Consider the following 72089-nt stretch of genomic DNA (forward strand, 5'->3'; position numbering starts at 1 on the left):
GAGAACACTTGACCTTTGCACATGTCGGGGGAACGACACCCTAGCACGACTGGTCCAACAAAAACTAGTGAAGGATGTTGCCTCTCTAATACTTCGGCAAAACATTATTGTATTCATATCCCTTCTTTACTTTAATAATTTATATTAAATCGATTTAATCCTTATATTTACATCACTAGAGTTGATGTGTTAGAATGGGTTTGAGACCTAAGGTACAAAATTTTGTATAGAATGTATGACACTCTTAAGCACAAGGAGTAATACAAGACATCTAGTAGGATTTAATTTTTGCAAAAAAAAATAGATTAGTCTAATTGGCTCCTTAGGCATCTTAATCCTTTCAAAGTAGTTTTAAGTTCAAAACAACTTTGTTATATATACAAAAATGAGAATCCTTCTTTAGTATCTAGGCTCTAGAATAGTTAGGCTACGAGCTCGCCACTGTTTGAGATCATCGTCCAGATCTTGGTCGAACTAAAATAAGGATCCTTTCCTTAGAACCCGTTTCCGGCAAGATTACATTTAAAAGCGAGACAATTGCATATTTGGGTCTCCAAACATGGTGCTTCGCGATATTGCCATCACAAACAATTAAGTCACAAAAAAGGGACTATAAACATGGTCTGGTTGATTAGGCTGCCATAATCGTATATTCACTTCCTTTTTATAATCCATTTACGTGTATTTCTTCCTCATGAGACAGATTTACCCTTTTCTCTGCATGATATCGCTCTGCTCGTTCGAGAGATCTCTTCCTGTTCGCGCAATGGTGCTCGTTCGAGATCTCCCCGCGCAATGGTGCTCGTTCGAGATCTCCATGTACGCGCTGCTGGACTCGCTGCCGGACTGGTTATGAAGGGCACCGCGTCTGCCACGGCTGCCCCCGCGTCGGTCCCCGCCGCCCCTGCGCCGAGCACGGCCCAAACTCTACGCGGTTCTCCCCTGACGCCATGGCCGCGGACTCTCCTCACCTGTCCTCCCTGATGGAAGTGCAGGCCCGCCACCCCGCCGAGCACGAACTCTCTAGGCACCGTCTCGATCTTCCCCTGTCGCCATGCCCGCTGACTCCGCTCCCCTGTCTGCCATGACGATGGAAGCGCACGAGCTGGAGACGTCGACGCCGAACAGCGGGTTGCCCACGGCCGCGTTGGCCTCGAACGAGCTGGTCTCAGCCCTGCCCACGGCCGGCCATTCGGCCGAACAGCCTGGCCACGACTGCCTGACCACGGCCGCGTTGTTCGCGTATTGCTGTTCATACAACCGTTTTGTGTTCGTGCTAATGTTGTTCTCATTCATGCTGTTGCTGTGCTATTCCTGACGAGCGCATACGTCCTGTTGTGTCACGTCCTGCTTTGTCTATTCCTAATCTCCTCTCGTCCGGCGGTGCTTTGCGTAAATGGAGATCTCAGGTACAGAGATAAATCTATATTACAAGGAGGAAATACAAGGAATTATAAAAATGAAGAGAATACGGTAAATGACAGCTTAATCAACTAGACCATGCTTATAGTCCCATTTTTGCGATTTAACTGTTTATGATGGCAATATTGCGAAGCACCATATTTGGAGACCCAAATATACAATTGTCTCATTTAAAAGCAACATCTAGCAAATACTTTCTCCATTCTTTTTTATTTGTCACGGTTATTCTTTTTTATTTGTCGTAGTTTAGTTTAAAAATAAACTATCGGACGACAAATATTCGAGAACAGGTAGTCTTAAATCACTACTGACTACGAACCAGGAAAGCGCCATTACGGAAAATGGTAAAACGGGAGTTAATTCAAATTCTCACTAGTGTATTTCCAGTAAAAAAAATTAACATGTACTCAATGATGTAAATTCCACCTTAGCCTGTCTATCTACACATGTGACCCATGTCATAAGTGTAACATTTAAACTGCATGCTACATGTTTGCAACCTGGTACAATTAATTTGCTCCTGTCAACAATGATACCTTAGTACAAATAGGTTATATCACACGATTGGCAACATTGCTCTCACTGCATTTTGCTTTTTATCGTAATGTACTATCAACGATACTGAAAATCTCCTTGGAAAGATCAGGAGACACTACTGCTTAAGATTACATGAACACCATTGTATGTCAGAATTGCTGAGTGGGGTGCATGGAAATCAAAATTTCTAGTTTGAGGATTGTTCAAATTTGGTACTGAAATCTCCTTGGGGAAAACATTCTAGAGACACTACTGCTTAAGATTACAATAGCACCATGTCAAGTCAGAATAAATGAGCGAAGGAAAACAGAAATGGAAATTCCATGCCACTGAGCATTGCTCAAATTTGCTTCAAATAAACAAGTTAGCCAACAACAACCGCACACCTCAGTACCAGACTGGGAATAACAATCAAATGTACTAGGAGATAGCAAGATTTTATCCATCTTGCAAGTTTGTTCGTTCACCGAGAGAATAGAGGTCCATCAAAGCGACAAACCAACCGCATCCACATCAGCCAACACCTTATGCACTCTTTATTTGCTGCATTTAGTTACAACAATGACATGAAACCATGAATAACTTGTAGTATCATATGCAACATCAGGGGTGCATAGTAACAATTCAAACAAATACCAAGCTGTTTGTTCTATCAACACTTGGTTAGGACTTAATATGAGTACTAAAATTTGGGCAAAGTGTAGCTTTTGCATAATTGTACTAAATCGCGTTGTTTGCACCACTCAGATTTTTACACGTTAAATTGGACATAAAATTATATTCTCACTGCGGATTTTCCCCTCTTCAGGTTTAAATACCAACGCTCTATTCACCTCGACTAGGTGCCCCTAGACGACACCAAGGCGTCCACACCGCGATGACTTAACCTTCAGGCATCCGCCTAGCCGTCTTCAGGCGAAGCACCGCATCACGTGTAGACATAGGTTTGGAAGAGACCCAAAACCTTTGTGGCTTCATCAACAATATAGACATAGGCAACCCTTAGTAGCGAGCTGAATCTAGGATAAACCGTGTGTCTTATCCATTATGTTTTCCACTCGATCTACTTGGTTGTACGTGTTTGTGAGTGCAGGTACTTCGTAGACATGCTACTCGACATCTCCAAGCACATCTACAAGTTTGTTTTGAGCTTGATTCGTAGGCGTAGCTATTGTTGAGTTCTCTGTGTTACCTGGCAGTTCCGCGACATTGCACGAAAGTGCTGAGGTTTACTAATCCACTGGAAGTTTGATTTGTTGTTAATTTTCAGAAACGCATATTCGCCCCCTCTAGGCAATACCAAGGTTCTTTAATGATATGACACAGCAGTGTGCATAAGAACAATGTAGAAGGTATCTTAGTGACAATTCAAAGAAGGGTGATATGCCAATAGTGTTATAAGGAAAAGGTTTGGTGAAGTTCACCCAAATTCATTAGGACCATGAACTTGTGGAATCCATAACTATTGATGTATGTTTGGTGTAATAGGATAATTGTATAGTCTGGCTTCTTGCACCACAAGTTGAACCAGTGTCTTGGTCCTCCAAACGCCAGACCACGTCCCTCGCTCCAATGCAGAGGCGGAATACCGCGCCTTGCACATGTTGTGGCCGAGTGTTGTTGGTTGCGGCAACTCGTCTAGGAGCTGCATCGATTCCTTTGGTGTCGGTTGTCTATTGCAACAATGTTAGGGTTGTCTACTGTTAGAGTGGACGCACTAACCAATTCAACCCAAAAGCTTAAGATGTTAGGAGAAGTTAGGCAATCCACTCATACACTTTAACACCCTCACTCACGTGCATCTAGAGAGAAAGGCGCAAACGTGAAAATAAAAGGGCGGGGGCACAAATAAAGCCTCTACAAGGATTCGAACTCGAGACATCTGGCTTTGATATCATGTTAGAGTGGACGCACTAACCAGTTCAACCCAAAAGCTTAAGATGTTAGGACAAGGTAGTCAATCCACTTATACACTTCAACATCTACATGAGAGCCAAACTCATCCACCACTGTCACACAAACCATATCGAGATCGAGATTCACTTCATTCGCGAAAAGGTTTACTTTGGGACAAGTTTGCGTGCTTCATGTCCTCTTGGCGCACCAGTTCGCGGATATTATAACCAAGGGTCTCCATGTGTAGTTGTTTACTGACTTCTGAACTAGTATGTGCGCCGGTGATCCTACCGCTGCACCTACGACAGGTATTAGGGTACTTGTACAGCCTAGCTTCTTGTACCACAAGTTGTAGTACAGGTTGCACTCTCCCTGTACATGACTATATACATGAAAGGCACCCCCCACAATGGGTGTGGTGATTCCTCCGATACCTTTCTATAGGTTGACTAGCTGATGAGCAACAAAAACAATGATTCAACTAAGCTGATTGGTGCAGGTGGAAATCTCAATGGCCTGGAACCAGTGACAGCTCCTGCACATAAATACTGAGCTTCTCTCGTGTTGCGCTAGTTGAGAAACAAGAAAGATTGAATCGTCTTGCCTCCCCCCCCCCCCCCTTCTTATCGAAAGGAAAGAAGTTTAATGGTCATCTCGAATAGAAGATGACAAGTTGGAGACCTGCTATTAGGGATGGGATGTCATGACTCATGAGAACCTGAGTTGAAATTGGAAGAAAAAATGTTTAGTGGATAGGAACCACTGGAAGCTGCTGCCTACACATCTTATGCCAAGAGGGAAAACCAATGGATCAGCCCCATTCGAAGTTTGTAAGTCCGTTGGGTGCTATGTGAACATGTGTATAATGGAGTGAGTGAGAGTAACTAAATCTTAACCAATAACTATGACTGCATGCCTAGCTAGTTTGTGTTTGGACTGATGGAATTTAAAAAGTTAATAGAAAACAAGTTCCATTGAGACTTTTAGGAAGACCAACTTCAGGAAATTATTATGTTATGATAGGTCCATATTACAGCTTGTTTGGATAGGTTGTTTCAGCTGATGCAAATGAAGCCATGAGGAAGTGGTTTTCCAGGCAAACTCAAACAGGTTTTGAGTTCTCACAAAACCCAAATACTGGTTTCAGCATAAACAGACTTTTCTTGTCCAGATTTTATCCTATCGGTACTTAGCCAAAAAGAATTTTAGGTTGTTTTGAATTATCAAAATATGTTTCTGACAACTATAGATCAAATAACCCCTAAGAGAAGAGAGGTCCTGTTTTTTAGAAAAGATTCTAAACTGGAACTCAATAGAACATCCTAGTAATAAATGAGGACAAAGGCATACCTTTTTCTCCTCAATCTTAGCCTTTATAAATGAGTAGAGGGCAACACCAGAAACAGCAATGGAAGTGCCAATTCCAGTCTGTGTGGTGATCTTGTTGCCTGCCCAACATTAAGCTCACCGTGTGTTATGTGAAAACACTATTTTCACAATAGCAAGAACATCTATATGGTTATAGGTAACTAGATTAAGAAACATCAGAGTCCATTCAAGTACCGAATGCGATGATGGAAAAGCCAATGACGAAAACACGTTTCAACACATTGCCGATGGCATGTGTTAAAGGGGCTACCCGCTCCAATGTGTTTGTAGCAACCTGGATGTAAATTTTTTCCAGTCAACATATGATAGATAGCCGAATGAAAAAAAATGATAAGAATATCATCGCAAAAAAACACAAGTATGCAGCATATTTGCACATATCATGTACTTAGAAACCACCCCCAGCAGGACTGGTTATGCATATGTGCAGTCTTTCGTGTTCCATCCTTGATTCTTCACCAGAACGATTAATATAGTGTTATTGCATTCTTCTTGTCAAGAGATTATATTTATATGCAAGCATTACTCATTTGGAATTTGGATATTGAATTAAAAAAACTTGGTCGGGGAGGGAATGACCGCCCTCCCGGTATTATACTAAGAAGATACTGAAACAATGGTTCTGGTCGAGAAAATCCCCGAACTCTGGCCCCCCATTACTAATGGGCCGGTGTCAACCGTCCACTCTACAACGGCCCAACCGGAGGGTGGCGCACAAAACATCGTAACCCGAGATCGGATGGGACACAGCGAGGGGATTTTTTTAACCAAACCGAAAAATTCACCCCCCGAGGGGAATCGAACCCAGGACTTGGAGGTGCTAATTGGAAGCCTTTGTTAGAGTGTCTATTTAGGGTTTTGGGTTAGCCCCTTGTAATTACAGTAATACCCTGTGTAATGGGCCAGGCCCAACGACCTGAGTCTATTAATACAACTCCCAACCCTGAGTTAGGGTTAGGGTTTCCCATTCCAACTGCCTTTAACCACTAGACTAGAGGCCCTTTTGCATTTGGATATTGAATTAACCCAACACCACTACTATTTGAGCTGCATTGTCCAACTCCAATTTACCAATGTTATTCACTGTCCTTGACCTTTTATGACCAAACGCTGTTGATATTGATCTTTTTTCTAGTTTTAACTTTGTCTCAATAAATGTTAGGGATAATTGCAAAACCTTTGATTCAAATTCACTATTACAAAATCACCAAATCAATTGTGTGCCACTAAAATCCACTCTTATGCCTTATGTTTGTCATTACTCAGTTCATCCATGACAAATCATTACTTCAAGACGACCATGGTTTCGTATAGTGGCATATTCACCATAATTGAAGCAGCAGAAATATGCAATCGTCCCTACATACTAGCAAGAATACGGACAGTTCACATGCCATGAAGTTATATACCTGGTTATAAAGGTGATAGAATAAGCCCACCACAAAAAAATTAGAAATCAACTTTGTTAATCCAACTTTGGCAATTGCATCTTTAAAACCATGCTGCACTAATTGAGGTCCTTCAATCTGAAAGTTGAGAATATAAGAAACAATCATCAAATGAATGGTCAGTACTCTATCACAAGAGTTTAAAAGTAGTTAATGGACTTGACAATTCTCTGTATCCAAAAAAATCTCAAACAAAACAATGAACTCCTACACGCTTGCTAACTAAACAAACACATGCTGGCATGTGTAGACACATAACAAAATTAAGTTCTGCTGCTACCTGCTAGTAGTATAGCAAACTATACTAATGGAGTGGGTGTTCATCTTTAAGGAACTACCATGGTACTGAAAATAAATTGGGTAGTGAGGATTGCCAGTTGTTCAAAATAAGCAGGTGCAATAAATCTATTCTTGTTTATCATCTTCTCATCACTTTCTCAACTGTTATTACTCATGTTGTCTTCTTTTCCTTATATGTTGTTTCTTGATCAAATTTCCTAGTACAGTATTGATAAAGGCATTCTAAGAAAGAACATGTCCTGTAGCAAAAATACAAAGAGAAACTGCAGAAATATATTGTTCAAAATATAATGTAGATAAATTAAAACTAGGCTTACAATAATTGCAGGGGGGATGCAGACAAAGAGAGCAATTATTGATATGTATGCATACAAGTTGGTACTATCCATGTCAGTCTGTGACAAAGGAAAACAATAAGAAAGTAAGTCAGCAAATAGGAGCTGCTAAGAATGTAGAGGAGCAATTTGATGTAAAATGCTAGGCCAAAGAGATAAACCATAGCCTTCTTAGAATAGATGCTTCGGTAGGTGAAAGAAATATTTGAGATCATGGCATTAATGAAGCCAGTCCAATTAAATGAGAGTTCAGTGAGGGATGCTACCGAGACACCTGATCATTTGAAAATAGATTGGCAAAATATAAGTACAAAAACACAGTAGTTGTGAGATCTTATTTTAAAAAATCAGTCAGAAACAGTGTGTTTTAATCCACATCCTATAAGAGCATCTCCAATAAGTCCTATATTTGAGTCCTAAAATTAAAATGGGACCTGATTTGAAGTGTTTAGAACCACAAAAACACTTGCAGCTCCAACAGTTGAGTCATATATCATGTTATTAGGAAATAGATGTTGGTACTTGCCTTTTGAGCAAGTTGATCCAACGGGAGAGTGGAGAGAGTGTTTACAAAGTTCAACGGGAAATGGTGATAGCTCTGTTAATCTGGCCTATCAAGGGCACGGTACGGGGGTATTTATAGGTACCCGGGTGTCCCCCGTCCTCTGGCAAGGACGTTTATGCCCTCGGGTACCCGGACTATCCTCAGGATATTCCCACAAGGGGAGGTTACAGACCGTCATTACGGAAAAGGCTATTACAGATGAGGCCCGTGACACGCTTATCCGCGCGGGGCCCGTTACAGTGGGCCGAATCCCACGTGGGCCTCTGGGCGCGATGAGGACGTGGGACTAGCAGACTTCGTCGGAGTCCTGCCTTCATCTTGCAATGGAGAAGACGAAGGGCAACCGCGCCGGTCCGGCGCTCTCGGCTCGCTCGGGCATGGTCTTCGTTGGTGTAGCGAGGCGACGAAGGCATCGAGCGAAGGGTAGCGTCTTCGCCTTCGCCCCAACATTTGCCCTCCGAGGGACCAGTTCGACTGAGTCATCTGGTGCCGAAGATGTCGCTAGATGGTGGAGACGCTGCCCTCGCTCGAAGTGGTCCCGCGGGGGTTTTTGAGGTGACCGTTGATGGACGTGGCACTGTTGGACTGCGTGTTTCCCGAAGCGCCGCGTCCTGTCTATAAAAAGGCGGCGCGGCTGGGGCTGTTGCTTACCCTTGCGTGCGCCGAAAAACCCTAGCTTTTTCAAACCGCTCGCCCGTTCGCCTGCCCTCCTTGTTCTTCTGCTTCGGAGATCTGGCCCGCGTCAAGCAGACCGTGCGCCGCCGCCGACGGTACGTAGCAATGTCTTCCTCCTCATCTGCTGCGAGTGCGTCATCGTCCGATCCGTCGTCCGAGGATACCCTGAGCGATTTGGCGGCGATGGAGTTGCAGCTGGGCCACACGGTGGAGTTCGGCACCTCGAGGATTTCCTCGGTTCGCGTGCAGGAGATGCGGCAGCTGGGGTACTTAGGTGACGGTGTTGGGCGCGTCCCGGGCGCTGAGAAGATTCCTGAGCCTGAGGGCGAATTAGTTGTGTTCGAGGCGTTCTTCATCGCCGGCCTTCGCCTACCGGCGCATCGTTTCGTGGCGGAGGTCTTGCAGAGGTTCGACGTCCAGGTCTACCAGTTGACACCTAACGCCGTGGTTGCCCTGGCGAAGTATGTCTGGGCGGTGACTTCGTACGGCGGTCAGCCGTCTGTGGAGGTCTTCGCCAATAACTATTGTCTGCACTGGCAAAAGAGGAAAATAGGAAATAAGATTGCACAATTTGGATCGTGCACCTTCACGCCGAGGACCGGAAAGACTTCGGCGGAAGTCGTGGAGATAGTCCCCTGCGCTCGGAACAAGTGGGGCAACTGGTGGGACTATTGGTTTCTCGAATAGCTGATACAGCTCTTGGAGGTTTCTGGGTGGGTCCCTGATGCAGTGATTGTATAGGACGCCAGCCCGAAGGCCACTGATGGCGTAATGGATTGCAATGTGGTCGTCGACCGATGGCAGTTGTGACTTGAGAGTCAGGAACTTGCGGTAGTACTCTCGAAGAGTTTCCTTCTCTAGCTGCTTGCAGAGTGATAGCTCGGCCAAGGCGTCAGTATCGGGTCGGTACCCTTGGACGTTGAGCAGGAACTTGTCCCATAGTCCTTTCCAGGAGTCGATGGACAATGGCGGCAACCTGGTGTACCAGGTCAAGGTCGGACCCTCGAGCGCGATGATAAAAGATTTGGCCATTGTGGCGTCATCCCCTCCGGACGATGCAACGGCGACTTGGTAGCTCATGATGTATTGTGCTGGGTCAGTGCTGTCGTTGTACTTGGGGTAGGTCCCTGCCCTGAAGTTGGCGGGCCACGGTGACGCTTGGAGTTGCGGAGCCAGGGGGCTTCGCTCATCAAGGTAGTTGATCCCTTGGGAAGATGTGGCGTGCGGGATGAAGGGCCCGCGCTGAGGTATGAATAAGTCTCCGGCTGGGACGCGCTGTTGGAGGGGCGGTCCGTGCTGCAGATCGTTCGTGCTACGAACAAACCACCCGCGATGGCACCCAAGAGAGATAGTTCGAAGGCAGCCCCATCCGTCGACCAAGCAGCAAAGGCAGCGCTGCTAGCCGAGAAAAAAGGCAAGGCCCTCGCAGACAACACCCCCCAAGAAGCCTGCGAAGACGAAGCTCTCAGCAAGAGACAGCGCCACGAACACCCCACTCCCGAAGACACCCTACGCACCTGCAACTCCGGAGGACTACCACAAGCACCACCCCCAGGCTTCGCTCCACCAGAGGGCGAAGACGCAACAGAGGACGGCGAAGTCATCGGCATCTCAGCCGAAGAACAGCTACAGCTACGGGCCCTGCGCATCAAGAACCGCAACCTCCAAAAACAGAAAGACATCCTCGAGGCCAAGCGCCAACGTGTCACCGCGCAAGCCAAGGTGCGCCAGATGATACGAGACGAGGAGCAGAGAGCCCGGGAACTCGAGCAAGAGATCGCGCTCATGCAGAGTGAAAGCCAGCATGATCTGCAGCATGGCCCGCCCCTCCAACAGCGCGCGCCAGCCGGAGACTTATTCATACCCCAGCGCGGGCCCTTCATCCCGCATGCCGCAGCTTTCCAAGGCATCAACTACCTTGATGAGCGAAGCCCCCTGGCTCCGCAACTCCAAGCGTCACCGTGGCCCGCCAACTTCAGGGCAGGGACCTACCCCAAGTATAACGACAGCACCGACCCAGCACAATACATCATGAGCTACCAAGTCGTCGTCGCATCATCCGGAGGGGACGACGCCACAATGGCCATGTCTTTTATCATCGCCCTCGAGGGTCCGGCCTTGACCTGGTACACCAGGTGATGGAATAAGTCTTGAGCATCTAGAGGACAACCTGCTTTTGACTGTCCTCTATAGTCTCTTTAGCATCTAGAGGACAATCCTGTTGTGTAGTGTGTGTGAGAAGGTGTGGTAGTGCAGCCCCTCGGGCTATAAATATGTGTCCCCAACCCCTCTAAGGGTATGGCATTGTGTAGTGTTTGAGGAAATAAACAGAAAATTGCCCCAACTCATAGTGTCATCCTCTTGATGAGAGTTAGAGTCCCTCTACTTACAATTGGTATCAAAGCCAAACTATCCTGTAGCCTAAACATCTCTTGCTCATCTCCTTCCCGCGTCTCTCCCCACACTCAGTCGGCAGCAAGAGCTCCAACTGTTCCTTCCTCCCCTGCTCAAACGAGCAGCCTTTCGTCTGAGACAGCCTCTTCCACACGCAGCAACCCCTCACTAGCCCACCATGTCCCTACGCTCGGCCACTTCGAGTGCGCGGCGCCAGCAGGAGGCCGAGGTCGCCGCGGCACAAGAACGCGAGCGAGCAGCAGCAGCGGCTGCAGCGACAGCGGCGAGGGCAGCACGGTTGGCGGCGGCGGAACTGGCAGCGGCGAGAGCGGAAGTAGAAGCAGCGGAGGCGGCGGATGCTGCACGTGCGGCGGCAACAGAGCTCGAAGTTCTGCGCGGCAGTAGAGCTGGCAGCTCTGCTTCTGTCGACGACAACACCGACGACGAGCTCAGGCTGGCGAGGGAAGCAGCGCGAGAGCAGGCGGCACAGTGAGCAGCCGCGCATCCCCATGGGGGCGCGCGTGGCGGCAGCCCGGATAGGCGCCGACACGCTGACGGCGCTCCAGGCGGGGGCGCACGCGGCGGCAGCCCAGACGGGCGTAGACGCGCCGGCGGTGCTCCCGGCGGCGGCGACCGAGTCGACGGAGATCGCGGCCTCTACAGGCGGCGCGGTTCTCCCTCCCCGGATCGGTACCATGGTCGCCGCATGGCCCAGGCCATTGTCAGGGACATCGGCCCCGGCGGTGGGTGGCCTACCCTCACCAAGACCAACTACGTCGAGTGGGCGCGGTGATGAGGGTACGGCTCCAGGTTCGCCACATGTGGGAAGCAGTTCGTTACGACGACGTCGACTACCACGAGGATCGGCGGGCGCTGGATGCCCTCATTGCTGCAGTCCCGCCCGAGATGCAGTTTTCGCTTTCCCAGAAGCGGACTGCCAAGGAGGCCTGGGACGCCATCGCTGCGACCCGCATCGGCAGCGATCGTGCCCGCAAGACCACACTGCAGGCACTTCGCAAGGAGTGGGAGAACCTGGCCTTCAAGCCAGGTGAGGATGTTGATGACTTTGCTCTCCGCCTCAACACTCTGTTGCAGAAGATGGTGCAGTTCGGCGACGACACCTACGATGAGGAGAGAGCTGTTGAGAAGCTCTTCCGTTGCATCCCCGAGAAGTACAGGCAGATTGCTCGCTCGATCGAGTCTCTGCTAGACCTCTCCACGATGACGATCGAAGAGGCAATTGGTCGCCTCAAGGTGGTCGACGGCGACGAACCACAGGCTCTCTCTGGGCCTATCACTATCGGCGGGAAGCTACATCTCACTCGGGAGCAGTGGAAGGCCTGCCAGGGTGACAAGAAGAAGGGGGAGTCCTCCTCGACACGAGGCCGCAAACGCGGCAAGCCGCGCAAGGCGCGTGGAGGCGCCCAGGCCGGGGCGCGAGGACATGCTGAGGGTGGTGCACGTGGAGGTGCCCAAGGCGGCGCCGTCGGCAACAAGAAGCCGGCACGAGACGACGGTTGCCACAACTGCGGCAAGCTTGGCCACTGGGCCAGGGATTGTCGGCAGCCACGACGTGGCCAGGCCAACGTCGCACAGGCGGAGGCGGAGGAGGAGGCCCTGCTCCTGGCACATGCAAGCATCGAGCCATCTCCAGCGGCACCGGCCGCAGCGGCACTCCTCCACCTTGACGAGTCGAAAGCACGCGCTTTCCTCGGCGACGGCTCCAACAAGGACATGATCGAAGGATGGTGCCTCGACACCGGCGCCACTCATCACATGACCGGCCGACGGGAGTTCTTCACCGAGCTTGACTCTAGCGTCCGAGGCTCCGTCAAGTTTGGGGACGCCTCCGGCGTAGAGATCAAGGGCGCCGGCTCAGTCGTCTTCACCGCCGCGTCTGGTGAGCACAGGCTGCTCACCGGAGTCTACTACATCCCCGCGTTGAGGAACTCTATCATCAGCTTGGGACAGCTGGATGAGAACGGTTCGCGCGTGGAGGTCGAGCACGGAGTCATGAGGATCTGGGATCCCTCTCGTCGCCTTCTTGCCAAGGTACGCAGGAGTGCAAATCGGCTTTACATCCTCAATGTGAAGGTGGCACAACCTTGCTGCCTTGCTGCTCGTCGAGACGACGGGGCATGGCAGTGGCACGAGCGCTTCGGGCACCTTAACTTCGAAGCCCTGAAGCGGCTCAGCGCCAAGGAGATGGTACGAGGCCTGCCGTGCCTTGACCATGTGGAGCAATTCTGCGATGTTGACAAAGCAGAGACGACTCCCCTTCCCCCAGCAGTCGAGCTTCCGAGCCAAGGAGAGGCTCGAGCTCGTGCATGGGGACTTGTGTGGCCCGGTGACACCAGCCACACCAGGAGGACGACGCTACTTCTTGCTGCTCGTCGACGATCTCTCCCGCTACATGTGGGTGATGATCCTTGGCAGCAAGGGAGAGGCTGCGAACGCCATCAGGCGTGTGCAGGTCGCTGCGGAGGCGGAGTGCGGCCGGGCTCTCCTCAAGCAGAGAGGAATGCCAGCTGTCTTCTGGGGAGAGGCGGTGGTGACAGCGGTTTACATCCTCAACCGCTCGCCCACCAAGGCTCTCAACGGGATGACACCGTACGAGGCTTGGCATGGGCGCAAGCCGGCGGTCTCTCACCTACGGGTCTTCGGCTGCCTCGCGTTCACCAAGGAGCTTGGCCACATCAGCAAGCTCGACGATAGGAGCACCCCGGGGGTGTTCATTGGCTACGCGGAGGGCTCGAAGGCCTACCGCATCCTTGACCCAAGAACACAGCGTGTGCGCACGGCGCGCGACGTAGTGTTCGACGAAGGGCGAGGTTGGGCGTGGGACAAGGCGGTGGACGACGGCACGACTCCGACGTACGACTTCACCATCGAGTACGTCCACTTTGAGGGAGCTGGGGGAGTAGGCAACTCTTCTCCGAGCAGGTCTACCCCAGCCCCCAAGTCTCCACCGACTCCAGCGCCACACTCTCCAGCTCCTGCTACAACGAGCTCTTCACCACCACGCACTCCAGCCACGACTCCGGCTACAGCGAGCTCTTCGCCACCATGTACTCCAGCACCGACGGTACCCTCTCCGGGAACGTCCTCTCCGACACCAGCTCGTGTCGAGCACGACCCAGTGGAGCTCGTGACCCCTCTGTCCCGCGACGAGGAGCGCGTCGACGCGTGCTACGACGGCGAGCCGTTGCGGTATCGAAGGGTGGAGGGCCTTCTCATCGACCCGTCGGTGCCAGGCCCTGCATCTCGCATTCTGGCAGGAGAGTTGCATCTTGCATGCGACGATGGTGAGCCTCGGTCTTTCGCGGAGGCCGAGAAACATGCGGCTTGGCGTGCCGCGATGCAGTCGGAGATGGACGCGGTTGAGACGAACCGCACTTGGGAGCTCGCTGATCTCCCTCATGGTCATCGCGCGATCACCCTTAAGTGGGTGTTCAAACTGAAGAGGGATGAAGCCGGCGCCATCGTCAAGCATAAGGCTCGCTTGGTGGCACGCGGTTTCTTGCAGCAGGAGGGGATCGACTTCGACGATGCCTTCGCCCCTGTAGCACGGATGGAATCCGTGCGACTCCTCCTCGCGCTGGCAGCCCTGAAGGGCTGGCATGTTCATCACATGGATGTCAAGTCGGCGTTTCTTAACGGCGACTTAAAGGAGGAGGTCTATGTACACCAGCCGCCAGGTTTTGCGATCCCTGGCAAGGAGGGCAAGGTGTTGCGCCTGAGCAAGGCACTCTACGGCTTGCGACAGGCACCAAGGGCGTGGAATGCCAAGCTGGATTCCACGCTCAGGAGGATGGGCTTCATGCCAAGCCCGCACGAGGCGGCCATCTATCGGCGGGGCAATGGAGACAATGCCCTGCTGGTGGGTGTCTACGTCGACGACTTGGTGATCACCGGCGCCAAGGATGCAGAGGTGGCAGCGTTCAAGGAAGAGATGAAGGCCACCTTCCAAATGAGTGACCTGGGGCATCTCTCCTTCTACCTGGGGATTGAGGTGCACCAGGGAGACTCCGGGATCACACTTCGACAGACCGCCTACGCCAAGCGCATTGTTGAGCTGGCTGGGCTCACCGACTGCAACCCAGCTCTCACTCCGATGGAGGAGAGGCTGAAGCTGAGTCGCGACAGCGCGACGGAGGAGGTGGATGCTACACAGTACCGGCGTCTTGTGGGGAGCCTTCGCTACCTCGTCCACACACGGCCTGACTTGGCATACTCCGTCGGCTACGTTAGTCGGTTTCTGCAGCGACCGACGACGGAGCATGAGCAGGCTGTGAAGAGGATCATCCGCTATGTTGCGGGGACTCTCGACCACGGTCTCTACTACCCGAGGTGCCCTGGGGAGGCACACCTTGTCGGGTACAGCGATAGCGACCACGCCGGCGACATCGACACCAGCAAGAGCACAAGCGGGATCCTCTTCTTCCTCGGCAAGTGCCCCATCAGCTGGCAGTCGGTCAAGCAGCAGGTGGTGGCCATGTCCAGCTGCGAGGCCGAGTACATCGCAGCGTCCACTGCTTCGACTCAGGCGCTCTGTCTGGCTCGACTGCTCGGTGATCTCCTCGGGAGAGACACTGGAGCGGTGGAACTCAGGGTGGACAGCCAGTCCGCTCTGGCATTGGCCAAGAACCCCGTGTTCCATGAACGGAGCAAGCACATCCGGCTGAGATACCACTTCATCCGAGACTGCTTGGCAGAAGGGAGCATCAAGGCGCGTTACATCAACACCAAGGATCAGCTTGCAGACCTGCTCACCAAGCCCCTTGGGAAGATCAAGTTTGTTGAGCTTTGCTCCAGGTCCGGGATGGCCCAACTTTCTCACAAGACGACGCCCAAGACTTAGGGGGAGAATGATGGAATAAGTCTTGAGCATCTAGAGGACAACCTGCTTTTGACTGTCCTCTGTAGTCCTTTAGCATCTAGAGGACAGCTTGACTGTCCTCTGTAGTCTCTTTAGCATCTAGAGGACAGCAGTCACTTTTTGACTGTCCTCTGTAGTCGCTTTAGCATCTAGAGGACAACAGTCGCTTTTGACTGTCCTCTATAGTCTCTTTAGCATCTAGAGGACAATCCTGTTGTGTAGTGTGTGTGAGAAGGTGTGGTAGTGCAGCCCCTCGGGCTATAAATATGTGTCCCCAACCCCTCTAAGGGTATGGCATTGTGTAGTGTTTGAGGAAATAAACAGAAAATTGCCCCAACTCATAGTGTCATCCTCTTGATGAGAGTTAGAGTCCCTCTACTTACACCAGGTTGCCGCCATTGTCCATCGTCTCCTGGAAAGGACTCCGAGACAAGTTTCTACTCAATTTCCAAGGATACCGACCCGATGCCGATGCTTTGGCCGAGCTATCACTCTGCAAACAGCAAGAGAAGGAAACCCTACGGGCGTACTACCGCAAGTTCCTGACTCTCAAGTCACAATTGCCTTCGATCGACGACCACATCGTGATACACTACGCCATCAGTGGCCTTCGGGCTGGCGTCCTATACAGTCACTGCATCAGGGGCCCACCCAAAAAACTCCAAGAGCTCTATCAGTTGTTCGAGAAGTACGCCAGATCCAAAGAGCTCCATCAGCGAAAGGTCGAGTCTCAGAGAAAGCCCAAGGACCCTCCGCAGTCCAGCCGAACCTGGACAAGGCCTTCGCAGTCAGACTTCAGACGGGACAGTCGCAGTCAGCAGCAGGTGCACAACATAGCCAACCAGCCCCCGCTGGCGAGGCCGCTCGCCGTCAGGACTATCCCCCCCAGGGCCGCGGCAATGGCACGCGAGGCCGGGGCCGGGGACGAGCGCAGCAACCGCGCAGATATTTTCTGCCTGTTTCACGGCGAGGATTGCGCACACCCAACAAGGGATTGCCCGGAAACAAAGGCCACCAGGGACAGGATGTCTCGAGCACAACCAGCCAACAACCAGAGAGTTGTCGCGCACACATATCATCACCACCACCCACAACCATACAACAACGGCCACGTCCAGCACCCACCCAACCACACATATCCACACCATCAGGAAGTACAAGTCGTCCCACCCCCGCCTCCGCCTCCGCATCACCCGAACCCACACCACCAAAATCACCCCCAAGCACCAAAGCAGGAAGACTTCGCCAATCAGCCGTATCGCGGAGTCATCCACATGATCACCGGAGGGTCCAGCGTCGACTTCGAGACGAAGCGACAAAAGAGGGATCACTACCGGAGTGTCAACCATGTCGCCCTCACCGACCCAGTGGTACAAACGAGGTGGTCACATATGCCACTAACTTTCGACGCCAGAGTTGTTGATCTGCGCAGCGCACCCCACGTCGACGCCATGGTAATCAACTGCAGTGTAGCAGGCTGGGACCTGCACAAAGTCCTAGTTGACAACAGCAGCCAAGCGGACATAATCTTCCTGCACGCCTTCGACCGCATGGGCATCAGCCACAGCTAAGTCAAGCCTTCGGACAACCCCCTATATGGCTTCGGCGGCTAGGGCACTTCCCCTGTGGGCAAGATAGAACTATCTCTGTCATTCGGCGTAGCACCCAATGCGCGAAGCGAACAGGTCACCTTCGACATCGTCGTCATGGTCTATCCCTACAACGCTATAATGGGTCGGGGCTCCATCAATAAATTTGAAGCAGCAATTCACGGACTGTACCTCTGCATGAAAATTGCGGGTCCGCAAGGCGTGATAACAGTTTACGGTAACCAGCAGACTACGCGCAACATTGAGATAGACTTCGTTCCAGGTCAACGGAACGTACACTGCCTTACAACACAGCGCGAAGTCTCCGAAGCGGCCCGCCCAGCCGCCGACGAAAAAGTAAAGGCGCAGCTGCAGAGCAACGACGGAACGAAGACAGTTCCCCTCGACCCGGCGACGCCCAAGCAAACGGTCGTAATAAGCGAAGACCTGACTTCGCAAGACGAGGAGAAATTCATCTCCTGTCTCTCCAGAAACAAGGACATCTTCGTCTGGTCCGCCCTCGACCTGGTCGGAGTCAGCCGCACCGTCATTGAGCACGGTCTGGGCATCGACCCTTCGGTGCGCCCAAAAAAGCAGCGGCTGCGCAAAATGTCCGACGAAAAGATGGAAGCCGCCAAAGCCGAAGTGCACCGCCTGCTGAAAGCCAACTTCATCGAACCAATCGCCTACCCTACGTGGCTCGCCAACGTAGTCATGGTACAAAAGAAAAGTGGCAAGTGGCGCATGTGCATCGACTTCACCAGCCTCAATAAGGCCTGTCCCAAGGACAATTTCCCGCTGCCACGGATCGACAAAATAGTCGATAGTGCAGCCGGATGCGAAGTCATGTCCCTTCTCGACTGCTTCTCCGGCTACCACCAGATATACATGAAGGAGGAAGATAAGGTCAGCACCAGCTTCATCACACCCTTCGGCACGTACTGCTTCATCAGGATGCCAGGGGGACTCAAGAACGCTGGGTCAACCTTCTCTCGCCTCACCAAGACGGTGCTCGAAAGCCAAGTGGGCCGCAACATTTTCACGTACGTGGACAACATCGTTGTCGCAAGCAAAAATAAAGAAGATTACCTGGCTGACCTCGCAGAGACGTTTGCAAACATGCGGGACGCACGACTTCGCCTCAACCCCGAGAAGTGCGTCTTCGGAGTTCGCCAGGGAAAGATACTGGGCTACCTAGTGTCGCACCGCGGGATCGAGGCCAACCCAACCAAGATTCAAGCAATCATCAACATGACACCCCCGCAGTCAACTAGGGATGTCCAGCGTCTGACAGGCAGATTAGCCGCCCTGAACAGATTCATTTCCAAGTCCGCAGAGCGGAGTCTACCCTTTCTCAAGACACTGCGCGGTGCAAAAGACTTCGCGTGGGGACCAGAGCAGGCGGCAGCCTTCAAATCACTCAAGCAAGACCTGTCAGACTTGGCAATTCTCACCAATCCCGACCCCTCGCTGCCTCTGCTGCTCTACATCGCAGCCTCGCCATATGCAGTCAGCGCAGCGCTAGTCCAAGAGCAAGACAGAGAGGGCACGACCCGGCAGTGCCCAGTCTACTACGTCTCTGAAGTCCTCACGACCTCCAAGTGCAACATGACTGAATTAGAAAAAAATCTCATACGCAGTTGTCATGGCATCGCGCAAGCTGCGCCACTACTTCGAGGCGTTCAAGGTGCGGGTCACCTCGGACAGGGGACTGGGAGAACTGTTCAGAAACCCGGAGGCGTCCGTCCGAATCGCGAAATGGGCAGCCGAACTCTCCGGGTACCACATCACCTTCGAACCCAGGACAGCAATCAAGTTGCAGGTCCTGGCAGACTTCATCGTTGACTGGACAGGGCCAACACGGCAGCAGGAATAGTCTCCAGAGAAGGTGTGGACCATCCACTGCGACGGCACATGGTGCCATGCGGGGGAAGGCGCAGCGGCAATTATCACTTCACCCACAGGCGTCAAGCACAGATACACAGCACGCCTTAGCTTCGCCTTGGAGTCTGACAGATGCACCAACAATATAGCAGAATACGAAGCTATCATCCTGGGCCTTCGCAAACTGCGAGCACTCGGTGTCACCACCTGCATAGTCAAGACAGATTCCAAAGTAGTTGCCGGCCAGGTCAAAAAAGAATATTCAGCAAAAGACCCTGCGCTCATGCAGTATCTCACGGCTGTTCGCAGTCTCGAGAGACAGTTCAAGGGCTTCACCCTACAGCATGTGGACCGCGCCAGGAACGAAGAGGCCGACGCGTTGGCTAAGGCAGCGGCCAGAGGCGAGACCTTGCCCTCCGACGTGTTCTACCACGTCATCGGCACACCAGTTGTCCGCAACCCAGAGGGCTTACAAGTAACTAATGACGCCGAAGGCCATCGCATCGTCAACCTCATCATGACTGAAGATTGGCGGGCCCCAATAACCTTGTATCTGCAAGGACATTACCACCCAAGTGACGTCAATGAGGCCAAGCGCCTCAAGCACCGAAGCCGGGACTTCGCACTAGTCGGGGGCCAGCTAGCTGTAAAAAAGGAGATCAGTCAGCCCATGCTAAAATGTGTGATCGAAACCAAAGGCATTCAGATCCTTTGCGAAGTCCACAGCGGAACTTGCGCCTCCCATTCAGGACCCAGGGCCCTCGCTGCCAAGGTAATCCGTCAAGGATTTTACTAGCCCGCGATAATCTGTACTGCGAATCGAGTCACGAGGTCTTGTGAAGCATGCCAGAAGTTTTCCCCCCGCTCAAGCAACCCTTCGCAGTACACCAAGCTGATCCCCACACATGGCCACTTCAACGCTGGGGTCTGGATATTGTCGGACCACTACCTACGGCTCAAGGGAACCACAAATTCACCTTCGTTGCCGTCGAGTATTTCACCAAGTGGATCGAGGCCAGAGCAGTATCCACAATAACGTCGAAGACCGCCCAAAAGTTCTTCTGGCAAAACATTGTCTGCCAATTCGGAGTCCCGTCCGAACTCACAGTCGACAACGGCAAACAGTTTGACAGCCAGGACTTCAGGGACTTCAGTTTCTCCATCGGCACCAAGCCCGTCTTCGCCTCGGTATACCACCCGCAATCCAACGGTGTCGTCGAGCGCGCCAACGGCAAGATTTTCACTGCCATCAAGAAAAGATTTCTCGACAACAAGAAGAGCAAATGGGTCGACCAACTACCTGAAGTGGTATGGGCCCTAAACACGACAGAATGTCGGGCAACCGGATTCACACCTTTTCGTCTACTATATGGATCCGAGGCCATGACGCCACAAGAGTTAAAGCATGGGTCGCCCCGAACAAGCACATCAGCGGTCCCCGATGTCGACGAGCCAACGTCCAAGGATCTTATCGACGGAGACCGCGTCCTCGCCCTACAGGCCCTCAACAAAAATCAGGCCCAGACCAAGGCCTGGCGCGACAACGCGGTTGTCCTAAGAGAGTTCAACAAAGGAGACCTCGTACTCGTCCGAACCACCCGGACAGAATCACGGGGCAAGCTGGAACCAAAATGAGAAGGTCCATTCATCGTCAAGTCGAAGGCATCACCCAGTGCGTACAGGCTAGTAACCCCTTCCGGCGAAGACTTAGAGCACTCCTGTAACATTGACAATCTCCGCAAATTTTTTGTTTAACCATCAGGGCCCGCGCGCCCTTGTAATCCAGCAAACAATGGTATTCCGGTCCGCACTCTTTTCCTCCCGGGGGGTGAAGTTTTTAACGAGGCGGAGCCATGTAATATACCAGCAAAAAGCCCCCGCAAAAACAAAAAATCAAATGCAACGCGTCGAAAAAGACCGCTTCGACAGTCTTCGGCATTCGACCACTCCGAAGTCACCGCGACAGGTAGCGTGCGAGAGTCCGCGCAAAAGACGCCTAAGGGTGCAGCCGGAATAAGCACAACAAGTGTGTTAATCGAAGTCTTTTATCAAAAAGACACTCCGTGCAAAAGACGCCTAACGGTGCAGCCGGAATAAGCACAAGTGCGTCAATCGAAGTCTTTTTTAAAAAAGACACTCCGTGCAAAAGACGCCTAAGGGTGCAGCCGGAATAGCACAACAAGTACGTCAATCGAAGTCTTTTCTTAAAAAGACACTCCGTGCAAAAGACGCCTAAGGGTGCAGCCGGAATAGCACAACAAGTGCGTCAATCGAAGTTTTCTATTAAAAGGACACTCCGCGCAAAAGACGCCTAAGGGTGCAGCCGGACAAGCACAATAAGCGCGTCATCGAAGTCTTTTCCGAACAGACACTCCGTGCAAAAGTCGCCTAAGGGTGCCGCCGGATAAGCGCAACAAGTACGTCAATCGACACTCCTCGCAAAAAGTCGCCTACGGGTGCAGCCGGATCAGCACAGGCGTGCGAAAACGGCCAACAGGCCACATTACAATACAAGTTGCAGTTACATACACACAGCGAGGGCACCATATACTACATCGGCTCAACCTTCGGGGTGATACCCAACTCTCTATAATTAAACAACATTATTCTCAATTCCTCACCCTCAAAAAGATTTCGCAGATCCCCCTCTCCTATGCTCGTCCCAATCGGCGGGGACAACAGTTCTCGTTTACCAATCCGGTCTACACGAAGACGGTCTCGCTCCATCCCAATACGACGGCGCCTACCACTTCGCGAAACCTCACCCACGCTATGCTTTGACACCACCCCTCGCCGCCTGTACTTGGTCCTCGCACTAGGAAGATCAGCCGCCTCGCCAACCTCCACACGCGGCGAGGACTCCGCCACGGCCACATCTAATGCAGCAAAATAATTCAAGCCTTCATCCGAGAACTCTTCAGTCCAGGAAAACGAACTCCCAGATTCACCATCAGACTCAAAACACTCAGATCCAGAACCATACAAATTATCATCGGCAGGCACAACGGTTGCGGCCGCCACAAAATTAGTATTGCCAGTAGCGGTTGCTTGCGCAGGCCCAAACGTCGGAACCTGCGCAGCCACCGGGGTTCAGTATCACAAAAACAAAAGTTTACACCGAAAGCCCTAGCCCCTATTCCGCCACCTGCGAAGGCCCGACCGACGCCGCTGGGTCCTCGGTAGCTGGTTCGCCCACCACCATCGAAGTGTCTTCACCCGTCGGCGCAGTGGCCGGCGCGGGGTCTTCGCCAGCCCCAGTCGATGCGGGGGTCACCAAGGGGCCCTCGCCAGCATCGGATGGCGGCGCCAGCTCCACCCCCGATGCCTCGGGCAGTGTGCTATCCAGATCACCGAGGTCCTCGACCTCTTCATCATGCTCCATCTACAGCAATAACACATTCATTCAACAACCACACAAATACACACACATACCCACACATATAATCACACATATGCACTTTTACCTGATCCATCGCCCAGTCGGACCTCTCCCGGACAATCTCACGGTCGTGAGGGCCCCACATCCTATCGTAAAGCGCCCCAGCCGACCGCTTCATCACCGGGTCCTCGACCTGGAAGATTCCGCGCTCGAAGTCTTCGTCCGATCGGTCGAGAAGACCTTGAAGTGCCTGTATCCCTCGCGGGACAAGGCATTCACGACCCCTTCGCGGGTGATGAGGGAGGCGAAGGACATGAGGCCCGTCACAATCGTTGGGACCACCTCCAGCTCCTCCTGTAGCCACCCAAGGAAGCGGAGGCCCACCTCCTGACCGGACGCTTCAAAGGGAGCGGTCCGCGCACCAAGCTCCCGGTACGCGTCCACGAGCTGCGTGTGCGTCCGGTCGACCTCCGCGCGCGTAGAGGCCTCCGCTTTGTCCAGGCGGTCGCGCAGGCCGCAGAGCCTCGCTTCCATCTCCTCGGCGCGTTGGCGGACGAGACTGGCCTCCGCTCGTGCAAGTTTGGCCTCGGCTTGTGCAGCCTGCGCCTCAGCATAGGCTCTGTTCGCATCCTTCCTCTCCTCCGCCAACTGACGCCTGAGATCCTCCTTCTCGGCCTCCGCAGACGCCAACCTCTCTGTCAGCCTGCGGCTCTTGTTTTCCGCAGCTGACTTGTCCCGATCAGCATCCGTATGCTGCGCCCGAAGGCGCTCGATCCTGCCTTCGAGTCGTTGCCTCTCGGCAACGAACTCCGAAGTCAGGGCGCCCGACGCAACATGGTCGGCGAAGGCGGCCGCCTACCACGAAAAATCCATCAGATTCGCAACCACATAAAAACAACGAACTAACGAAGTCCAAGACGACTTACATGCTTCAGCTGCTGCGATGCATGCTTCAGCTGCTGGGACACAGAGCCCGCCACGTCTTTAGCGGCAGCGGCCGACGAAATCTCGCCGCTGGCGCAGAATTTGGACCATGGGTCCTGCGAAGTACCCTTCGCTCCAACCGCCGCCGCAGGCGGAGTGGCCGCCACCGGAGCCGGGACAACAGCCAGCTGCCCAGCATCCGACCCTGCACCATAATCTTGTTCAAGACCCAGTCCCCGTGGTAAAAAAACTCACCGACGAGTCCCCGGCCCGTGTGCGCATCAAACATCATGACACCACCTACGCGGTAATCCTTCACGCAGATGTCTGTGTCGAAGTCGGCACCACCCGTCGTCGCTTCGCCGGTTCGCGCGTGGAGGTCGAGCACGGAGTCATGAGGATCTGGGACCCCTCTCGTCGCCTTCTTGCCAAGGTACGCAGGAGTCCAAATCGGCTATACATCCTCAATGTGAAGGTGGCACAACCTTGCTGCCTTGCTGCTCGTCGAGACGACGGGGCATGGCAGTGGCACGAGCGCTTCGGGCACCTTAACTTCAAGGCCCTGAAGCGGCTCAGTGCCAAGGAGATGGTACGAGGCCTACCGTGCCTTGACCATGTGGAGCAATTCTGCGATGTCTGCGTGTTGACAAAGCAAAGACGGCTCCCCTTTCCCCAGCAGTCGAGCTTCCGAGCCAAGGAGAGGCTCGAGCTCGTGCATGGGGACTTGTGTGGCCCGGTGACACCAGCCACACTAGGAGGACGACGCTACTTCTTGCTGCTCGTCGACGATCTCTCCCGCTACATGTGGGTGATGATCCTTGGTAGCAAGGGGAGGTTGCGAACGCCATCAGGCGTGTGCAGGTCGCTGCGGAGGCAGAGTGCGGCCGCAAGCTGCGCGTGCTGCGCACCGACAACGGCGGCGAATTCACGGCGGCTGAGTTCGCGTCGTACTGCGCGGATGAGGGCGTTCAGCGCCACTACTCCGCGCCATACAGCCCGCAGCAGAACGGTGTCGTCGAGCGACGCAACCAGACGGTTGTGGGGATGGCTCGGGCTCTCCTCAAACAGAGGGGAATGCCGGCTGCCTTCTGGGGAGAGGCGGTGGTGACAGCGGTTTACATCCTCAACCGCTCGCCCACCAAGGCTCTCAACGGGATGACATCGTACGAGGCTTGGCATGGGCGCAAGCCGGCGGTCTCTCACCTACGGGTCTTCGGCTGCCTCGCGTTCAGCAAGGAGCTTGGCCACATCAGCAAGCTCGACGATAGGAGCACCCCGGGGGTATTCATTGGCTACGCGGAGGGCTCGAAGGCCTACCGCATCCTTGACCCAGGAACACAGCGTGTGCGCACGGCGAGCGACGTAGTGTTCGACGAAGGGCGAGAATGGGCGTGGGACAAGGCGGTGGACGACGGCACGACTCCGACGTACGACGACTTCACCATCGAGTACGTCCACTTTGAGGGAGCTGGGGGAGTAGGCAACTCTTCTTGCTGCTCGTCGACGATCTCTCCCGCTACATGTGGGTGATGATCCTTGGTAGCAAGGGGAGGTTGCGAACGCCATCAGGCGTGTGCAGGTCGCTGCGGAGGCAGAGTGCGGCCGCAAGCTGCGCGTGCTGCGCACCGACAACGGCGGCGAATTCACGGCGGCTGAGTTCGCGTCGTACTGCGCGAATGAGGGCGTTCAGCGCCACTACTCCGCGCCATACAGCCCGCAGCAGAACGGTGTCGTCGAGCGACGCAACCAGACGGTTGTGGAGATGGCTCGGGCTCTCCTCAAACAGAGGGGAATGTCGGCTGCCTTCTGGGGAGAGGCGGTGGTGACAGCGGTTTACATCCTCAACCGCTCGCCCACCAAGGCTCTCAACGGGATGACATCGTACGAGGCTTGGCATGGGCGCAAGCCGGCGGTCTCTCACCTACGGGTCTTCGGTTGCCTCGCGTTCAGCAAGGAGCTTGGCCACATCAGCAAGCTCGACGATAGGAGCACCCCGGGGGTATTCATTGGCTACGCGGAGGGCTCGAAGGCCTACCGCATCCTTGACCCAGGAACACAGCGTGTGCGCACGGCGAGCGACGTAGTGTTCGACGAAGGGCGAGAATGGGCGTGGGACAAGGCGGTGGACGACGGCACGACTCCGACGTACGACGACTTCACCATCGAGTACGTCCACTTTGAGGGAGCTAGGGGAGTAGGCAACTCTTCTCCGAGTAGGTCTACCCTAGCCCCCAAGTCTCCACCGACTCCAGCGCCACGCTCTCCAGCTCCGGCTACAACGAGCTCTTCACCACCACGCACTCCAGCCACGACCCCGGCTACAGTGAGCTCTTCGCCACCACGTACTCCAGCACCGACAGTACCCTCTCCGGGAACGTCCTCTCCGACACCAGCTCGTGTCGAGCACGACCCAGTGGAGCTTGTGACCCCGCTCTCCCATGACGAGGAGCGCGTCGACGCGTGCTACGACGGCGAGCTGTTGCGGTATCGAAGGGTGGAGGGCCTTCTCATCGACCCGTCGGTGCCGGGCCCGGCGTCTCGCATTATGGCAGGAGAGTTGCATCTTGCATGCGACGATGGTGAGCCTCGGTCTTTCGCGGAGGCCGAGAAACATGCGGCTTGGCGTGCCGCGATGCAGTCGGAGATGGACACGGTTGAGACGAACCGCACTTGGGAGCTCGCTGATCTCCCTCATGGTCATCGCGCGATCACCCTTAAATGGGTGTTCAAACTGAAGAGGGATGAAGCTGGCACCATCGTCAAGCACAAGGCTCGCTTGGTGGCACGCGGTTTCTTACAACAGGAGGGGATCGACTTCGACGATGCTTTCGCCCCCGTGGCACGGATGGAATCCGTGCGACTCCTTGCGTTGTCAACCCAGCAGGGCTGGCACGTTCATCACATGGACGTCAAGTCGACGTTTCTTTACGGCGACTTAAAGGAGGAGGTCTACGTACACCAGCCGCTAGGTTTTGCGATCCCTGGCAAGGAGGGCAAGGTGTTGCGCCTGCGCAAGACTCTCTATGGCCTGCGACAGGCACCGAAGGCGTGGAATGCCAAGCTGGATTCCACGCTCAAAGGAATGGGATTCACGCCAAGCCCGCACGAGGCGGCCATCTATCGGCGGGGCAATGGAGGAAGTGCCCTGCTGGTGGGTGTCTACGTTGACGACTTGGTGATCACCGGCGCCAAGGATGCAGAGGTGGCAGCGTTCAAGGAAGAGATGAAGGCCACCTTCCAAATGAGTGACCTGGGGCATCTCTCCTTCTAACTGGGGATTGAGGTGCACCAGGGAGACTCCGGGATCACACTTCGCCAGACCGCCTATGCCAAGCGCATTGTTGAGCTGGCTGGGCTCACCGACTGCAACCCAGCCCTCACTCTGATGGAGAGGCTGAAGCTGAGTCGCGACAGCATGACGGAGGAGGTGGATGCTACACAGTACCGGCGTCTTGTGGGGAGCCTTCGCTACCTCGTCCACACACGGCCTGACTTGGCATACTCCGTTGGCTACGTTAGTCGGTTCCTGCAGCGACCGACGACGGAGCATGAGCAGGCTGTGAAGAGGATCATCCGCTATGTTGTGGGGACTCTCGACCACGGTCTCTACTACCCGAGGTGCCCTGGCGAGGCACACCTTGTCGGGTACAGCGACAGCGACCACGCCGGTGACATCGACACTAGCAAGAGCACAAGCGGGATCCTCTTCTTCCTCGGCAAGTGCCTCATTAGCTGGCAGTCGGTCAAGCAGCAGGTGGTGGTCATGTCCAGCTGCGAGGCCGAGTACATAGCGGCCTCCACTGCTTCGACTCAGGCGCTCTGGCTGGCTCGACTGCTCGGTGATCTCCTCGGGAGAAACACTAAAGCGGTGGAACTCAGGGTGGACAGCCAGTCCGCTCTGGCATTGGCCAAGAACCCCGTGTTCCATGAACGAAGCAAGCACATCCGGCTGAGATACCACTTCATCCGAGACTGCTTGGCAGAAGGGGGCATCAAGGCGCGCTACATCAACACCAAGGATCAGCTTGCAGACCTGCTCACCAAGCCCCTTGGGAAGATCAAGTTTCTTGAGCTTTGCTCCAGGTCCGGGATGGCCCAACTTTCCAAGACTTAGGGGGAGAATGATGGAATAAGTCTTGAGCATCTAGAGGACAACAGTCGCTTTTGACTGTCCTCTGTAGTCTCTTTAGCATCTAGAGGACAGCAGTCGCTTTTGACTGTCCTCTTTAGCATTTAGAGGACAATCCTGTTGTGTAGTGTGTGTGAGAAGGTGTGGTAGTGTGATAGTGCAGCCTCTAGGGCTATAAATATGTGTCTCCAACCCTTAGATGGGTATGGCATTGTGTAGTGTTTGAGGAAATAAACAGAAAATTGCCCCAACTCATAGTGTCATCCTCTTGATGAGAGTTAGAGTCCCTGTACTTACAGGTTGACGATAGCAGCTGCCTCGTGGAGGAAGATGGCGTCGTGTAGGCCCTTGCCAGTATCACCCGCTGGATCAGAGAGGATCGCCAGCCAGAATGTCATCGATGACACGAGCTACGCGCTCGAGAGCAGCACGAACGCGTTCGGCAGCCACATCGCGCTCCTGGGTCGCGGTGGCAGTCTCCTGTCGCGCCAGGCGACGGTCTGGAGGCAGGCTTCATGCTCAGCATCGATCTGTGTCGCGGCGGCATCGACGACAGGTGGCGGTTGTGGTTCCAGACCAGCCATGGCCAGGCGAGGGCGCGGCCTAGGTGGCGCGCAGAGGGAAGGGAGAGTAGAGGGCGCAGCCTAGAGGTGGCGCGCAGGGGGAGGGGGTGGCGCAGCCTAAGGGTTGTGTTGCACCTAGGGCAGCGGAAGGGGGATAGGAACTTGAGCTCGTGATACCATGATAGCAATATGGTTGTTGTCTGTATTAATGATAGAGAGGAGTAAAGGCGCACATATATATAGAGATAGAGAGGAGCAGGAGATCTCAGGTTTATGGAAACAATACCCTGAGATCTCCTTGATTAGAGGGATCCTATCTTTACCCCTAAATAGAAGGATTGCATCTATAGCCTCCTATATGTGGCAGCAATAATAAGGCAAGTATGCCCACGCCTATGGCAGGAGTGCCTGTGCCTATATGGCAGGAGAGCCCACGCCTGATATATCTGCTAACACAAAGATATGTGCACCATCTGGCCTTAGTTTAGGGGCAGTTGTTGACATCTTTTGGCTGTCTTCTAGATGGATGTTTTTGTGCCGTAAGGTGGTTTTTCTTTTATTTTTTACTTTGTACTCTGGTCTCCTTTAGACCATTGTTGTTTCTTCTATCTTAATATATCTAATGTGCAGTTCTCCTGCGCGTTTTAGGGGGAAAAAACTGTTTCTACACAGAACATTGCCTATAATGCTGGCAACAATAAAAGATTCTTAAACGGTATGATTGGTTGCTTGCACTAGACCTTATGAAACACAACCCAAAGCATAAAACGTATGAAATATCTTGGTATTTGGTTGTCCTGCACAGGCAAGTTGTGTTCACTAAGATTGTGTTTGTTTGCTTATACTGTGTTACATGTAGTCACCGCCAGTTCTAATAGAGGCAGGGGAGGAAGATTTTATTTTTGCATGTCCCATCAGCTTGTGCAAATCTACATTGCCTAATACGCAATACGACAAAATTTAGCATACTAGCTAACGCTGCATTGGAATTGCTTTGAGCACCATCCAAACCTATAAGAGCCTCTGTGGCCAACCAAACACAGTTAAACGGCAATGCACGAGCCTAGATACATGCTAATGCAAGCAGCCAAGCAAACCCTATAGGAAGTACCTGGTGCTAAAAGCTCTCACAAAAAGTGGGGTCCGAGAAAGGGGATTTCTAGGCAGACTTACCCTTGCTTGTTTTGCTAGGAGGCTGATACGAACCTACTACATCAAAATAAATGGCATTTTAGCAGGTGACCTGAACCTATCTTCCACCCCTGAATAAGAACTATGCAGCATTCGCGGTTTCGCACATCACCCACAAGAATTACCTTCTGTTCTACAACATGTACATCATCACCCACCTGAACCAAAGAGCTACAGGAGTGCCAAGTTGAACCTTGTCTTGAGTACCGATACCGTAGTGTTAATGTTGCAGCATATCACAAAATACAAGTTTATACAGCTAGCACCACAACTAAAGCAAAATCTGGAATAAGACATACCAATCACCACTGGAACAAGAGACAGCCAGAGTGTCAATGGAACTGGTTGTCCAAGGATAAACTGGGAAGCAGCCGCATTGAAGAATGGCTCGAGAGCTGTGTTGTAATTTGTAAAACTGGAAACATCTTAGCACAAGTAAACAGGAGGTAGAGGGATAATAATAGAAATAGAAAATCAACTTATCATAGAATCACCTTTAATAGTGTGGGCAAATGACACAGCTACAGCAGCAAATGACACAGTGCTTGTTACATGGCCAATGGCATGGCAAACCGCAACTGGAACAAGCTGCTTCAGAAGTGTTGAGTTGATTGGCTACAGAAGTACAATTTATATTAGTTTATCAGTTCCTTCCAGAAACGATGTCACTGATACAAAAAAAAACTATGTAGAAAAAACTACTGGTGATTAATAGATACAAGAACATTTCGAAAACACTGGAGAATATATATATATTATGTATAATTTACCACCGTATGCTAATTCTTCTTAGTGTATAAGACATCAAAAATCAGAAGCACTACATATGCACCTCACTACGCAGTAGGATCCAACATTAAATATTTTTTATTTAGAGAATTAACAATTTAGTTCCCATGCACACCCTGCTCATAAATGTCACTGAAAACGCTTAACTGTGAGTTAGATAGGCTGTTATCTATCAAAAAAGAAAAAGATCATGGAGGTGTTGACTATACCGCGCGCTTTGGGATGCCGAAGCTCCAGCCAATAAGGCAGTATAGTACTCCAATAAAAAGATGGCTCACTGACACAAAACTACAAGAATAGGTACAAGTTTTATATGTTATTGCAGCTGGTGCCAACATGAAAGACACAATGCACACTTATCAAGGAAATATACTATGGATAGGGGAAGTAGTCGAAGATCTTCTTGTTGAGGATGTTAAATATTACATTCAGAAAATACCTGCAAGGTTTGATCACAAAGCGACAATTAAAACTATTATCCAAAGGAATGTTTTTTACACCGTTTCATGCAGCCAGATTAGCAATAGAGGTAAGTGAACATACCACAAGAAGAAGAAGAAACCTGTGACAAGAGCTGGGTATCTCTCTGCAAATCCCTGGGGCTTGGCTTCTCTGTAATAGAAAATTCCTGTTACTAATGACCAGAAAAATAATTTTCTTAGCTGCAGCGCTGTGTGCTCCAGACGTCAACAAAGGTTAAAAATTCACAATATGCTATGGATCGTTGTGAATTTCACAATCAGAACTTAATCTTAGTTCAAAAGTTACCTGCATCCACATGATGAATAATGGTGTAAATACTACAGATAGCGTGCATGCATATATATTTTTCCTGGGCATATAAACTTCTACCGTTATGAAACTTTTACACAGTATCAATGTTTTTATTGTTAGGACAAGACAATATAGTTAAGAATGTAAATGTTTGTAATTTTAAGGAACTCGCATATTAGAGAAATGAGATTTAAATTGCAATAAATCATCGAGGTGTTTAGTCTATAAATTGCCGGTTATACAAACTAGTGTAGGTTCACTCTTAGGTGGCGTTTGGTTCACATATTGGTAACGTAATGGGTAACCGATATGATTAAATCATGTTTGTTTAAATCCAACCGTAATCGATACCATACTACAAATGGATACCGCACTATTCAAATTTGTTACCACCGGTATTCGAGTGTGAATCGTTACCATTACCATTTACGTTATATTTCGCGAACCAAACGGCACCTTAGCTTTCATTCATTTATAAGTTAGAGAAGAGGCAAATTACTTCATGGTAGCTCCAATTTTGACAGCTGCATCGAATACTCAAAGGTCTTCTTTGAATTTAGGCCTTGTTCGGTTATTCCTATCCCATGTGGATTGGATAAGATTGAAAAAAAATTATAAAAAAATTGACTTGTTTGGGATTTAAACTCACTCAATCCACATCGATTGAGAGCAAAACGAACAAGCTACATGGAACATTGGAAGTGCAATGGCACAGCCCCAATTGTACTCCACCACTGAAACAAAGAGTACGCACTACACAGAGCTGCAGCAATAATCAAGCGAACTGCACTCAGTGGGGTTGCTAAATAAAATCTCTACATAAGGTTAAATATAGGCTTTAGTACAAGCCTAGAAGCTGGAATCAATGTGGGCTACCACATCATAGTGGCGTACTATTGCTCTATCCAGATAGTATAGATCCGTTCAGCTGAAGAAGGCTAAGTGGTCAAGATCTAAAACTCTGCTTCTATAAGCTTCCACGAATGCAAAACGACACGGCCCCAGACTGTTGTTGCTTGCACTAATGCAATGTACGGCGCGCTGAGACGACTTGGAAGAAAGGGATGCACTAACCCAGCGGGACCTGAGGAGGCTCCGGCCGCAGCATCGCAGAGGAACCGCCGCCTCGCTGGATGAGAAAGGGAGATGAAGGAAGAAGCGAGGACCGGAGCCGGACGGAGCTGCCTCCGGCAGACGAGGCGGGTGCCCTCGGAGACGTAGGCAGCTACGAAAGAAGGAGCGCCGACGCGACGTTGGCGTTGGGACACAGAAGCGCCAATGGCTGCGGCGGCGCCGGGAATTGTTCCGGCCGCCGCCATTTAGGCCTGTTGGGAGTTGGGACTTGGGAGTGCGGCGCGGTGAAGGGGAGAGTGGGGAGGGCAGTGGAGGGTTTGTTTGAACAGTGCGCGTTCGAGGGGACAAGGACAACTGAGATTATGGAAATGTGATAGCAGTAGGCCTTTTGCCGGGCTCCGTTGGCAAGGCTCCGGCACCTCAGTTCGTTTGGTAAACAGTTTTTTTTTTTTTTTTTTTGCTCCCAAGTCCCAACACACACAAAAAACGGCTTTGATTCTTGAAGTACTCTTGATGAGAAACCGTTTTTTTAACTATTTGCAGAGCTTTGCGATGAGCCAAAGCGAGAGTCGTTCAAAGAGCTATACCAAAGAGACCCGTACAACTAAAGACGTACAAGTTCAATTGTCTCCTATATAAAAACTAAGTAAAATCTCTAATGTTATAATATAACATTTTTATACACGTGTGCTCCCATTCCGTGATTGTGTGTCGTGCAACCACTCCCCGCACTCTGCACCCGCCCCCGCTCTAGCTGCGAACGAACCCCCACTAGGCGCCAACAACTTTGTTCACCTGTTGTGCAACGCGGAACAACCACACCTCCTTCTCGCCCCCATCGCCATGCGCCCCATCTCCCACCACATGTGCTCGCATCTCGCTCTCCTCTCGCCCCCGCGTGCCGCCACGGCCCCACAACCGTCGTCGCCTCCCCTCCTCTCTCGCCCCATCCCTCCCAACTGCCCCCGCCCTCAATCTATGGGCCTTCTACTCTTCGACAGCGACGACCACCACCTCACCCTCGAAAATGCGGTCCTAGGACAGAACCTGGTGTCACGAAGCAAGAAGATGATGCCGTGGACGCCCCCTACGGCGAGAGGGTTCCAGCCATATATATATTACTAGGGTTTGAAGATATTTTATTTTTCATAATTATCCCATTTTTAATACTAAAAATAATTTCAGAAAAGGTTGAAATCGTTTTTAATATCCGAAAAATATCTCGAAGGCTCCCAAAATTCTAGAAAAAATCCTAGACATGATTTGGCACCCAATGAACTCAAAAAACATATTTTAAAATTTTGTAAAATGTTTTTAATTACCTCAAATAAATGGATTTTGAATTTCAAAAAATAGAAAAATATTCAGAAAATTATGAAAATTTGCCGGAAATTTCTACAAGACATATTAACATGTTTCAAACAATTCTTGCACTTAGAAACACTATGAAACAGCATGAATGCAACAACCAAGGCACTTATAGGTCTCACGCCAACATAGAACAAAATAATTCTCTATTGTTTTAATATAGGGAAAAGAAAGCGAAGAAATGAAAGAGTAACACCTGTTTTTTAGTACAAAGCAAAGAAATTTGTATACCCCAAAAATCAGGATGTTACAATGAGGAACTTCTTCGGGTCTGTCAGACCATCGTAGATAGGTAGTGTAGAAGGCATGTACAGTGGTGGCCATGTTGTGGCTTGTGGTTCTGGTGTCACTGGGGAAGCTTCATCATAGAGGAAATTTTGGGCATTGTACACTTCGTGACGAAGATTGTCATGATCACGTCCTTGATCCATGAAGGTGTTCATGTTTTCGTGCGCTTCAATATTGCACATCTCTTTAGTTGCTTCATCAATCTTCCTTTGGAGCTCTGAAAGACGAAGCATTTTTTCCTTGCGCTTCTCCACTTGCTGGTGGATGAGTTCAAGGTTGCTGATTTCCTCATCAACCTCTTCTTCATGGGGTGGGGGGAGCTGATGGCCTTCTTCTTATGGTTCCTTGCTTCTCTCATGAGAGCTTTGTTCCCTTGATTGGGATCGATCAGTGCAAGGATGGAGCAATCGTCATTGCTTTCTTCGACGACATGGTGTATGTTGATGTGGTCGTGAAATCACTGGAGGTGGCGCCAATGTTGGTCACTTGTTTTCAATTGTTGCATGGAAACAAAAACAAGGCAACACAAAATTGAGAAATAAAAACATTCATCCTCAAGTTAATACACCTTTGGTCTGATATTTTGAGGACGAAGGTTTGAACGTATAACAAAAGGCGGAATTGTCATATACTTGATTCCAACCCTTTGAAGGTATTGAAAACCAAGGCGGTATGTGTTATGAAAACCTTCGTCCAGAGAAGGACAAAGGTCTTTGAACAAGAATGTATATCAGAAGTGAAATGTGATGCAAAGAGACAAATGAAACAACACACGAGAACTTATCTATGATGCCTTAGCATTTTCAATATGTCCCTTATTACATTAGGCGAATTTACAAGCATACCTTTGGCTCCTGAGCAATGGAGTGCACGAAGGTTCTTCGAAGGCTAAGCACTACGAAGTTTGGGCTCTTGCCAAAGGTACTTTATGCAGGATATTGTTCATCTATTTATAGGGAAGACAAACTGACTTTGTACAGATTTACAATAATGCCCATCAAGGATTTCATATGTTGTTTTCAGATGATATAAGTATAGTATTGTATTTTTTTCGCCTTCGCCTTTGTGGGTCTCAACCTTCGTTATTCATTGACTCCCTTTTTGACTCATGCTTGAAGCCATTGCCTTTGTTTGTCGTTTTCTGCTGCTTGCTCATAGACGAAGCATCTTTGATTACTGCTTCAGCTGAAGGTCATCTTCTTCTATAAGAAGAAACGTTCCTAAAACACATTTACTCATGGCCAAAGTTATATGTTAGGCAGTTGATGGTTTCTTCGCCAACAAGTGGTCTTCAGCATGGTTTTTCGTTGTGCCCTTAGGGCAATCATGTAATACAACTAATCAAAGGACCTTCAGCATCATAGCCCCCCAACACCTACTAACCCAGTCAATATACTTCTCTGAACTCCTCCTAATTGGCAAAAGAAAAATGCTATCGTATAATTTGCCTTGAGCTATCCAAATGTTTCCACTAAAGTCATTCAAGACTTTGTGTAGCTCTCATGTCCATGGACCAATCTGCAATCTTATTTTCTCATAGAAATCCTTAGTCCATACATGTTTGTCATTAATTACTCAAACACAACGAAGGGCCCTAGATGCTCTCATCATTGAAGAATACTGCTATATTGTATACGGTCGAGGGAGACATATGAGGACAATATGGAGTCAGTGTTAGGCTATGACCAGTAGATTATGCATATGATCGTGTAGAATACTATTTTGTATTGTAGATTGCACTGTTTGTAGAGTGAAGTTTGAAATAGGCGATGGGAGTGCAAGATAGCTAGGGATGAAAACAAATACTTATTCAAATATCAATTTTGTCTTTTTTTCTTTGAGTGCGAATAAATAGGATATAGAATCTTTTATGCAAATTTGTATTCTTGTTTTTAGCATTGAGCTTATAAAGATTCATAAAAGAAATATCAAATTTATCATATATCTTCCCAAATGATAGATATAAAATTCCAATACCTTTTCATTTTTTGTTTTCTGGAGTATGTGGCAGAACCACCCGAATTATTCCAGCTTAAGTGCCTAAGTCACGCCTCGAGGGCCGTAACACACTTAAGTGCCTAAGTCACGCCTCGAGGGCAGAACCACCCGAATTTTTTGTTTTCTGGAGTATGTGGCAGAACCACCCGAATTACTCGATGCAGTACAAGGGATCAAGCAGTCTCATTAGCTGCGAGAAGCAGACGATTCGAATCAAGTTTTAACCTTGCAAGGTAAACCTAAACACACGGCATGTCAGGGTACTCCGACCCCACACATGACAACTGTCCCCATCGATTCCCCGTTCGCGTCCAGGCCTCACCGCCTTGGCATACAATGCTCCACTAACCACTAACCTCGGTTGCCGTCGTGCAGTGACCGCACTTGTACCCACCATAGCTAGCATGGGAGACCCAGTCTCATGTCGCATGAGGGATAAAGTCTGCGTTCGGCTTCACTCAGGTACTAGGTTTACCAGTTACCATTTTTCCCGGCATGTGCTTAGTACGTTCAAAAGCTTGACTCGGGTATCCACACATTAATCCTTAATTCATTTTCCCGTCTCACGGTCAAGGCATCCTCCCTGGATCCAAGTCCATAGACTAACATAGATCCTGTTATCAAGATGAATACAATCAATTTCTGACCTCGCGCGAGTGCTAGAAAAATCACTCGACTTCTACCGAGATCCTGATTAGCAAAGCAGCTACTCGACCTAGCATACTGTCACACCCGGATTTCGGGGGCACCAAGACCCGGACGCGAACATAATCACCAGGTGTGCTGGGACCAAGTCTCACACATATGATGAATCATGGCACAGGATCGAATGTCACATCTTTACTACATAACAGGATTTCTATACAAAATAAATAAATAATTACATTATACGGAGACAACGGTCCAGCAACCCAAAGTTGACTGGGAGACGACGGCCTAGATCTCTCAAGAACTCATCACAGCATCCTCCATGCGCCTCATCATGCGGTACCTATTCTTGACCTGTGGGGGGTGTGAGACAGCAAGAGTGAGCTCACGTACGTTCATCGCTCAACAAGTTGTAGGGAATAATGTGCATGAGCTCGCCAAAAGTGGGAGCTCACGTGAAGTGTAAGGCTTACCAAAGAGGATGGTTAGAGCTGAGCATTGCTTTTAAAGTTGGTCAAAATTTTATTAGCAGTTACTAAGTATAAGTAAATACCAAACCAATTAAGTAGTAGAACAAAAGTAACATCATCATCTGCGATGCAATGCATATGACAAATTGAATTTAGTTCCATAAATTAATCATCAGAGAGTCCTGAGCTGCTCATGACCGTGAGCTCGGCTAGTATACCAGTTTTACACTCTGCAGAGGTGGTACCCTTTACCCACAAGTCATGTTACCCATCTGCCAAGGGATCGCGACTTCCCATACACCTCTACCGAGGAGGCGAGGCAGGGTAACACTACGAGGCCTTTACAAAGTTCCACTAGCTTCAGAAAACCCGCTACAGTTTATAGGAAGCTCCAATGCAGGGTTCTTGCCTGACCGCCATCGCAGCAAAATCAACCAAGGACCTCCCTACATTGACCACTCCCCTACTGCCCTTGCCCCTTTCGGGTAAGGTAGTCCTCCACTAGCTTTCCTAATTAATCAGCCAAGGGCGTCCATAAACCCTTGTGGTGGCACGTGTTTCTCAAGTTAAGCTCTATGTTCTAATTAACATTAATGGTCTTGATATGAACAGTAAATAACAACAGATAACAAAAGTATAATCATGAATAATGTGTATCTCAATGCCCAAAACCACATATAGCACTAGCAAGTACTACCCAAAAAGTTCAGTGGCAAGCAAGGCATAAAGATAGACAAACTAGGGTAACCTATTAGGTCCCATCAAAATTAACCTATGCAGATCATTATGATTAATTAGAACATGAGTGGGTAAAAGAAGTGATCAAGGGCACAACTTGCCTGGCACTTGAGGTTCCAGGTACCAACTTGCTTTTCAGATGACACGTGTCCTCGCAAGTCGTAGCAATACAAACAAACATGGTATAGATAAAATTAACATCACACCAAACATAAGAACAAACTAAATAATAATAATCTACGCGTTGCTACGAGACTAACACAACTTGAATGGATCAAATCGGAGTTAAAACGAAGGAGTTATGATTTTCTAAAGATTCTATGTGTTTTGTACAAGATTAAATGGGATATAAATTTTAATGTGACTTTCATGTCAAAACAGTGGTACTAGATGATAGACAATAATATTACAAAATTATAGGAATTGGAACAGATTAATTTGGGCTTAATATGAATTTTCTATGAATTACCCAAGTTTTACAATTATTTTTATACTAAAAATCAATTTCTAAATCTATTTTCCGGTTTTATTTAATTCCTAGACTGCGCCTCAATTTATATAGAAGCCAGGGGCCTCAGCGCAAGAATTCTTATGACTCAGTAAACACCCCGAGGGGACGGCAGGTTTATTCCAGTAAAACATAAGGTCTCTTTTGAAAGAAGCGCACGACGAAGGGGTATTGCCAGATTAGGACTGTCCGATCAGGAATCTAGGGCTCAGGTTAGTTCGGCGCAGTACGCGAACCGGTACGCACAATGGACCGTCGGATCTTGATCCAAGGGCCTGGATCGAACGACTCGAAGGCGAAAGCACTGACCTAATCTGGTCCATCCGTTTACAATCCTACGGATCCGATTGCCCCAGCGAAAGGTTACTACCCAGGTTGATCTGCACCGTCCATCCAACTAAGGACGGTGGCCGCCGCATCTCCTACCTCCTACCCACGGCCGGCGAAGAAAGCGGCCACCGCGGTGGGGAACACCGACGAGCTTCCCCAACACATGCCCCTAGCCCCAGCGAAAGGTTACTACCCAGGTTGATCTGCACCGTCCATCCAACTAAGGACGGTGGCCGCCGCATCTCCTACCTCCTACCCACGGCCGGCGAAGAAAGCGGCCACCGCGGCGGGGAACACCGACGAGCTTCCCCAACACACGCCCCTAGCCCCCAATTCCTAAATCAAACATGCCCCTCCTATGTGTATAACAATGCGAACAACCAGAGGGGGTTCTTACAGGCTATAGAAAGGCAACGATGCCTAGCCACGGCGCAGGACGAATCCGGTTGCGCGGCGGCGAAATTTCGGTCACCTAGTGGTCCTCTCCTTCCACCAAGGTGATCCGCAGCTCCGTGGGGACTCGGTGAAGCTTCCCAGTCGAACCACAGGGCCACGGCTGCAGTACAGCGCTCGGTCGACGGTGGTGGATCTCGCCTCCTGCGAACGTAGCACTGGCGGCGGTGATTTTCTGGTCGCGATGAGAGCTGACGAGATGGGCGGGATAGCGCAACAGGGCGTGGACCTGATCTTTATAGAGTTGCGCCGCAAGGGAATCCGCTGGTTGACCACAACGGCCACGCGAGCTCCGCTCCCAACGCCACCGGACTCGGCAAGGTTGCTGGCGAGAGAGGGAGGTGGCGCCTGACAGCCAGGGCCCACACGCAGCGAGAACGCAAGATCTGCGACGCGCGCGCGTAGAAACCTGACGTGCAGGACCCGCGCGGCAGAGACAAAGGGATGAGGGCATGTGACTGCGCACGGGCCCATCTGTCAGGCGTGCAACTACACCAGGCGCACGCGGAATCCACGGCTGGGCCGCGTGGGGAAGGTTAATGGACCGAGTGACTGATTTGGGCCCATGCGAGTCTGATCCTCATTCATTTCCTTTTGATATTTCCTGTTTTTCTTTATTTATAATTCATTTGAATTCAAATTTTGAATTCAGCTTAAGTGCAAATTCGAATTCGTGTTAACCATGCAATTTGGTCACATCAACATATGATGAAATTATTTAGTTATACTATTATTTTATATTGAATAATATTCATTTCTCTCCTCTATTTCCATGGTTTTATTTTCAAGTTAGAGTTTAAATTATGTTTTATGGATCCATTGATATGTTGTTAATGACATATTTATTTTATTAAACACAATGCACAATCAAGTAAAAACTCAGCATGATGCAAGATTTATTTAGGTGTCTCTGGGGTATTTATTTAATTGTGTAAGTGGGGTGTTCACATATGATGGTAAGTAGAAATAACACACATATAGATAAAGGAATTAATTTCTCCTCTTTTATTATATGTTACAAACTGGGTGTTACAAATCCTACCTCCCTTAAAAATAATCTCGTCCTCGAGATTTGTAATAAAGAGGATATATGAAGAGTGGTTTGCAATTTAGCTTTTAGTTTCTAATTAGTTCAAAATCAAGAGTCTCTCTTTTTTTCATTAGTAAGTGATTAGGAGAGCATGGGTATATATATGTATGTCCACTTTATTATGTAGGGTAGAAGATGTCTTTAGAGCATAGATAGGTTTGGTTAAGAAAGGGTAGGGTGAGGAAAGATTCTATCCAAGATTGTGGATCTTGATTACTTTTGAAGATCTAGCTTGAATCTTATCCTTCCTTGATTTGATGAGCTCGATCATCTTCGATCTTCGTTCTTGAAGTCTTTATCCGAATTAGGGACATGTAGTTAGGATAACTTGTAGGTAAGGACAAATGGTTAACAGGCTGGTGGCATGGCAACATCTAGGATGGGAGGGATGGTCACCATGAATATGCTGGTAAGTTATTTGTTCATGGGTGGTTTGGTCTGATGTACTAATTTAAGTTAAAACATGGCCAGCATGGTCTAATCTATTTCACTAGTATTAACTAGTCTGTTAAGTAACTCACTTTAGATTGGACCATATTAGATTAGATGGGATCTAGATTGGATTGGTATGACTAGATTAGACTAGATAATATCTAATTACTTTGGATTAGATCATGGTTGTTATTCTAGAGTGGGATAAATATGCTAATTAGGGCATGATGAATCCATAAAGATAAGGTAGAATTTTTTGAGATAAGATGGATCTATGGGTGTAGAATACGAATATTTTAAGATGAGATGAATATTGTTAGGCTAGATACTTTAATGAGGGATAATCTAGTTTGTCTAGTTATTTTTATAAGCAATTTTTTTCTATAAGTATATGCAGATGTAATTGTGGACATTACTCCTCAACCCATCACACTCAATCAAAGATCCAAATCAAACAAATATCATAAGAACAATCATTCGAGTGCATAGATACCTCAAGAAAATAATTTTGTTTTTTTATTCCTAAAAGTAGGTCTCTTATTCCTAAAGGTCACTTTAGGCACATGATTTCAAAGTGTGAAATCCACATTTGTATTTAGAAAAGAAAAGGTAAGAGTAATCAGAGTAAAGCGGAAATAGATGAGAAAAGATTAAGATAAGTTTAGAATTGAATCAGAGTAGCAGAGGTAAGTAAATAAGGATTGTCCAGTTCTATCTAGGTTTCGTCCTACAGTCAACATTGCTCTGATACCACTTCTGTCACACCCGGATTTCGGGGGCACCAAGACCCGGGCGCGAACATAATCACCAGGTGTGCTGAGACCAAGTCTCACACATATGATGAATCATGGCACATGATCGAATGTCACATCTTTACTACATAACAGGATTTCTATACAAAATAAATAAATAATTACATTATACGGAGACAACGGTCCAGCAACCCAAAGTTGACTGGGAGACGACGGCCTAGATCTCTCACGAACTCATCACAACATCCTCCATGCGCCTCATCCTGCGGTACCTGTTCTTGACCTGTGGGGGGGTGTGAGACGGCAAGAGTGAGCTCACATACGTTCATCGCTCAACAAGTTGTGGGGAATAATGTGCATGAGCTCGCCAAAAGTGGGAGCTCACGTGAAGTGTAAGGCTTACCAAAGAGGATGGTTAGAGCTGAGCATTGCTTTTAAAGTTGGTCAAAATTTTATTAGCAGTTACTAAGTATAAGTAAATACCAAACCAATTAAGTAGTAGAACAAAAGTAACATCATCACCTGCGATGCAATGCATATGACAAATTGAATTTAGTTCCATAAATTAATCATCAGAGAGTCCTGAGCTGCTCATGACCGTGAGCTCGGCTAGTATACCAGTTTTACACTCTACAGAGGTGGTACCCTTTACCCACAAGTCATGTTACCCATCTGCCAAGGGATCGCGACTTCCCATACACCTCTACCGAGGAGGCGAGGCAGGGTAACACTACGAGGCCTTTACAAAGTTCCACTAGCTTCAGAAAACCCGCTACAGTTTATAGGAAGCTCCAATGCAGGGTTCTTGCCTGACCGCCATCGCAGCAAAATCAACCAAGGACCTCCCTACACTGACCACTCCCCTACTGCCCTTGCCCCTTTCGGGTAAGGTAGTCCTCCACTAGCTTTCCTAATTAATCAGCCAAGGGCGTCCATAAACCCTTGTGGTGGCACGTGTTTCTCAAGTTAAGCTCTATGTTCTAATTAACATTAATGGTCTTGATATGAACAGTAAATAACAACAGATAACAAAAGTATAATCATGAATAATGTGTATCTCAATGCCCAAAACCACATATAGCACTAGCAAGTACTACCCAAAAAGTTCAGTGGCAAGCAAGGCATAAAGATAGACAAACTAGGGTAACCTATTAGGTCCCATCAAAATTAACCTATGCAGATCATTATGATTAATTAGAACATGAGTGGGTAAAAGAAGTGATCAAGGGCACAACTTGCCTGGCACTTGAGGTTCCAGGTACCAACTTGCTTTTCAGATGACACGTGTCCTCGCAAGTCGTAGCAATACAAACAAACATGGTATAGATAAAATTAACATCACACCAAACATAAGAACAAACTAAATAATAATAATCTACGCGTTGCTACGAGACTAACGCAACTTGAATGGATCAAATCGGAGTTAAAACGAAGGAGTTATGATTTTCTGAAGATTCTATGTGTTTTGTACAAGATTAAATGGAGTATAAATTTTAATGTGACTTTCATGTCAAAACAGTGGTACTAGATGATAGACAATGATATTACAAAATTATAGGAACTGGAACAGATTAATTTGGGCTTAATATGATTTTTCTATGAATTACCCAAGTTTTACAATTATTTGTATACTAAAAATCAATTTTTAAATCTATTTTTCCGGTTTTATTTAATTCCTAGACTGCGCCTCAATTTATATAGAAGCCAGGGGCCTCAGCGCAAGAATTCTTATGACTCAGTAAACATCCCGAGGGGATGGCAGGTTTATTCCAGTAAAACATAAGGTCTCTTTTGAAAGAAGCGCACGACGAAGGGGTATTGCCAGATTAGGACTGTCCGATCAGGAATCTAGGGCTCAGGTTAGTTCGGCGTAGTACACGAACCGGTACGCACAATGGACCGTCGGATCTTGATCCAAGGGCCTGGATCGAACGACTCGAAGGCGAAAGCACTGACCTAATCTGGTCCATCCGTTTACAATCCTACGGATCCGATTGCCCCAGCGAAAGGTTACTACCCAGGTTGATCTGCACCGTCCATCCAACTAAGGACGGTGGCCGCCGCATCTCCTACCTCCTACCCACGGCCGGCGAAGAAAGCGGCCACCGCGACGGGGAACACCGACGAGCTTCCCCAACACACGCCCCTAGCCCCAGCGAAAGGTTACTACCCAGGTTGATCTGCACCGTCCATCCAACTAAGGACGGTGGCCGCCGCATCTCCTACCTCCTACCCACGGCCGGCGAAGAAAGCGGCCACCGCGGCGGGGAACACCGACGAGCTTCCCCAACACACGCCCCTAGCCCCCAATTCCTAAATCGAACATGCCCCTCCTATGTGTATAACAATGCGAACAACCAGAGGGGGTTCTTACAGGCTATAGAAAGGCAACGATGCCTAGCCACGGCGCAGGACGAATCCGGTTGCGCGGCGGCGAAATTCCGGTCACCTAGTGGTCCTCTCCTTCCACCAAGGTGATCCGCAGCTCCGTGGGGACTCGGTGAAGCTTCCCAGTCGAACCACAGGGCCACGGCTGCAGTGCAGCGCTCGGTCGACGGTGGCGGATCTCGCCTCCTGCGAACGTAGCACTGGCGGCGGTGATTTTCTGGTCGCGATGAGGGCTGACGAGATGGGCGGGATAGCGCAACAGGGCGTGGACCTGATCTTTATAGAGTTGCGCCGCAAGGGAATCCGCTGGTTGACCACAACGGCCACGCGAGCTCCGCTCCCGACGTCGCCGGACTCGGCAAGGTTGCTGGCGAGAGAGGGAGGTGGCGCCTGACAGCCAGGGCCCACACGCAGCGAGAACGCAAGATCTGCGACGCGCGCGCGTAGAAGCCTGACGTGCAGGACCCGCGCGACAGAGACAAAGGGATGAGGGCATGTGACTGCGCACGGGCCCATCTGTCAGGCGTGCAACTACACCAGGCGCACGCGGAATCCACGGCTGGGCCGCGTGGGGAAGGTTAATGGACCGAGTGACTGATTTGGGCCCATGCGAGTCTGATCCTCATTCCTTTCCTTTTGATATTTCCTGTTTTTCTTTATTTATAATTCATTTGAATTCAAATTTTGAATTCAGCTTAAGTGCAAATTCGAATTCGTGTTAACCATGCAATTTGGTCACATCAACATATGATGAAATTATTTAGCTATACTATTATTTTATATTGAATAATATTCATTTCTCTCCTCTATTTCCACGGTTTTATTTTCAAGCTAGAGTTTAAATTATGTTTTATGGATCCATTGATATGTTGTTAATGACATATTTATTTTATTAAACACAATGCACAATCAAGTAAAAACTCAGCATGATGCAAGATTTATTTAGGTGTCTCTGGGGTATTTATTTAATTGTGTAAGTGGGGTGTTCACATATGATGGTAAGTAGAAATAACACACATATAGATAAAGGAATTAATTTCTCCTCTTTTATTATATGTTACAAACTGGGTGTTACACATACTAATATTCATCTCAAAAAGGAATCCTAAGTTCATGCAACTAGAGGTTTCAAGCAACTCCTACACTTAAGTGCACATTATAATCCTACAAGCATTAAGTGTAGTAAAGTAACATATAATAATACGGTTATGCATAAAAACCGGGGCTTGCCTTCAATTGCTGGGGCTGCGGGAGATCCTCAACAGCAGCCTCGGAAGCTTGCTCCTGGTCCTCCGCTTGGACAGATCCTTGCTCGGGGATGAGCATATACTCTCCATCGGCAAGATTACAATCTAATGAATGCAATGCGTAAGATATATGCATGATATGATATGTGCTTTAGAAATTAAAACTTTTGACGGTGTATGATCTACTTGAGTTAGACAAGGTTAAACCTTACTTATGTAAGACTTCTGGGTGGTATACTTGGTAAATTGGATCAAACTTAGCTAAGGTAAGTGGTAGGTTTATTTTTGGGGTTCCACTGAATTCCTTTTAAAGCCTTAGTGAGAATTGACAAGAATTCAAGTTGGACTTATTGGAGTGAGGTGTATTTCTTATTTCTTTTTCTTTATTCCCCTTAAGTTTTTGGAGTGGGTTTGAACTACAGGTTGCCTTAATAAAATTCCAGAAATTTTGCAAAAATTACAGTGGCTTATTACTGGTGTATAGTTCTCTGTCTCAAAATTTGGGGATCAGAAAGTGAATAGTTTTCTCTGGACAAAATTATCAAATTTTAGGGTAGAAGGGGTGCTTTGAACTACAACTATTATTTAACAGTAGGTAATTCTCTAAAACTTATTTTTGCTGGCTTTTAGGTGCTATAACATGACTAGGCACAAAATTCTAGCCATTAATATTTATTAGTTATTTTACTAGGGTTTTCTCAAGTTTCTAGCCAAAGAGGTGCTTTCTACTACCACTATATTTGAAAAATATCAAACAACAGATTTCTGATTTTTCTTAGCTTCTATTTTGCGCAAGAGCAATCATTCTGAAGTTTGGCATCTTTTTGCTTAAGGGAAGGGGTGGTATGCATTAACTGGATTAAATGGCCTTTCTTATAAAATATTAGCAATATGTATTATTTTGCATCTTTTCAATGGGTTTGTATTTTCTTCTGGTGGTTTATCTCATTATTGACTTAGCAAAATTTTGGTTCCCCATTATTGCATTAATATAGGTTATTCATGATTTATTTAGAAAATGCCTCCTTATCATATTATATTTGATTACCCTACTTAAAATGATGGGCTGAGGTGTTCATTATTTTTGCAGTGGGGTTCTGGTGGTTACAAGTCCACTGGATTTTTATTATCAACTTTGGGTCTAGTTTTGTAATTCTAATAATTGATTTCCAGTTGGAATAATGCTAAATAAAACATTTTATTTTAAAACTGGCCTGGACTAAAGGTCTCTTTATTTTTCCTAGGTTCTCTGTTACTTAAGCAAACTAGGAAAAATAATTTCACTCGGTGTTCATTAATTTCTAATGCCTTTCTGATTTTTCCTAAGTGTTGGGCAAAACAGCTTTAAATAAATATCTACACTATATATTTCAATACTGGGGTTCCTACTATTTTTAAACAGTGTCTAAAAGAGGTTTGAATATCTACAAATTTTCTTAGGTTCAACACAGAAGTAAAACTAATTTTCCTTAATTAAACAAGGTTTGGTCAGTTTCTGTTTTTAATTTTAAACTCTAAAAATTATAACAGAAAGCATAGGATTTATTATTTTTAAATGATAGTTCATAAAATTTAGGATCTAGCAAAATTGGTTTGACAACTTTTGATTAAGAATTTATCAAGTTATGGATTTTCTAAGTTCTCTGGTTATTTAAAAAGATTAACAGAATTGATTAAATGGAAAACTACTTTGCACTGGGGTCCCTGGCGCGTGTTTTAAGTTTTCCTCACGGATCACTCCCTGGGCTACTATTCAAATGAGTCACTGACATTGCAGAAAACCCCCCGGGTTCTTCTAATCCTAACCCGAGGTCCTTCTCCCAACTTAAACAGTAACCGCGGTGGAAGAAAGGGCGGAGGGACTTACCGGCGGCGAGATTGCTCCGGTGAGGTGGTCGAGGACGTAGGGGAGGTCTCGGGGATCACAGCGATGTGTGGGTCGCCGTCGGGGATGGTCGGAGTCAGCCGGTCCACGTGTGCAGGCGGAGATGCTCGTCGGCGGCGAGGAGTCCGGCCTACTCGCGGCGCGATAGTTCAATTGAACGGGTCAGAGAGCTTCACGGGATGCCAGGGAAGATGTGGGTGCAAGGAATTAAACAAAGACTCACTGGTTAGCTCGGTCCACGCGCGGCGGCGGAAGATCGAAGTCCGGCGAGGGTGAAATCGCTTCTCCGGTGAGGCAATGCCTCGGCTCAAGCTTGGAGAAGCTTCACGGCTTCACTGGGAAGTGATCCAGGGGCTAGGGTGAGGCTGGAGTTCAAATAAAAGGGGGTGGCCACGATGGCCGAGCCTGGGCAGGGATGGCGGGCGACGGTGCTCGCTTTTCACGGCGAACTCTGGTGATCTTTGGCTCGGGGTGTGCGGTGCCAACGGCTAAGGCCTCTTGGACGCATTTATAGGCGAGGGCACGACAGAGGCGCGCGGGGCGCGCGCTGCGGCGGCCAGTCCGCGCTCGGCTGGTCAGGCAAGCGATCGAACACGTGGCTTTTTGCTTCTGCCCGAGTTCAAGCACCCATAGGCTGAAGATCTTCGCGAATTTGGGCATGATCGCTGCACAAGATTTGCTCCCCCAACAGAGCTTTGTCGTTTGTGTGTGGAAGTCGAGCGGTTTGGGGCAGTGTACAGAGAGTTGTCGTGTCACAAAGGTGGCAGTGTCACAAGGTGAGTCCCGAGGTAAAACTGCGCCAAAACCGTGCCAAATGAAATTGGTTTGAGTTCAAACTTTTCCAGGGCGTGTTCAAGGGAATTTGGCACAACTTTGATGTTTGGACTTGTTTGATTTGAGTTCTGAAAAAGAGAGAACAAGATTGATCTTTGAGAGGGGGCTGAAATTCAGATTGCTGAATTTCTGAATTTTCCCAAGGTGCATTGGTTTAGGGGCTGTTTTGGGGATTTTAAAAAGTTCAAAAAGCAAAACTTCCTTACTATGTTTTGTTAGTCATTCAGCAAACTAAAACTTTATAATTTGGTTTTCTCCAAAATTGTATTCTTCTCCCAAGGGTTTCTCCCATTTACCCTTTATGCATAAATAGTTCACTTAGGGTTAACTAGGGTTTAAGAGTTTTTCCTTTTTTTGAATTCATGAAAACTTTAAGGAGGGTTTAAGTAGACTTCAACATAATTCTTTGTTCTCATTTTCAATGTCCCCCCTTTTGTTGAGATTGCATGTGATCATGAGTTGGGGTTAGCTTAAGGAAGAACCCTAAGTGACACTGGGGTGTCACAGCCTTCCCCGCTTAAAGGAATCTTGTCCCGAGATTCGGGCTAGAGTCCTCCCTGGGTGAAGCGAAGGGTGAGACTTAAAGGAAGTGTGTGCTTATTGTTATTATTAGAGCAAAACCGCTCTTCGGATGTCATTCTCTTTGCAACTTCAGAAGGAAGTCCTTTTTAAGTTTTGTTTCATGATTACTTCGTTCTGACTTAAGATCATATTTTTGAAAATTAGATTCGAAGGGCAGGAGGAGGGGTTGGGGGTGTGATTACGTACCAGCTTCCTTAGGTAGGCAATCGGGGAAGTTGGATCTCAAGAATTCCTCAGTTTCCCAAGTAGCTTCTTCCTCTGAGTGATTACTCCACTGGACCTTGTACATCTTGATTGATTTAGCCCGAGTTGATCTTTCTTTGCAATCCAGAATCTTGGAGGGGTACTCTTGGTACGATAGATCTGGCTCTATCTCCAATTCTGGCTCTGCTATGATCTCGGTCGGTAATCGAACACACTTCTTCAACTGAGATACATGGAACACACTGTGAATGGCAGACATTTTTGAAGGTAACTTCAGCTTATATGCCACGGGTCCATAGACTTCTATGATCTCATAAGGTCCAATGTAACGAGGGGCTAGCTTGCCTTTGATCCCAAACCTCTACACTCCCTTGGTGGGTGATACCTTGAGGTATACAAAACTTCCCACCTCGTACTGGAGAGGTTTCCTTCTTCTATCATGGTAACTCTTCTGCCTGGCCTGAGCATCTTCTAGATTCTTCCTGATTAGTTTGACCTTCCTTTTGGCTTCAGTCACTAAGTCAGGTCCAAAAACTCCTCTTTCTCCAGGTTGAGACCAATTGAGTGGTGTCCCGCACCTTCTTCCATAGAGAGCTTCGAAAGGTGCCATCCTTAGGCTGGATTGATAACTGTTGTTATAAGCAAACTCTGCCAAGGAGAGGTGCTTATCCCAGTTCTTGCCACAATCGATTGCACAAGCTCTCAGCATATCCTCCAGAATTTGGTTTACCCTTTCCGACTGACCATCAGTCTGTGGGTGGTAAGCTGAACTTCTGATTAGCTTGGTTCCCAAAGACTCCTGCAATTGTTCCCAAAATCTGGCAACAAATTGGGCTCCTCGGCCAGAAACAATGGTCCGAGGTAATCCGTGCAAACACACGATCCGGTCAATATACAATTCTGCATACTTCTGAGCCTTATCAGTAGTGTGCACAGGAAGGAAATGTGCCACTTTCGTCAGTCGGTCCACAATAACCCAAATAGAATCATGATGACGAGAGGTGTTGGGCAGACCTACAATGAAATCCATGCTGATGTCATCCCATTTCCACGAAGGTATAGATAGGGGTTGCAAAGCTCCAACTGATTTCAAGTGGCTTGCCTTTATCCTCTGACAGGTGTCACATTCTGATACATACTGGGCTATCTCCCTCTTCATTCTAGTCCACCAGTACAAAGGCTTCAGATCATGGTACATTTTGGTGCTTCCCGGATGCATAGAGAATTTGGAGAGATGAGCCTCATCCAAGATTTTCCTCTTGAGGTCCCTGTTTTTAGGAATCAGCAATCTGCTCTTGAACCATAACACACCCTTTTCATCTTGGCTGAAACAATTATACTTCTCAGTCTTCGGATGGAGATTCTTCTTGATAATCTGCACTCCCTTGTCACTGAGCTGGGCCATGATGATCTGGTCTTGCAAAGCTGGCTCGACAGAAATGTGAGACAAAGAACCAGAAGGAATCACTTCAATCTGCATCTTGCTCAACTCATCACACAAGTTGTTAATGCGAGAATCCATCAGAATACAATTGCATTGCAACTTCCGACTCAAGGCATCTGCTACCACATTGGCCTTCCCTGGGTGATAATGTACCTCCAGGTCATAATCCTTGATCAGCTCTAGCCATCTTCTCTGCCTCATGTTGAGATCAGCCTGAGTAAAGATGTACTTAAGGCTCTTATGATCAGTGAAGATGTTACAGTGGGTTCCCATTAAATAGTGCCTCCACATTTTTAATGCATGAACCATTGCTGCCAACTCGAGGTCATGAGTGGGATAATTCTGCTCATGAGGCCTGAGTGCTCTTGAGGCATAGGCGATGACTCGGTTGTCTTGCATTAAGACACAACCTAGCCTAGTGCCAGAGGCATCACAATATACATCAAAAGGCTTGCTGTTGTTGGGTTGCGCTAATACTGGTGCTGTGGTCAGATGCTGCCTTAATGCATGGAAGGCATCTTCGCACTTCTGACTCCAAACAAACTTGGCTTCTTTCTTCAGCAACTCAGTTATAGGCTTCGCAATTCGAGAGAAATCCAGAATAAATCTTCGGTAATAACCAGCTAATCCCAGAAAACTCCAAATTTGACAGACAGTCGTTGGTGGCTTCCAGTTCATCACCTCTTGCACTTTATCAGAATCAATAGCTATTCCTGCTTGAGAGATAGTGTGACCCAAGAATTTGATTTCCTTTAGCCAAAAATCACACTTGGATAACTTGGCATAAAGGTGGTGCTCTCGCAGACGTTGAAGCACTACATGCAAATGCCCGACATGTTCTTCTTCGTTTTTCGAGTACACCAAAATATCATCGATGAAAACCACTACAGAATTTGTCCAATTCAGGCATGAAAACAGAATTCATCAGATACATGAAATATGTTGGTGCATTTGTCAGCCCGAATGACATCACCAAAAATTCATATAGCCCATATCTGGTTGAGAATGCCATCTTCGGAATATCGCTTGCTCGTATTTTGATCTGATGGTAGCCAGAGCGAAGGTCGATCTTGGAAAACACCTTGGCCCCGACCAACTGGTCAAAAAGAACATCAATACGAGGCAAAGGATACTTGTTCTTGATAGTTACCGCATTAAGAGGGCGGTAATCTATACACAGCCTCAAGCTTTCATCCTTCTTCTTCACAAACAGCGCTGGTCATCCCCAAGACGAAGTACTTGGGCGAATAAATCCCTTATCCAGCAACTCCTACAATTGCTTCTTCAATTCTGCCAACTCAGCGGGTGGCATTCGGTAGGGCCTCTTGGAAATTGGTGTCGTTCCCGATTGCAACTCGATGGCAAATTCAATATCCCGGTCTGGTGGCATTCCTGGCAATTCATCAGGAAAGACATCTGCATACTCGCAGACCACTGGGATCTTCTTCAGAGGTAACTCCGTCATAGAGAAAGCACATGACTGAGTAGAACCTTGACTAGGCAGAATTAAGGTGAAGTTCCCACATAATGGAGAATTAATTTCCACGGTACGGTTGGCTACATCGAGCACAACTTGGTGCAAGGTCATCCAATTGGCTCCCAGAATAATGTCCACATTTTCCAAACCCAACACAAGAAGAGTGGTTTTGACAATGTGGCTCCCTAGTTGAATAGGCACACTTTGGTTTAATTTATTAGTTGAAATTTTACCCCCCAGGTGTGACTATCAAGAATGACCCCTTTGAGTGAGAGCATGGCAGTTCACATTTAGCACTGAACTTCTCGCTAATGAAGCTATGAGATGCACTAGAATCAAACAGAATTAAAGCAGGTTGATTATAAACTGAAAAGATACCGGTCATGATAGGAGCTCCCTTAGGTACTTCCTCCAGAGTAGTGAAGTTGAGCTTCCCTTGACTGACTTGTACCTTCTGCTTTCTTCCCTTGTCTTGATTTGGTGCTGGCATCTGCCTCTGCTGGTTCCTAGGACAATTCATGGCATAGTGGCCCACATTGCCACAAGTGAAACACTTGTTCCCATTGCCCTGGCGAAACTGCTGCTGCTGCGGAGGCTGATTGTTCCTTGGAGCGGGAGCTTGAAAGTGGTTGGGTGCCGGCTGCTGCTGCTGAGGTGGCCTGATCACCCATCTGCCTGCCTGCTGCTGGAAACCCCTGCTCTGATTGTGAGAAACAATCCGGAACCTTTGAGCCTGAGCAGATGGTACTGCCATTGGTGCCTTTCTCTTCTTCTCTGCCCGGTGAGCTACAATGCAGTCCTCCTGGGAGATGGCCATGTTGACCAACTCATTGAAGCTATTAGCCCGGACAGTGTTGAGTCGTTCCCGCAGCTTGGTATTGAGACCCCTGCGGAAGAGGTCTCTCTTCTTTTCATCAGAATCAGCAATGGTACCCTGCATACTGGCATAAGTCGTTGAAGGCTTGCGCATACTGCAGTACTGTGCAGGTTCCTTGATTAAGGGCCAGAAATTCATTTAGCTTCCGATCAAGAATGCCAGCTGGGATGTGGTGTCCTCTGAAAGCAGTCTTGAATTCCTCCCAAGACACTTCACGATCAGCGGGGAGCATAGCACGGAAGTGGTCCCACCAAGTCCGAGCAGGGCCGTGAAGCTGTTGTGCGGCGAAGCGAGCCTTGGCTTCATCAAGGCAGTCTCCCGTGAGGAGGGGAAACTTGGACTCGACGACGCGAAGCCATACGTCGGCGTCCAACAGATCCTCTGCCTTGGTGAACAAGGGTGGCTGCATGCTCAGAAACTCCTAGTAGGTTGCCATTGCCGGAGGTCGCTGATGCTGGCCTCCACCATGCTGCTGAGGGTGGGGTTGGCGCTGCAAGAGCTGTCGCAGAATCTCATTCTGTTGGGCCATCAGCTCCTGCACTGTGGGAGCTGGAGGAGGTGGCAGGGGAACCTGCTCGTTATGCCCGCGACGCTGCCTAGCTGCCATCTGAAAACAGAGATTGCCGCCATTGTTATCCCAACTCACAGTTTCGAACGACAAGATATCATCTCAGATGGAAAAGAAAATGCCATAATCATAATATTAGGTTCGAAATGAAGATAACATGGTGACAAACATCCCACAGATTTCAAAAGTTTCAGGGTTACATCAATCAGGGGAAAGTACCTGTAAGCCTAGTCCAAAATCTGACATTAACTAAGCTCGCATAGGTTTTTGTCCGCCTAAAAGTGTCGAAGTGACTGCTTAACCCTGAGCGGTGGAAGCGACACTAGATACGGGTGAAGGAGGCATCGCGAAGGTAGTCCCATGGGCACCAGGGGCTGGTCCTAGCTCCTCGGGAGCCTCTTCTCCCTCGCTTCCGGCTTCATTGGCCTCCATCTCCAGGTGGTGTATGTCCAAGTGGTCATTTGCTTCTTCGAGTTCCCTCTGCACATCGTGGAGCTGGTTCTCCAAGACATCAATGGTGTTGTCTCGGATCTCCACCTGCTGCTCCAAGGTGGTAATGCGCTGGCTCAGCCTTTCCACCTGCAGATCCTTCTCTACCAACTCGGTGGATAGATCGACCATAAAATCTTCTCGACTGTCGAGAGTGAGCTTGGCGGTTTGAGCGGTGTTAGCAAGGAGTGCCATAGCGTCGCTCTGAAGGGCCTGAAGGCGGTACAGCGCACTCATGCACTGAACGGTGACCCTCCCAACCAAGTCAGGATACATTGCCCACACATCCTTCACATGGCTCACGCGATTACACCACATGGGATCATCCTTCTTCTCAGCAGGGAAGAGTCCCAAGGGGTGCATCACCATCTCCAAGGGATGGTAGCCACAGAAAGTCGTCAGAGTCTTCATGGCTGCTGCTTCAACGGTGGCGTCCGTCCTGAGTCCAATTGTCTCAGAATCAAGAGAACGCCAACCCGGCTGAAGGGGATGAGCCTCCAAAGTCAGCCAGACCTGACAACGAGGTACCCGATGCTCCTCATACAACTGCACCGTGTACAAAGGGGGCGTAGGGTAACCGGCGGAGTTAAGCACTTCCCACAAGATGGAAGGAAAACCATCACGAGAAAGGAATTCAGAACTGAAACGAGTGTCTCCTCCACTGGTGGGGGTGGTTGAATTCATCCGCGGAAGGGAACCAAAGGTAAAGATTATGGTGGAAGGAAAAAGAAAAAGAGAGCCCGGATGGTTTTGAAGAAGGTGGGTTAGCTCAAGTTTTTAATTACTCTTTGTGTTTATAATGCATGCATGCTGAAAATAACGTTGCCTCTCCAACAATAGGGTGCTCTTAGGGCATCCTTAAAAATATAGGTACGGGCCCACGAGGCCTAATTAATTAGCCACCTATTTCTCCCTCTATGCCTAAGGCCTTTCGTCCTAGGTCTAGCGGTCTAGTCCTGACGATCCGTAGCAGTTTCTAGGCAAGTTTTAGATTTTGAAAATTGGTATTCATGGTTTATTGTCCTTCTCTGTGGTGGAATTTGCTCCGATACCAGCTGTGGCAGAACCACCCGAATTATTCCAGCTTAAGTGCCTAAGTCACGCCTCAAGGGCCGTAACACACTTAAATCGGAATAACCCGTCAGTCCCTCAGATCTAGTCTGATAGAGCCACTTAACCAGGATCAAATTCCACAGTCTCACTCGAAGGTGAGTCATAGAAGAAATACAATAAAACGGGAAACCTCAAATTAAGTGCTGAATTATTACATAGATCGGAGTTTTTGAGTAGCAAATAAGAGTTCACAAAATAAAATGCAACGGATAATCGATGTCGTCGGTATCGAGGAAATGGGCAAGGCCTAGCCCACTACTCCTCGTGCTCCTCTCCTGCCGGAGCAACGTCCCACTCGACCGTCCAACCTGGTGGCAGGGTGGTAGGCCAAGTCACACCATCAACCATTTCCCGAATGGTACCTGCAAAAATTATGCCACAAGCAAGGCTGAGTATACTAATACTCAGCTAGACTTAACCGGTGTGAGGAGTCTACTCCTCTACCTCTAGACTATGCAGCTGTTTGGCTGAGGGGTTTGGTTTTCCAAAGCACTAGCTATTTCTAAAATCAATTTTTAGCTTTTCAAATTCTATCCTTATTAACTTCGCTAGGTTTGCTCCTTCTAAGCATACATGGTAACAAGCATTTAGTTCAATCAACAAATTATCTCATGTAACTTCATTTCACTTCTTACTCGATGCAGTACAAGGGATCAAGCAGTCTCATTAGCTGCGAGAAGCAGACGATTCGAATCGAGTTTTAACCTTGCAAGGTAAACCTAAACACACGGCATGTCAGGGTACTCCGACCCCACACATGACAACCGTCCCCATCAATTCCCCATTCGCGTCCAGGCCTCACCGCCTTGGCATTAGGGATGGCAACGGGTACATACCCGTCGGGTAGTACCATTCCATACCCGTACCCATCAAAAAAAAATCTACCCGTCGGGTTACCCATATATACTCGCGGGTATAAAATCTTACCCATACCCGTACCCGCGCGGGTATTTTTACCCGTCGGGTAACCCGTACCCGCTAGGAAAGAATTAAATTCCAATATACCAATCACTCAAAATATTAAATAAACATATAAAAACAACTTCAATTTCACATATAACAAATCATATGATTACATAACTTGGTATCTAGGCAAATGATAACTAGAGAAGGGTTTTATTCTAGCTAAGTTGGACTCTATTAGATGTCTTGATGCGGGTATATTTTACCCACGGGTAGACGGGTATGGGTAGTACCAACCCATACTCGTATCCATCTACCCAACGGGTAGAGGTTTTTACCCATTAACATACCCGCGGGTAGAGAAATCATCCCGTACCCGCCTTCATATCGGGTAAAACCCGTCGGGTATTCGGGTTTCGGGTACCCATTGCCATCTCTACTTGGCATACAATGCTCCACTGACCCCGGCTGCCGCCGTGCAGTGACCGCACTTGTACCCACCATAGCTAGCATGGGATACCCAGTCTCAGGTCACATGAGGGATAAAGTCCATGCCCGGCTTCACTCAGGTACTAGGTTTACCGGTTACCATTTTTTTTGGCATGTGCTTAGTACGTTCAAAAGCTTGACTCAGGTATCCACACATTAATCCTTAATTCCTTTTCCCGTCTCATGGTCAAGGCATCCTCCCTGGATCCAAGTCCATAGACTAACATACATCTCGTTATCAAGATGAATACAATCAATTCCTGACCTCACGCGAGTGCTAGAAAAATCACTCGACTTCTACCGAGATCCTGATTAACAAAGCAGCTACTCGACCTAGCATACTAGTATTCATCTCAAAAAGGAATCCTAAGTTCATGCAACTAGAGGTTTCAAGCAACTCCTACACTTAAGTGCACATTACAATCCTACAAGCATTAAGTGTAGTAAAGTAGCATATAATAATACGGTTATGCATATAAACCGGGGATTGCCTTCAATTGCTGGGGCTGCGGGAGATCCTCAACAGCAGCCTCAGAAGCTTGCTCCTGGTCCTCCTCTTGGACAGATCCTTGCTCGGGGATGAGCACGTACTCTCCGTCGGCAAGATTACAATCTAATGAATGCAATGCGTAAGATATATGCATGACATGATATGTGCTATAGAAATTACAACTTTTGACGGTGTATGATCTACTTGAGTTAGACAAGGTTAAACCTTACTTATGTAAGACTTCTGGGTGGTATACTTGGTAAATTGGATCAAACTTAGCTAAGGTAAGTGGTAGGTTTATTTTTGGGGTTCCACTGAATTCCTTTTAAAGCCTTAGTGAGAATTGACAAGAATTCAAGTTGGACTTATTGGAGTGAGGTGTATTTCTTATTTCTTTTTCTTTATTCCCCTTAAGTTTTTGGAGTGGGTTTGAACTACAAGTTGCCTTAATAAAATTCCAGAAATTCTGCAAAAATTACAGTGGCTTATTACTGGTGTATAGTTCTCTGTCTCAAAATTTGGGGATCAGAAAGTGAATAGTTTTCTCTGGACAAAATTACCAAAGTTTAGGGCAAAAGGGGTGCTTTGAACTACAACTATTATTTAACAGTAGGTAATTTTCTAAAACTTATTTTTGCTGGCTTTTAGGTGCTATAACATGACTTGGCACAAAATTCTAGCCATTAATACCTATTAGTTATTTTACTAGGGTTTTCTCAAGTTTCTAGCCAAAGAGGTGCTTTCTACTACCACTATATTTGAAAAATATCAAACAACAGATTTCTGATTTTTTTAGCTTCTATTTTGCGCAAGGGCAATCATTCTGAAGTTTGGCATCTTTTTGCTTAAGGGAAGGGGTGGTATGCATTAATTGGATTAAATGGCCTTTCTTATAAAATATTAGCAATAGGTATTATTTTGCATCTTTTCAATGGGTTTGCATTTTTCTCTGGTGGTTTATCTCATTATTGACTTAGCAAAATTTTGGTTCCCCATTATTGCATTATTATGGGTTATTCATGATTTATTTAGAAAATGCCTCATTATCATATTATATTTGTTTACCCTACTTAAAATGATGGGCTGAGGTGTTCATTATTTTTGCAGTGGGGTTCTGGTGGTTACAAGTCCACTGGATTTTTATTATCAACTTTGGGTCTAGTTTTGTAATTATAATAATTAATTTCCAGTTGGAATAATGCTAAATAAAACATTTTATTTTAAAACTGACCTGGACTAATGGTCTCTTTATTTTTCCTAGGTTCTCTGTTACTTAAGCAAACTAGGAAAAATAATTTCACTCACTGTTCATTAATTTCTAATGCCTTTCTGATTTTTCCTAAGTTTTGGGCAAAACAGCTTTAAATGAATATCTACACTATATTTTTCAATACTGGGGTTCCTACTATTTTTAAACAGTGTCTAAAAGAGGTTTAAATATCTACAAATTTTCTTAGGTTCTGCACAGAAGTAAAACTAATTTTCCTTAAATAAACAAGGTTTGGTCAGTTTCTGTTTTTAATTTTAAACTCTAAAAATTAGAACAGAAAGCTTAGCGTTTATTATTTTTAAATGATAGTTCATAATATTTAGGATCTAGCAAAATTAGTTTGACAACTTTTGATTAAGAATTTATCAAGTTATGGATTTCTAAGTTCTCTGGTTATTTAAAAAGATTAACAGAATTGATTAAATAGAAAACTACTTTGCACTGGGGTCCCTGGCGGGTGTTTTAAGTTTTCCTCACGGATCAGTCCCTGGGCTACTATTCAAATGAGTCACTGACATTGCAGAAAACCCCCAGGTTCTTCTAATCCTAACCCGAGGTCCTTCTCCCAACTTAAACAGTAACCGCGGCGGAAGAAAGGGCGGAGGGACTTACCGGCGGCGAGATTGCTCCGGTGAGGTGGTCGAGGACGTAGGGGAGGTCTTGGGGATCACAGCGATGTGCGGGTCGCCGTCGGGGATGGTCGAAGTCGGCCGGTCCACGTGCGCAGGCGGAGATGCTCGTCGGCGGCGAGGAGTCCGGCCTACTCGCGGTGCGATAGTTCAATTGAACGGGTCAGAGAGCTTCACGGGATGCCAGGGAAGATGTGGGTGCAAGGAATTAGACGAAGACTCACTGGTTAGCTCGGTCCACGCGCGACGGCGGAAGACCAAAGTCCGGCGAGGGTGAAATTGCTTCTCCGGTGAGGCAATGCCTCGGCTCAAGTTTGGATAAGCTTCACGGCTTCACTGGGAAGCGATCCAGGGGCTAGGGCTAGGCTGGAGTTCAAATAAAAGGGGGTGGCCACGATGGCCGAGCCTGGGCAGGGATGGCGGGCGACGATGCTCGCTTTTCACGGCGAACTCCGGTGATCTTTGGCTCGGGCGAGGCTCGGGGTGTGCGGTGCCAACGGCTAAGGCCTCTTGGACGCATTTATAGGCGAGGGCACGGGAGAGGCGCGCGGGGCGGGGTGACCACGCGCGGGGCGCGCGCTGCCGCGACCAGTCCGCGCTCGGCCGGTCAGGCAAGCGATCGAACACGTGGCTTTTTGCTTCTGCCCGAGTTCAAGCGCCCATAGGCTGAAGATCTTCGCGAATTTGGGCATGATCGCTGCACAAGATTTGCTCCTCTGACAGAGCTTTGTCGTTTGTGTGTGGAAGTCGAGCGGTTTGGGGCAGTGTACAGAGAGTTGTCGTGTCACAAAGGTGGCAGTGTCACAAGGTGAGTCACGAGGTAAAACTGCGCCAAAACCGTGCCAAATGAAATTGGTTTGAGTTCAAACTTTTCCAGGGCGTGTTCAAGGGAATTTGGCACAACTTTGATGTTTGGACTTGTTTGATTTGAGTTCTGAAAAAGAGAGAACAAGATTGATCTTTGAGAGGGGGCTGAAATTCAGATTGCTGAATTTCTGAATTTTCCCCAAGTGCATTGGTTTAGGGGCTGTTTTGGGGATTTTAAAAAGTTCAAAAAGCAAAACTTCCTTACTATGTTTTGTTAGTCAATCAGCGAACTAAAACTTTATAATTTGGTTTTCTCCAAAATTGTATTCTTCTCCCAAGGGTTTCTCCCATTTACCCTTTATGCATAAATAGTTCACTTAGGGTTAACTAGGGTTTAAGAGTTTTTCCCTTTTTTTTGAATTCATGAAAACTTTATGGAGGGTTTAAGTAGACTTCAACATAATTCTTTGTTCTCATTTTCAATGTTCCCCCTTTTGTTGAGATTGCATGTGATCATGGGTTGGGGTTAGCTTAAGGAAGAACCCTTAGTGACACTGGGGTGTCACAGAGTAAAAATGCATAAAACAATTTATGTAAAAGTTTATTCTTATATATTTGATAATATAAGAGAAGATCATCATCATATTTCATATATATATATATATATTAGTACATGGTATGTGCATTGCAACAGCACACCAATTATATTTGATGGTATAGTGCAATAGTTGTACCACCCACGAGGGCCTAATTACATGCCAGTGTGATGGATCCTCTCCACAAAAAATAAATCTAAAATTAAAGTAGACCCTCCCCACAAAAAATAGATTTAAAACTAAAGTGAACATACAGTCCACGTACTAGATATTAAACTACGGACTACACTTTATCTTAGCCAAAAGACCAAGAAAGATGTGAGTTGAAAAGAAGACATGCACCTTTTTATAGGTAGCTCGTTCGTTCGCCCCCCTTCAGCTAGCGATGTAATGCTATCTAGGAGTGTTGCGTTATGTGAGGCTTCGTGTCATGTTGGGCTTGGGTATTTTCTCACGGTCCATCTAGGAGGTAATAACCCACGTTGAACAGTGAGCTATATTATAAAGAAGTATAAGGACATTTTTGCAAAAGGAATGATGGTAAAAACCGGAAAAGTTGGTGCGTATAAGAATATTTTTGCAAAAAGGTCAAGGATGGAAACAAAAAAAAAATGGTGCTTTATAGAGGTAAGTGTTGTATAGAGGTATATATATATATTAAAATATTAAATTAGTCCTAACAATTCAAATACCTGCTTTTATCACTATAGACAACATGCCTATTTGTTTTCTGAGAATCTGGCTATGGGGAGAATCTGAATATCGCGAGGATTACATGTGGAGGAAGATGAAGGGTTTGATAGGGTTTAGGGTTTGTTCAGTTTGGCTCTTGTCTTTGGCTTGTGCCCCCTAAAAGCCAGAAGCTAAACCAAAGGACCCAAATCAGGAAGCAGTTTTTTTGAAAAGTCGGCTTCTCACAATGCAATACTAAAAGCACCTCTAATCCTACTTTTAGCTACTTCCGAGTGGAACTGTGCAAATATATATGGAAGAACTTTTAGTGGCTTTTAATGGCTTCTACCAAATGTTTTTATCTTATTCACAGCTCACAACCCATAATAGCTTTTCATAGCTCACAGCACACAACGACTTTTTCTGCAGCCACAACCCAACCAAACAGACCCTTAGGCTATATCTAGCAGGGGCGTGCATTTGAGCGTGCAAAGTATTGTTTTACACTATAGACTGCACTATTTATAAAGTGTAGTTTGAAATAGGGAGTGGAATAGGGAGGCGATTGGAGCCTTATGATCTAGATAGTGACAGATGTCTAATATCACGACGACTCAACCGATTCTATATCCACGTCGATTTAGACGTTTTTTATCAAAACGATTCTCACAAAAGTGGGCTGAAAAGCTAGTGTGGAACACCACAAGTGGTGGAGGTCTGGTCCTAGGGCTCGAACAGTTCGTGCCCCACGGTCAGATTGGCTCGGGTGGTTATCCTTATCTCGTGCATGGTTATCCACCTAATCATGTGGGATTCATTGGCTATCGCCTAGGAATGGGTCTAGACCTCCCCTATATATATAATGGGGTATGGCCAATTGAGAACCCCAAATACATTCCAATCGAACCAATTACCTTATTATCACTCATGCCCTAGGAGTAGATGTAGTGTAGTCTAGTTGTAGCTTTCCACATATTCGCCTCCATCACTAATCGACTCTAAATCGTCTAGATCCGTTTTGGGTGACATACCGACCCTAAGACGACCCTAGGATCTTACCTCTCCCAGGGGCAAGATCTGGTTGTCAATCCAAGAGATCTCTTACTCGAGTTGATCTCTTAATTCTTAGGCTGTCGGTGTCTAGTGTTCGACCGCACACCCAGGGATACCCTCGTGGTGCTTTTGGGTAGGACAGTGTTATTGATTGTAGCTCGATGGTTCATGCTAGGAGCACAAAAGAGAGAGACATGTGATTTTCTGCTGGTTTGGGCCGCTTTGAGAGGCGTAATACCCTACTTCCTGGGGTGGCTCTGTATGTGTGGTATGTTACAAGTGCGTCTCCTGAATGGAGAAGGGCTAATGAGATGAAAATGATGGGGTTCCCCTGGGCCTTATATACACGACCGTGGGACACTCCCTATGTACATGATGATCACGCTCTTTCAGTATATCTCCTGACTAATAGCGAACCGACTTAGCTTATCTTAAGGAAAACCTACCGACTCCATCCGGATCTATCCCCAACATTCAAGGGCGCTGGGCGCAGGAAAGTCGGACGATTTCTTGGGATTACGCGTAATCCACGGACGATCCAGGTACGGGCCCGTCGCCTTTCCTAGGTCGGTCCATTTCACTTGCGGTCCTCACCTGGCCCACGATGAGACGATCCTCCATGCAAGGGTCTTTCGCCTTCTAGTGGATCCTGGGGATATCTATCCCCCACATAGGCGACTCTATGTCATCTAGGGACGCCCTAGGTGACATGCCGACCCGGATTGCCCTAAGATCTCTGCTCTAGAGGGCGAGATCTAGGTTCCTGCGAGGAAGAAGACGACCCTGCACCATCGTGAACCATCTGGCCTAGAGAGCGGACCATCCGAAGCTCCTGCAGCGAGGTCGCGGACCATCTGGCCTAGGACCGCGGACCGTCTGTGTCGCCGTAGAGGGCACCGCTATGCGGTACACCCCTAGTGTTTGGCGCCCAGATCGGCACCACAACACTATTTGGCGACTCCGCTGGGGATAATGGTTGCAGATCTACAAAATCAGGCTTATATGGTCGATTCTAAAGATCTCAACGGTGTTTCTCCAAACAGCACCAAACATGAAAGGGAAATAGAGTTTAACCTTTTCCCATAAATAATTTTGGTGGTTGAATGCCCAACACAAATAATTGGACTAACTAGTTTGCTCTAGATTATATATTCTACAGGTACATAAAGGTTCAACACAAACCAATAAAAGATTGAAGAAAGGGTTCAAATGCAAAGGAGCAAAGGAACTGAGAGTGCCCTGGTCTGGCGCACCGGATTGTCCGGTGTGCCACCGGACAGTGTCCGGTGCACCGGGACCGTACAACTCCAAACTCGTCACCCTCGGGTTTCTCTGGGCGTGCTCCGCTATAATTCACCGGACTGTCTGGTGTGCCACCAGACTGTCCGGTGCACCTGCGGAGCAACGACTACTTCGTGCAATGATCGCCTGCAAAAGCTGAGATTCAGAGGAACAATGTGCAACAATGCGCGACAGAGCACAACCGCCTGTCAGAGGCACACCAGACAGTGAAAAGTGCATGTCCTGTGTGGCACCGGACTGTCCGGTGCCACTAGAAGACAAAGCTTCCAACGGTCAGAAGCTCCTGAACCCTAACGGTTGGGTGACGTGGCTAGCGCACCGGACTGTCCGGTGCGCCCATCGACAACAGCCATCCCCAATGGCTATGTGGTGGTTGAGGGCTATAAATACCCCCCCAACCACAACCACTCCAAGCATCCAAGTTTCAAGCACTTCACATTCAATACAAGAGCTAGTGCATTCACTCCTAGACACAAATCAAAAGAATCAAAGCCTCTCCAAGTGCCAAAAATCATTCCACTCACCTAGTGACTTGAGAGAGAGTTTTGTTCGTGTTCTTTGCGCTCTTGTTTCTTGGATCGCTTTCTTCTTCCTCATTCTTGTTCTCAAGATACTTGTAATCAAAGCAAGAGACACCAAGTGTGTGGTGGTCCTTGCGGGGTCTAAGTGACCCATTTGATTAAGGAGAAAGCTCACTCAGTCTAGGTGACCATTTGAGAGAAGGAAAGGGTTGAAAGAGCCCTGGTCTTTGTGACCACCTCAATGGGTACTAGGTTCATTGGAACCGAACCTCGGTAAAACAAATCACCGTGTTCATTTGCTTGTCTTTCATTTGATTTGTTTTCCCCTCTCTCTCGGACTTGATATTCGTTCTAATGCTAACCTCAGCTTGTAGTGTGTGCTTAAGTTTATAAGTTTTATATTCCGCCTATCCACCCCCCTCTAGGCAACTTTCAATTGGTATCAGAGCCCGATACTTCATTTAGAGTCTAACCACTCGAAGTGATGTCGGGAGCATCCACCAAAAGGGAGATGGAAACCGGCGAGAAGGCTCCATCAAGGGAGTCCGGCGCCAAAGGCAAGGAGGAATCCCCTCCCCGCGTCAAGTCGCATCGGAGTGGCGACAAGAAGAAAAAGATGAAGAAAGTGGTCTACTACGAGACCGATTCTTCGTTGCCCTCCACATCCGGCTCTGACGTCGTGTCCATCACTTCTAAGCGCCATGAGCGCAAGAAGTTTAGTAAGATCCCCCTACGCTATCCCCACATTTCTAAACGCGCTCCTTTACTTTCCATTCCATTAGGCAAGCCACCATGTTTTGATGGCGAAGATTATTGTATGTGGAGTGATAAAATGAGGCATCACCTAACCTCACTCCACGCAAGTATTTGGGACATTGTTGAGTTTGGAGCGCAAGTATCTAATGTGGGGGATGAAGATTACGATTCGGACGAGGTTGCCCAAATCCGGCACTTTAACTCCCAAGCAACTACTATACTCCTTGCCTCTCTATGTTGAGAGGAGTATAATAAGGTGCAAGGGTTAAATAATGCCAAAGAAATTTGGGACATCCTAAAGACCGCACACGAAGGAGATGAGGTGACCAAGATCACCAAGCGGGAGACGATCGAGGGGGAGCTCGGTCGATTCGTCCTCAACCAAGGAGAGGAGCCACAAGCTATGTACAACCGGCTCAAGACCTTGGTCAATCAAGTGCACAACCTCGGGAGCACAAAATGGGATGACCATGAAATGGTCAAGGTTATTCTAAGATCCCTTGTTTTTCATAACCCTACTCAAGTACAATTAATTTGTGGGGATCCTAGATACAAATTAATGTCTCCCGAGGAAGTGATAGGAAAGTTTGTGAGCTTTGAACTAATGATCAAAGGCTCCAAACACATCGTCGACTTGAAGCAAGGCGGCACCTCCACACCCGAGGTACAACCCATCGCATTCAAAGTGACGGAAGAGAAGAAAGAAGAGTCTACATCAAGTAGGCTCCCCATCGATACCTCCAAGCTCGACAATGAGGAGATGGCGCTCATCATCAAGAGCTTCCGTCAATTTCTCAAGCAAAGGGGGAGGGGGAAGGACTACAAACCCCGCTCCAAAAGGGTGTGCTACAAATGTGGTAAGCCCAATCATTTTATTGCTAAATGTCCTATGTCTAGTGATAGTGACAGGGGCGACGACAAGAGGGGGAAGAAGAAGAAGGAGAAGAAGAGATATTACAAGAAGAAGGACGACGATGCCCACGTGTGTCGGGAATGGGACTCTGACGTGAGCTCCACCGACTCCTCCTCCGACGAGGATGCCGCCAACATCGCCGTCAACAAGGGACTCCTCTTCCCCAACGTCGGCCACAAATGCTTCATGGCAAAGGACGACAAAAAGAAGAAGGTACAATCTAGAACCACCCCCAAGTATACTGCATCTAGTGATGATGGTAGTTTTAGTGATGATGAAGATGATCTGCTTACCCTTTTTGCCAACCTTAACATGCAATATAAAGAGAAATTAAATGAATTGATAGGAGCCATTCATGAGAAGGATGAACTCTTGGACAACCAAGAGGAATTCCTTATTAAAGAAAACAAAAGGCATGTTAAAGTAAAAATGCTTATGCTCAGGAAGTAGAGAAAAATAAAAACTTCACTAAGGAGCTTAGCATTTGCCATGATTCAATTACCAATCTTAGAAATGAAAATGCTAGTTTAATTGCTAAGATTGATAAATTGAATGAATCAATTTCTAGCCTTAGAAGTGAAAATGCTAGCTTAATTTCTAAGGCTAAAGATTTAAATGTTTGCAATGATTCTATTTCCTGTCTTAGAGATGAGAATGCAATTTTAAATGCTAAGATAGAAGAATTAAAATCTTGCAAACCCTCTACATCTACATTTGATCATGCTACTATTTGTACTAGATGTAGAGATGTTAATGTAGAAGTTATTCATGATCACCTTGCTTTAATTAAACAACAAAATGGTCATATAGTTCAATTAACAGCTAAAATCAATGAGCATGAAATTGAGAATGAAAAATTTAAATTTGTTAGAAGCATGCTCTATAGTGGGAGACGCCCTAGTATTAAGGATGGCATTGGTTTCCAACAGGGAAGCAATGTCAAGCTTAATGCCCCTAAAAGATTGTCTAATTTTGTTAAAGGCAAGGCTCCCATGGTTCAGGATAACGAGGGCTACATTTTATATCCTGCTGGTTATCCCGAACACAAAATTAGGAGAATTCATGCTAAGAAATCTCATTTTGTTTCTCACCATGCTTTTATGTATAAGAATGAGGCATCTAGCTCTAGGCATTCTACACATGTTAAAATGCCTAAAAAGAAAACTCCTACTACGTCAAATGAACCTAACATTTCGTTTAAAACTTTTGATGCATCATATGTTTTAACTAACAAATCAGGCAAAATAGTTGCCAAATATGTTGGGGGTAAACACAAGGGGTCAAAGACTTGTGTTTGGGTACCCAAGGTGCTTATTTCTAACGTGAAAGGACCCAAGAACTTTTGGGGTACCTAAGAACAAGGCCTAAAACTGTTTTGCAGGTTTATGCATCCGGGGGCTCAAGTTGGATAATTGATAGTGGGTGCACAAACCACATGACTAGGGAGAAAAAAATGTTCTCCTCCTACGAGAAAAACGAAGATCCCCAAAGAGCTATCACATTCGGGGATGGAAATCAAGGTTTGGTAAAAGGACTTGGTAAAATTGCTATATCACGTGACCATTCTATTTCCAATGTTTTTCTTGTAGATTTCTTATATTACAATTTGCTTTCTATATCTCAATTATGTAAGATGGGCTACAACTGTCTTTTTATGAATATTGGTGTTACTGTCTTTAGAAGAAGTGATGATTCAGTAGCATTTAAGGGAGTATTAGAGGGTCAGCTATACTTAGTTGATTTTAACAAAGCTGAACTCGATACTTGCTTAATTGCTAAGACTAATATGGGTTGGCTCTGGCATCGCCGACTAGTCCATGTTGGAATGAAGAATCTTCACAAGCTTCTAAAGGGAGAGCACATTTTAGGACTAACAAATGTTCATTTTGAGAAAGATAGGGTTTGTGGCGCATGCCAAGCAGGAAAGTAAGTTGGCTCTCATCATCCACACAAGAACATAATGACGACTAACAGGCCACTGGAACTACTCCACATCGATCCATTCGACCTAATAGCTTACATAAGCATCGACGAGAGTAAGTACTGTCTAGTAATTGTGGATGATTATTCTCGCTTCACTTGGGTATTCCTTTTGCAGGAAAAATCATAGACCCAAGAGACTTTAAAGGGATTCTTGAGACGGACTCAAAATGAGTTCGGATTGAGAATCAAGAAGATATGAAGCGATAATTGGACGATGTTCAAGAACTCACAAATAGAAGGTTTTCTTGAGGACAAGGGCATCAAGCATGAGTTCTCTTCTCCCTACACACCTCAACAAAATGGTGTAGTGGAGAGGAAGAATAGAACTCTATTGGACATGGCGAGGACCATGCTTGATGAGTACAAGATTCCGGACCGGTTTTGGGCCAAGGCGATTAACACCGCCTGCTACTCCATCAACCAGCTCTACCTTCACTGAATCCTCAAGAAGACATCATACAGACTCCTCACCGGTAAAAATCCCAATGTTTCATATTTTAGAGTCTTTGGTAGCAAATGCTTTGTTCTTGTTAAAAGAGGTAGAAAATCTAAATTTGCTCCTAAGGATGTAGAAGGCTTTTTACTAGGATATGACTCAAACACAAGGGCATATAGAGTCTTCAACAAATCCACTGGATTAGTTGAGGTTTCTTGTGACATTGTGTTTGATGAGACTAATGGCTCCCAAGTGGAGCAAGTTGATCTTGATGAGCTAGATGATGAAGAGGCTCCATGCGTCACACTAAGGAACATGCCCATTGGGGATGTGTTTCCTAAAGAATCCGAAAAGCCCACTCAAGCACAAGATCAATCGTCATCTTCCAATCAAGCATCTCCACCAACTCAAGATGAGGACCAGGCTTAAGATGACGAAAATGAAGATCAAGAGGATGAGCCACCTCAAGAGGAGGACAATGATCAAGGGGGAGATGACAATGATAAAGACAAGGAAGATGAGCATGAAATTCAGGGTCAAAGACCGCCACACCCAAGAGTCCACCAAGCAATTCAACGAGATCACCCCGTGAACTCCATTTTCGGTGACATTCATAAGGGGGTAACTACTAGATCTCAGGTTGCTCATTTTTGTGAACATTACTCTTTTGTCTCCTCTATTGAGCCATACAAGATAGATGATGCACTAAGAGATTCGGATTGGGTGTTGGCTATGCAAGAGGAGCTCAACAACTTCACGAGGAGTGAGGTATGGCATTTAGTTCCACATCCTAACCAAAATGTTGTAGGAACCAAGTGGGTATTCCGCAACAAACAAGATGAGCATGGTGTGGTGACAAGGAATAAAGCCCGACTTGTGGCCAAAGGATATTCAGAAGTCGAAGGTTTGGATTTTGGTGAAACTTATGCACCCATAGCTAGGCTTGAGTCAATTTGTATATTACTTGCCTATGCTACTTACCATGGCTTTAAGCTCTATCAAATGGACGTGAAAAGTGCCTTCCTCAATGGACCAATTAAGGAAGAGGTCTATGTTGAGCAACCTCCCGGCTTTGAAGATAGTGAGTACCCTAATCATGTTTACAAACTCTCAAAGGCGCTTTATGGGCTCAAGCAAGCACCAAGAGCATGGTATGAATGCCTAAGAGATTTCCTTATCACTAATGGCTTCAAAGTCGGCAAAGCCGGTCCTACTCTCTTTACTAAAACAATTGCAGATGATTTGTTTGTATGCCAAATTTATGTTGATGATATCATATTTGGGTCTACTAACAAATCTACTTGTGAAGAGTTTAGTAGGATCATGATTCAAAAATTCGAGATGTCTATGATGGGGGAGTTGAAGTATTTTCTAGGATTTCAAGTTAAGCAACTCTAGGAGGGCACCTTCATCAGCCAAACCAAGTATATACAAGACATACTTACCAAGTTTGGAATGAAGGATGCCAAGCCCATCAAGACACCCATGGGAACCAATGGGCATCTCGACCTCGACACGGGAGGTAAATCCATATATCAAAAGGTATACCGGTCGATGATAGGATCTTTACTCTATTTATGTGCATCTTGACCAGATATTATGCTTTCCGTGTGCATGTGTGCAAGGTTCCAAGCCGATCCTAAGGAAGTTCACCTTAGGGCCGTGAAAAGAATCGTGAGATATTTACTTTATACACCTAAGTTTGGTCTTTGGTACCCCAGGGGATCCACCTTTGATTTAGTAGGTTATTCAGATGCTGATTGGGCAGGGTGTAAAATTGATAGGAAGAGCACATCAGGGACTTGTCAGTTTTTGGGGAGATCCCTGGTGTCTTGGGCTTCAAAGAAACAAAACTCAGTAGCTCTTTCTACCGCCGAAGTCGAGTACATTCCCGCAGGGCATTGTTGTGCGCAATTACTTTGGATGAGGCAAACCCTCAGGGACTATGACTTCAAATTGAGCAAAGTTCCTCTCCTATGTGACAATGAGAGTGCAATCCGCATGGCGGATAATCCTGTTGAACACAGTCACACTAAGCACATAGACATTCGGTATCACTTTCTGAGAGATCAGCAACAAAGGGGGATATCGAGATAGCTTATGTTAGCACCAAAGAACAATTAGTCGATATCTTCACCAAGCCATTAGATGAGAAAACTTTTAGCAAACTTAGGTATGAGCTAAATATACTTGATTCTCGGAATTTTGATTGAAACTGTGCACACATAGATCATTTATATACTGTAACGCCCTGAATTTGGGGGTAGAATTTTTTTCTTCTTTTCTCTCACCAAATTCAGGCGTTACCCTTTTCTTGTCTCGTTCCCTCGCTAAACCTTGATCTTTCCAAAGTTATAGCGGGGTTCGGCTTGGATTTCCCGTGTTAAGAAAACCCTAAATCACTTTATGTTGTTTGATGCACCATGCCGAATTATGCATTCTTTGATTGCTTAGAAATGTAAGTGCATTCATCTAGAAAGATCGGATTTCGAAAAGGAGAAAAACCTTTTCTTTCTTTTTCTTTTTCTTTCTCTCTCTCCTCCTTTTTCTCTCTCCCGCGCCGTGGACCGCCCCGGCCGGCCCAGCCGCCCCCCCGCGCGCCCCCTTTGGGCCCATTGGCCCAGCCGCCCCCTCCCAATCCCCCCAATTCCCCAATCCCTCTCCCTCCCTCTCATTCTCTCTCTTCCCCACCCCAGCCGTCGCCCCCTGCCCTAGCCGCCGCCCGTCCCCGTCCCCGGTGAGGTCCCCCTCCCCCTCTCCTCCCTCCCCCATCCCCCCTCCCCTTCCCCCTACCCGACTCGGCCCCGCCGCTCGGCCGCCCCTGCGCCCCGGTCTGGCCGCCCGCCGCCCAGCTCGGCCGCCCCCTGGCCGGCTCGGCCGCCCCCTGCCCCTGCGCCCCCGCCGGTTCGGCCGCCCGCCCCCCCGCCAGCTCGGCCGCCCGCCGCCGGCTTGGCCGCCCCCGCCCCTGCCCTGGCCGGTTCAACCGCCCCCTGGCCGGTTCAACCGCCCCCCTTTTTTTATTTTTTTATTATTTTATTTTATTTTATTTTATTTTCTTTCATTACTGTTATTTATTTTATTTTAGACAGGTTAATCATTGTTCATGTTATTGAAGTAGGAAACTTAATTTAGAATTCCGTTACGCTAGTTAATTCATATAATCAATTGTTTATCCAGTTCAATGTTGATCAACTAAAAATGACTAGGTTTCCATTAGTGCATATAACTAAATTCTTTTGTTAGAACCAAATGTAACTAATCATTAGTGCATAAGCTTTAACCCCCCCGCGAGACCTTTTCCCGTTTCTTTCTAACCATAATGAATGCGATATCGAATGTCATACTTGATGCATATCCACTTTATTTGTTCCCTTGTATGATGTACTGTTTGCTTTCCAATTTGAATGGATGTATGTATGTATGCTTGCAATCGCATAGAGAACGATCCGGTTGAAGAGCCCGAGGAACTCGCAGGAGAAGCCCCTGAGCAGCAGTCGGTTGGTGGAGGCAAGTGTCCTTTGACCTATCTCTGTCCTATTCATTATTTAATTCACCTCCCGCTTTACACATTTATGCCTAAGGACTGACTAGATTTTGTTATCCATATCCTTGTTTACCTATATGGGTTGGATTATTATTAGTTAGCTTTATGCTATTGCTCAACTCTAATCAATGAACATGATGAGATTATCTATGATACACTGTTTTCCCTTCTCTTATTATGATGTTGTGCTTGTGGCTTTAAGGGGGCTCGAGCGGTTTCTCGAGTGCCTCTCCGTAAGGACCTGTTCTATGGATGACCGCCCGGGAAAATAGTGCAACCATGAGGGTGGAATGGGGTGCCCTTAGCTGAATAATTAGAGGATCCGGGGTGTAGATCGCTTCGCCGTCGTGCCGTCAATGGGGCTCGGTGTATGCGGCTCGCTCTACCAAGGTTGATTTGTCCCTTGGGGAGGAGTGCGGTACATTTAGGAAACCTAACGGGCGACTACAGCCCCGGGGAATCTTTGTAAAGGCTACGTAGTGAAACCCTGCCTATTCACCTTGGTAGTGTTCAAGGGTTTGATCGGCCCGAGGCAAGAGGGAATCACGGCTTGTGGGTAAAGTGCACAACCTCTGCAGAGTGTTTGAAAACTGATATATCAGCCATGCTCATGGTTATGAGCGGCCAAGGGAGCTCCAGTGATTAGTGGTACTTGATCAGAGATACTTTGGTACAGGTGGCTATGAGATCGATGGTTTTGGTTATGACTATGGTGCTGGTAAGTGGTATTCTTTCCATTCGGAAAGGGTACATCGGGTTAATAATTTTGGTTAATGCTAAAACTTGGCTTTCTACTAGTAAGTAATAATCTGACCAACTAAAAGCAACTGCTTGACTTATCCCCACATAAAGCTAGTCCACTACAGCCAAACAGGATACTTGCTGAGTATGTTGATGTGTACTCACCCTTGCTCTACACACCAAACCCCCCCATCCCCAGGTTGTCAGCATTGCAACCACTGCTCAGGCGAAGATGAAGCTGTGGAAGGAGACTTCCAGGAGTTCCAAGACTACGACGAGTTCTAGGTGTGGGTTAGCGGCAACCCCCAGTCGGCTGCCTGTGAAGGCCGCGGTTATCTACGTTTCTTTTCCGCACTTTGATTTATTGTAAGGACTATATGGACGTCTCAGACGTATGATGTAATCGACTATTTCCCTTCTTAATACTATTTTGAGCACTGTGTGATGATGTCCATATTATGTAACTGCTGTGTACGTGAATAACTGATCCTGGCACGTACATGGTTCGCATTCGGTTTACCTTCTAAAACTGGGTGTGACATAAGTGGTATCAAAGCCGTGCTGACTGTAGGACCGCTAACCTAGAGTAGAATGGTCGTTCTAAGGACTATAGACCTCTGTCCCCGCCTTGACTTTGATATCCCTTCAAAAGTTGGTCATACCGA

General features: G+C 47.7%; 1 protein-coding gene and 1 non-coding gene across 2 annotated transcripts; both read right to left on the reverse strand.

Annotated features, from left to right (window-relative positions):
• Positions 1 to 1839: 1839 nt before the first annotated feature.
• LOC100273570 (triose phosphate/phosphate translocator) lies at positions 1840 to 32411 on the reverse strand. The gene is made up of 12 exons (NM_001147988.1): positions 32137 to 32411; positions 30832 to 30900; positions 30662 to 30727; positions 30498 to 30576; positions 29994 to 30114; positions 29799 to 29894; positions 7489 to 7601; positions 7310 to 7387; positions 6654 to 6770; positions 5419 to 5518; positions 5206 to 5303; positions 1840 to 2502 (listed from the first exon to the last, which is right to left on the reverse strand). Exons 1-12 carry the CDS (start codon positions 32379 to 32381, stop codon positions 2485 to 2487), a joined length of 1200 nt encoding a protein of 399 aa, NP_001141460.1. The 5' UTR covers positions 32382 to 32411; the 3' UTR covers positions 1840 to 2484.
• A 27222-nt stretch (positions 32412 to 59633) lies between these two features.
• On the reverse strand, positions 59634 to 59823 carry LOC111590067 (U2 spliceosomal RNA). Its single transcript, XR_004852352.1, has one exon. It is a non-coding gene; the product is annotated as a U2 spliceosomal RNA (small nuclear RNA).
• Positions 59824 to 72089: the final 12266 nt, after the last annotated feature.

This window comes from Zea mays, chromosome 8 (genome assembly GCF_902167145.1).
Source record: "Zea mays cultivar B73 chromosome 8, Zm-B73-REFERENCE-NAM-5.0, whole genome shotgun sequence".
Taxonomy (NCBI): domain Eukaryota; kingdom Viridiplantae; phylum Streptophyta; class Magnoliopsida; order Poales; family Poaceae; genus Zea; species Zea mays.

Excerpts from the sequence above, each read along its gene's own strand:
- LOC100273570 (NM_001147988.1), bottom strand. The coding sequence starts at position 32,381 with ATGGCGGCGGCCGGAACAATTCCCGGCGCCGCCGCAGCCATTGGCGCT. Across the intron at positions 7,602-29,798 it reads TCTTGTTCCAGTGGTGATTG|GTGTCTCGGTAGCATCCCTC; the intron begins GTATGTCTTATT and ends TCAAATGATCAG. Across the intron at positions 5,519-6,653 it reads TCTATCACCTTTATAACCAG|GTTGCTACAAACACATTGGA; the intron begins GTATATAACTTC and ends ATTTACATCCAG.